Source organism: Aristolochia californica, unplaced genomic scaffold, assembly GCF_029961685.1.
Source record: "Aristolochia californica isolate CCGP_79_NKW_82.1479 unplaced genomic scaffold, dmAriCali1.0.hap1 SCAF_6, whole genome shotgun sequence".
Lineage (NCBI taxonomy): Eukaryota > Viridiplantae > Streptophyta > Magnoliopsida > Piperales > Aristolochiaceae > Aristolochia > Aristolochia californica.
Window position 1 is genome coordinate 39032899 of NW_027182257.1, and position 60948 is coordinate 39093846.

Consider the following 60948-nt stretch of genomic DNA (forward strand, 5'->3'; position numbering starts at 1 on the left):
CATCTTCTTGTTGAGGATATAGATTTCTTCCTACTCAAGAACTATGTCATGGCTCTCTAAGATTAGAGTGATGATACATCTGATGGAGAGACCATCAACTCTGAAATTGTTCGCCACGTCTACTATCTATAGGAACATGAAGTGGGCAAAGTATACTGGAACATTTCGAGTTAGTACCCAAAGCTAAAATAAGTCACAAGTTGTCAATCAGGAGAATGTACATTTCTTCCGATTAAGGGTGTGAATCACAATATCCATGAAGAGGCGTAGCTCCATGCTTAGATATTTGACTTTTGTTTTTTTAGAACTTCTTATGGTCTGCCCAAATACCAAGTTGATAGCATTGGTGAACGACTGAGGGTGCTCCTCTCTGAGATGATTCGGCCAGCTCTCATTGATATACCTTGTCCGACCATCCGTTAGTGTCCCAAAGAGCTCGGTTCACTTGTGGTAAGGGAGATGGAAACCTTTTGCATGTAGGAATTGAGTTTCAAGTCTCCATTCTCTAAATCTTCCACTTCTAGGTTACAAAAGACTTTTACTAAGTTTGGTTATATGCCCTGATTCCCTTCAAGAAAGGTGACATAAGTCCAAGGTCTAATCTTGTGGGTTCAACCATCCTCCTATCTAAGAATGACTTAATGTACCGATTGCTATGAGATTAGGTGTGGAAGTGACAGCAACAATCTGACATTTTGGTGCATCCCTCATACGGTTTTTGAGTTGTTTCTTTCCGACATTATCATAGTGTGAACCATGGTTGGGGATGCCAAAAATATGGTAAAAGAGATGAAAATTTTATTGATTGAGGTAGATGCGGAGATGGAGAAGTGTGGGTTGCACAATGTTGAAGAGGTCCATTTTCGGTAGATGGGATCTCTAATCCACTAAAAATCATGCTCAATATGCCTTGAAATTGAGAGAGGAAGGTTTTGAAAAGTGTTTTAGAGTTTCAAAAGGTGTTAGGAGGAAGAAGAGTGTTTAGAATGAAGCCTGAACCTATTTTTAATAGGGTTTCGTCACATATGATCGATAATTAAGGGTACAGTGATGGATCTATTGATTAAGTTGATCAATCATGCACTTAAGCATTGTTGGATCGTGCCATATAAAACATGTCTGAATTGATCTTTTCCTTCTCATTTCTTATTTCTTATATGATGTGAGTCGGGTATGTTTCTAGATCTATGAATATTTAGCTATTTTAACAAAGGTGGGTTGCTTAGGCCAATTTTGTCTTTTAGCTTAGAGAATCGGTTGAATTCTAGTGGCTTTGTAAAATTATCTGCTAATTTATTCTTAATAGGAAAAAAAATTATGTTTGATTACCTTGGTTTGAACCAGCTCTTGATTTCAATGTGTCTTGACTGGGAGTAGTGAACTGGATTCTTACTTAGGCTTAGTGCACTCATGTTATAAAAAAAGATAGGCATTTCACTTTTCTATAAACCATAGTCCTCTAACTGCCATTTCATCCATAGAAGTTGTGCACAAAAACTTGCAACTGTTATATTCTCAACTTCAGAGGTAGATAAAGCAATATATTGTTTCTTAAAAAATTAAGAGACAAGCATGCTTCCAACTAATTGGTAGCTACCACTAGTACTCTTTTGATCAATGATATGTCTAGCAAAATCAGCATTGGAGTACCTTATAAAGTCTACAGTAGAGGCGTTTGCGTACCAAAGTCCTAAGTTTGGTATTCCAAGTAGCTATCAGAATTTTTCTTTCACAACTACTACGTGAGATTCTCTAGGGTCGGATTTAAGAGATGGAGCCAAGTTACTCTAGATGGAGATTGGATGAAGAAGAAATAGTATATGATGGATCAAGGCATGGAGGGTAAGTTGCTAGGACATACTAAACTCTCCTTCATGACCTAGGGTTTCATAATATCACACTAGTGGCGAGATCCCCCCCCCCCAAAAAAACAGCTTTTCTCAACGGAAAAATCCACCGACACGTTTTTATGTGACAATGATTGATTTTTATTTTGTACCGTTTCAGCAAATTTTAGACGTAACTTTGCGCCTCACAGACGGAGCCAGAAGAACGGACGGTACATGTGAATAGGGGCCACAAACAAAAGAGAGAGGACACAATAAAGATCAAAAAGATGTTAGGGTACCCTACCCTGACGTAAAAGACACATCAAAGCCAACTTTTATAGTCTTGCAGTCTGTACCAAAGGGAGGGGGAGGGGGTCACTAACCACCTCCCACCGAAAATCTCCCTCCCGGAGGCGAGGGGGGTCCAGGCGAAATGACTACCCTTGCGACGGCAGCGAGAAAGAAAGGATGGTTTTTAATGAATCCAACTCGAATGACAAGATGGAAAATCCGTGAGAGTCCTCCCACCCAAAACCAGATAAATATGCCTGTCTGGTAGGAGACAGGTTCGCGATCCCATTAACGCTATCTCGTACGTCGCCCACCGCTCTTCTCATTTCGATTTTCAAACTTAATTTCGACCCTTGTCGTCTTTCTGACGCCGTTGGCACTGATAACGCGTCAGTTCGGTGCCGCACAGAAGAATCAAAGAAGCTTTTATTGTCCTCTTCATCTCCGACACTGAACAGTATGCCGCTATTCCCCTTGGCCTTTTCTTCTGACCCTCTCTCTCTCCCTCTCCTTCTTTCTGGTTCCATTAACGGCACCAAATTTTGCAACATTCAAGAGCTTCATTTGTTGTTGCGAGGGTCGCGGATCAAATTATTTCTCATCACCTGACTTAAAATCCTATTCTGCACTTTAAGATTACTGTTCTCCTGTAACTTAAGGCCTTTCTCATCATTAACGCCGTACATGTATTATCATCAAGGAAGCACATATTGTCATTAGGGATGGCAAAATTATGATCCAAGCCAAACTTTACCCGAGTTAGAAGTGGCGAACGTTAGGCCTGAGAAAGGACTGACTTTAGGACCTACACAAAAAGGGAACAAACAACTTACGCCAGAAAACACACCATGCAAATTACCATCTTTTGACCAGACGAAACTATCTGACCATAGAAGCAAAACCATTTCTCCTACCGACTTGACTAATGAAGACTAGAAAAGAAGAAATTACTGAAGATCGCCTGCAACTAGTCGAGAAATTCTCTGTTGATATAATTCAACTTGTCGATCGAATGACCAACTAAATGAAGGCAAAAAAGGAGTTAAGCACAGTATTAGATCCTAAGCTCTCATGATAGAGTGGTTTAAGGGTATGTCTTTGAGTGTGAAGTTAAAATCAAGGTCAAAGTGAGAAGGGAGGAAGAACAAAGAGGAGAAGACAAAGAGGATGCAAGAAGAAGATGGAGAACATGTCAGAAGAGAGAACTAGAGAACTAGACCTTTTATAAAGGAAATTACATAACCAGGACCCTAAAACTCAACCTTTTAACACATAGTGAAGACGATTATGCAATAGGAGAGAGAAAATATACTGCAACTACTCGCTTAACCACCCGACCAACTACATTGATGAACAAAGAAAAATAAGTGATTTATGAAAGCTAACCGATTGGATTGAGATTGTCTGAATGAGTAGGAGAGAGAAAAACCATTGGAAAGAGGTGGACCGGTGACTCGAGCAAATCAACTAGCATTTTGAAAGAGTCGGGTCAGCTAAGCGGGGCAGAACTGCCCCATATACTTGACACACTGGATTATGAGAATTGAAAGGCTCAATTATGAAGTTGGGGTTTATTTACATGATTTATCATATTGACTTTTGTATTACCAAGGCTATAAAGCATGATCGATCAATTGGGTAGGATTGATCAATCAATCGTGATTTTCTAAAAGACATGAGAACCTGTTGATCGATGAATCTTATAAATAGCCCACCAATTACAACATTGATTGAACTTTAACTTGTAAACCAAAAGCATTCAATAGCCATTTACTTGAAATTCTTTTTCAAACTTACATTTGAGAGAAAAGTGCTTAGTTTTTCATTTCCTTTCAAATATCTCAAAATTTCTTTGTATTCTAGTATTCTCAAGCTCCATGAAACTTTGTTTATGCTCAAAAGGACCGGAGGCTTGGATCTCAATAGGAGAAGGCTGCTTCTCCCACTTAAAGGTGTAAGGTTTTTTTTCTTTTGTATTTCACATTGAAATTTTGTAGAACCTCAAATCTAGAAAGGGAATTCCCACTAGAACCAAAATCTAGTTGTTTAACTCTTTGGACAGTTTGTAATAATGTAATAGAGTATTACACTTGGCTTAAAGAGGGTCTAAATCTCTTTGAGGTCGTAATTTCTATCTAATAGAGTAATTAGCGGAATTTTTCTGAGTAAGGGTTCTTGGGTAGTGATTACCAATAGGGAATATCAAGCACAAAAATTATTTGTGTTCTTTTATGGCGTCTGCTTGCACGCTTTATTATTTTTATTATTATTTTATTAAGCACCAAAATTTTATTTTACATATCTCAATTTACCCCCCTCCTCCTGGGCCAACAAAAAACTCTCATTCTACTATATTCGAGGTTTTAGTCTATCTTGTCCATCTTTGGTCAATTCAATTCACGCGACATGGCCAAAAGTGTGGGCAAGTCATTGAGTTCCCTTAGGCCACTAGGGAAACATGAGTTGTTGAGGATTACAATAATTCCTCTCAAAGGTATTTCCAATAATGCTACATGGGCCAAATCTATTAAAATATTGTTTATTACTTGAGATCTTGCTAGTTGCCTTTTCTAGCCACCCCCTCTTATAGATGAAGATGATACTTCCCATCAAAGATTGTTGAAGCAAAAGACACTACTTATTAAGTTACTCAAACATCATGGAAGAGTTCATTGCAAACAACCTAATTCATTCAAGCATAACAAAAAAAAATTGGGGCACTTGATCTAAAATATATTATGCCCCTAATAGTCTCCAAAATATTTATGATGTCTTCCAAAAAAAAAAAGGGATAGTTTATATGATTTTTGGGTCAATTTAGAGGATTATTTCAAGAATGGAAGTTTGCTCAACCTTGTTCCATCGATCTTGGTTTTCAAGAAAAATAAAAAAAATTCCATCATATTAGCTATCTATGTAGTCAATCTCAGGCCATGTCTTAATGTGGCTAAATCTCAAAGTTGAGATCCATTGTTAATACATCCTTTGACGACATATGTGCTATTATGCAATGAATTCCAAGCAAGGCAGAAAATCCTAATGCAGCACACACAAACACTTCTATTGGCACGAAAATTCTGATGGGTGGTGAAAACAGTGGAAGAGGTCAAGGAAGAGGAGAAAGTGGTTATGGCCTTGGTAAAGGCTACAACATCAATGATTCAACATATTTCAAAGGCAACAACAATAGTAGAAATTTCACAAGTTCTAAAATTATACTTAATGCGAGTTGAATAATCATGTGGTTGAAAAATATTGGAAACTTCATGGTAAACCAGATTTCTTCTAGATTAATAGAACTAATATTAGCAATGAGTACAAGGCTAAAGAATTCTCTGACTTCTCTCTAGGTAAGATTGTTTTTACAAGTGAAGATAATGAAGGATTCATAAATTAAAAAATATGTTGTCTACATCTTCCACTCCTACTACTACTGTTATCACTACCCATATGAATTCCCTTATCTCATGTTCCAGTTATTCATCATGGATCATTGACTCAAGAGTTTTTGAATATCTCACTAGTAAGGTTTGCGATTTGTCTTTATCTCCTTGTACTATAGGTTTGTTGTTGACCGAGTGTTGATTCCCATCTTGATTTTGATGATAACAAACTTAATTAATCTAATGTTGGCAAATCTAACATTTCATATACCACTCCTTCAAGACACAAACAAATCAAGGTCTACACAAAAAATTAACAAAATCTTCTCAAAGACCTCAAGCTTCACTACCGTGTCAAAGTCATCTTAAACAAGCACCCTTAGAAGGAAGAAGCATAAATTGAAGACTAGAGTTTAGGTAGTCCAGAAAAATCACAAAACTCAGTATATGTAAGAGACCAACCCCAAATATTCAAACTTGAGGTAAAATGGAAGTCTTTGGAAATTTTAGGTCAAAATTGCATTATATACATGTTTTATCGATGCATACATATGTTTTAAACATGTTAGAATCACCTAGGATCAATTTTAATCTTGATTTAAAAACACATAGAGATCTGGCACTCGATTGCCAGATCAACATTTGCCAGTGTCTGCCAGTGATCGATTAACCACAAGTGTGTAGGACAAAAATATAAAGCATGATCGATCAATCATGGATGATTGATCGGACAATCAGAACTTGGCCAAGTAGTGCTATAAAAAATTATCGATCATCACCAGTGGACTCATCGATCAATTTTGAAGTTTCTTAACTAGGGACATAAAACATGATCTATTAGTGACAAGTCATTGATTGATCATACATGTAATGCTCTTCTAGTAGAAAAATTGATTGATAGATCAGCCCATCGACATTAATCGTTTAACTTAGCTAATCAGGCCCAATAATAGGATATTGAATGATCATACGATCTATGAATAGGCCATTTTTAAAAAAAATATAGTCATTACACTCGATTGATCAATCAATACTTTACACTGATTGATCAATGTCATGTCAACCTTTTACAAACAGGCAAATAATGGCTAGTTTGCCTTAAGGAAAATTGAATTTAGGATCTCATGACGAGGTCCTCGACCAAGGTAGTGAAAGAAGAGTGGAAAAAAAGGAGGAGAAGAAAGGCGGAGAGAAAGAAGAGAGATCTTGACTAGAGAGAAGGAGAGAGAGAGAGCTTAGGAGGGGAAAAAAATTTAGGGACTAATTTGAGAGAGAAGAGGGGAGATTTAATGATTTACCCCATGTCTTAAACCTCTATTTATAATTGTGGAAGGAGGTTTACAATGACTACAATGCCCTTAAAATTAAAAGCTTTGTAAAATAAAAGACATAAGTAGACATACATTTGTCTTCTTTAATTACACCCTTGTGCCATGCTAACGAGAAGATACCTCCTTTGCCACCTCCTTGACGTGGGGAAGGTGTTTACTTTGATGCTACTATTAGATGTCTTCCAACAAGGAACTTATACATACCCCATCAAACATGATTTTGAGAATTTAATGACCATTTATTGGCATAACTACAACATTCAAAGATTTTTTTTCTGAAAATCCTTCCAAAGCCTTTTTTTGAGAGAAAATGACCCTCTCAATCTTTTCATGTGGATACAATTAGTCAAGTTCCAAATCATCTTCATTGTGGATCAAAGCTAGAGGTTTGGACAAATCAATGGAGAAGGTTGTCTCTCCAAGTTTATAAAGGGTTTAAGCTTTTTGTTCATTTATATTTTAATTCTTTTCTTGATAGGTTCATTTGTAACATTTTGAATATTGATAGAAATGTTGCTAGAGCTAGAATTTAGCCAATCTCAGGAGAGATTAATTTTAAAATTTTAATTTAAGCATACATGTAGCTTAAAAGAGAGTCATAATCTCTTTTATGTAAAATTCTAGCAAATAGATCAAAGATTAGTGGTATTTTCCAAACACATATGCTTGGATATGAATATAGATAGGGGAAAAATGATAATAAAATATTTGGTGTGTACTTATTTTTAATTACTTGTATTATCTTTAATTTTTGCACACTTAAAATTTTAATTGTAAAAATTCAATTCACCTCCTCTTGAGAAGCCACTTGGGTTAACAATTGGCATCAATGCAGGCATAAGTACATTTGGAATCAAAATCACCTTGATTGTGAATATCGGTTCAAATGACATCTCAAGATAAATTACTTCTTCCAAAAAGGAAATTTGTCAACTGTCCCCCTCTTTTTAATTGTGTAAATAATGGATATTTGAAGGTAAAAATAAAATTCTTCCTCTAATCCATGGATTGGGATATTTGGCATGTGACAAAGAATGACCCATTTGATCCACAAAAATTAGAGAATGACCACCTTAGCAAAAAAGAATTCAATGAGTTTACGAGGAAAAATAAGGAGAGACTCTAAAAAAACTCTAATGCCATTAACTTGTTATTGTGTGCTTAGGTCCAAATGAGCTCAACCGAGTTTCCACATGTAAGATAGCTAAAGAAATTTGGGATAAACTTGAGGTATGAGGGAACCACTAAAGTCAAGGACTCTAGAATTAACTCGTTGGTAGCCCAATACAAGGAATTTTAAAAAGTAAAATGGACAAATCAATAGCTGAGATGAACTCTAGGTTCACTCACATAATCAATGAACGAAACGTTCTAGGAGAAGAGATCTCTTTATATAGGCAAAATGATAAACTTCTCAAGGCAATTCAAAAGTCATGGGATACTAGGAAGATAGTCATATGTAGAACTGTGAGCTCGAAAGAACTTCTAGGGATTCTCCTAGCCTATGAAAAGAATTTTTCGATATCTACTTTCTAACACCAAACTTAAGACTTTGGTACCCAAATTCCTTTGCCATAGATCAAGTAGGTTACTTCAATGCGGATTTTGTTAGATGCAAAATTAATAGAAAAAGTACGAGTGGTACCTGTTAATTACTAGGGAATATACTTGCCTCTTGGTTTTCCTAGAAACAATAGTCAATTGCTCTATCTACCACGGAGGCCAAGTATACAGCTTGTGGAAGTTGTTGTGTACAACCCCTATGGAGGAAACAACAACTAGAGGAGTAGAATAAAATTCTAGTCCATCGTGACAACATGAGTGCCATAAGTCTAAGTAAGAATTCGGTTTACCACTCTCAATCCAAACACATTGAGATTAGACATCACTTCATCCAAGAGTTGGTTGAAACCAAAGTGATTAAATTGAAATTGTTCTCATTAAAGATCACTTAGATGATATTTTCACAAAGCCATTAGGATTTTATTAGTTCTAAAAACTTAAAGGAGAAATAGCATGGGCAATCCACCTTCATCCACTTAGGCTGGTAAATTTGAGCTTAAAGACAACCTCACATAGAATACATGCCATTAGAGTGACTTGAAATTCAAAGGATCACTTTTGAATCACCAATCAATGAAATAGATTGATTGATCAACTTAAGCAATCGATCAATCAATTGAAGCACATTGATTGATCAATCATGGTGTTAAATGAGAATGTGAAGATTTTTAATATTACATTTCTTCATTTCAAACTCTTCTCTCCCATCTTTGCCCTAGTTGTCTCTGCCCCCAAAAATGTTTCCCCTTTCAGATTACATCAATTTTCTTGCTTTGTAACCCTCATATCCAAAAAAGACCTAGTCTTTCACCTCCTAAAGGCACTCCCACTTCACCCTTGAGCCAAAAATCCGATTTTTCACCATGCTAAGGACAAAGTTCATGGCAAAGAAGTCTACTCCCTCCAAAGAATCAGATGTATGCAAGGAAATGAAAAATTGGAGAAAGCATTTCCTGACTAGTGTACAAAGGAGTAAGTATTTTAAGAATTTAGTGGCTAAAAGCATTGTAGACCCTAGTAAGGTTGATTTAGGCTTCTGCAAGAGGGAAATAAGTGGATCTGAGAACACCTTTTGGACCAACATGGGCCTGTTGGAAAGTGAAGAAGAAGTTTTCCCTCTACTTGTTCCGATCTTTTACACAAATCTAGAGGTAGAAGAAGATCACTGGGAAATTTGAAGATAAACTCATATGTAAAGAAGAGCCCACTCAATGAGATTTTAGGCACCACCTTCATGGGCCTAAAATGATATATTAAACAGAGTTGGCCACAAAACTTCCTAGTGGATTGGCTACAAAACATTCAAGATGCCACCCTCCATGTGTTTGGATAGATGGTGGGAAGCTCCTATTAAATTAAGATCAAGGATTTTAAGTATTGAGCTTTGAATGTATAGGAAGATTGTTACCCATATCCTCAACCTAAGGAAGGTACGTTCACAACATTGACTATGCCGATATCTTTTGTGTTGAAAAGCAAATATGGAAGAGTCATACATAACTCTCACAGTAAAAAATCTCATAGAGTTAGAATTAATATGGTGGAGTCCTAAAGGAGCCTCACAAGAAGAGTTCTCACAGAAGAGTCACAGTTAAAGGTGTTTTAATTATTTTATTCTTCTTTTTATGTTTAGTTGTTCAATTATTCTAGGACATACCTTTTAGTATTTAACTTTGGTTGTAGTTGGGATAAGGATAGTTTAATTGTAATAAGATTCTCCTTGTTTCCTCTATTATAAAAAAAGGTTCATTGAACTCAAATTACATCAAATCATTGAAGTTTTTCACTTTTCATGAAATTCAACATGGAATCAAAATGGGTTCCGTGAGTTGACTCGGTCAACCCACAAAGATAATATTATCCTTTTCTGATCTACTATCTCTAGTAGTTTAGGTTTATATTCTATTTTTTTTTCTTTCATATCACAATACCCATTGTTTTCTTGGTGTTCACACCTCCATATTGAACTTTTCATATTTAAAATTATATATTGACGAAAATATCTTCAAGTTTAATTTCTAATATAAAGAAGAAGATTGGCAATTAGAATTTTTTACAAAGAGAAATTGATATTTGAAGCAGCAAAGCTGAGCCTACAAGAGAGGTTTGAGATATACCAGAAAGATTCAAATTTTGAGGTGCTTCTATGCCATTAAAATGAGATAAGTCTATTTCTTACCTATCAAACCAGTTCCCAATATGAGTTTTCTAGAGGGAGATATCAAGATCGAAAGAGTCAATGGTCATCCTACCCAAAGAAGAAAGAGTTCTCCATTCAGCTCGATTACAGAGTCCTAAATCTATCAGATTATTTCTATTGAAATAAGTATATTTTATGAATAAATATTATACTTGAATGAAAGGTATCAAAGTCTTATTTCAGGAGGAGAAAATTCCATGTAAATTTGATCTATATGTAAGGACATATTCACATTGGAGTTGGAAAATGTTAGGCCATAGTGTGATGAAAATAAAGAGATCATAAAAGCTTCGCGAACAAAGGTTTTTATTTCAAAATAGATATAAAATTAAAGCTCTTTGAGTCTAGTTTCTAAAGCAATAAATATTTCTTAATTTTGATCTATATTGTGGGAGATATTGATATAAAAAAATGTTAGTTTTATCAAAAATATCTCACTTTTCATATTTTCTCTCCTATTATCTCTCCATGAATTGGCATGAATTGAACTTCCTTTTCTCTAGGAATCCTAGTTTTTTAGCCAAATTGTTTCTTCTAGCCAAAGAGTTTTAGTAAGAATTAATCACTCCATGATGTGCTCGTTCAAGGCATGCCAAAATTTCCTACTTCTATGTTATTTTCAAATTTTTTTATTTTTGTTACTTGGTTGTATATCTTACTCATTGTCAACTCTGAAAATTGTGGTCACCCCAAAAAAAATATACTTGGTCAAATTTATTAAATTTTACGATTATAGTCTTGCCTAGTTTTTTTTTTAAAAAGGGTCATATTCTAGATTCGTTTGGAAGGCTGAGTGTTGCATAATTATCTCATTTTGGTTGAAGTTATTTTCCACTAGTAATTTTTTCAATTTATCTTCTTATATTTTCATCACTACCTAAAAAGCATAGGAGTGAGCCCAATATTCAGGTTGAGCCAAGTTTTTTATTCTTCATCCAAGAAGTGATATGTGTTTGAGTTACCCTTAAAAAATGAGTAGTTTCTTTGTTAAGCCCAAAAGTTAGGTTATTTTTCTACCTTAAAAATTGAGCGGAGTGTGTTCAAACTATTATCATTTTGATTGGTGTATAGATTTTTGTCGATAGTTAGGAGTGATTTTATTCTTTCTTATTGTTATTTGTCCAATATGGGTCTCTATGTCCTTTTTTCCCCAGTTTGAGGGGGAGAAAAAGAAGAAAAGTATGAGAAAAAAATATTGTCTTCCACATGTTGTGGTAATTTTTATGTGACAAAAATATTCAAGAAAGAGGGAGAATAAAAGATGAAGATTTTACATCTATGGAAAGATTTTTTAGCCAATGAAGATTGAAGACCAATAATCTTTTTCATTGCACGCTAAAGTTACAAACTCTAGCATGAGGGGGAGTGTTGAAGAGAAGATATAGAAGTGTCATATATGAATCTCATAGTAAGAAGTCTCATAGAGCGAGAATTAATATGGTAGAGTCTTACAAGAGTCTCACATGAGGAGGTCCCACAAAAGAGTCTCAGTTAAAAGTGTTTTAGTTAAGTTAGTATTTTATTTATATTTAGTCGTTCATTTCTTATAAGACTTATCTTTTAGTGTTTAACTTTGGGTGTAACTGGGATAAGGGTAGTTCAAATGTAATTGGATTCTACTTGTTTCCTCTATTATAAATAGAAGCTCATTGTACTCAAATTACATAAAGTCAATTAAGTTCTTCACTTTTCCAAAAATTAAAGAGTTGGGAAACAAACAATTTCTTCACAATATATTGTGTACATTCAAAAATCTGACATGGACATTGGAGTTGAAGATTATCATATTACGTTTTCACCGACTGTGAGTGAAAATAAATCCACATTATTGAATGATGTCATGAAGGTAGAGTTGGATTCAATGGAAAAAAACCAAGTCTGGGATCTTGTTGAATTGCCCAAGGTGGGGGAAGCCATTGGTTGTAAGTGGATTTTTAAAACCAAAAGATACCCTTTAGGAAATATTGAAAGATATAAGGAAAAACTTGTAGCCAAAGGATTCACTCAACAAGAAGGAATTGATTGCCATGACACCTTCTCTCCTGTTTGAAAGAAGGATTCGTTTCGGATAACCAAGGCATTGGTAGCTCATTTTGATATGGAGTTACATCAAGTGGATGTGAAAATAGTTTTCCTCAATCGAAACCTAGAGGAAGAGGTTTACATGAAACTACCTGAAGGTTTTATTTCAGAGGGAAATGATCACTTGGTTTGTAGGATTAAAAAATCTATATCTGGGCTAAAACAAGCCTCCCGTAAATGGTATTTAAATTTCCATGATGTTATTTTTTCATTGGGTTTTACTGAGAATACCATGAATCAATGTATATATCATAAGATCAGTGGGAGCAAAATAATTTTTTTAGTCCCATACGTAGATGATATTCTACTTGCTTCAAGTGATTTCTCTAGAATCAATTTGATAAGAAAGATGTGGGTAAAACTTCTTATGTCATAGGCATAAAGATTGAGAGAGACAGATCCCGAGGGACATTAGGATTGTCACAAAAAGCCTACATCAATAAAGTGCTACAGAGATTTCATATGAAGAATTGTTCATCTAGTGTTGCACTTATTATGAAAAGGTGACAAATTAAATTTGGAACAAGGTCTTAGAAATGATTTGGAGAGGGAACAAATGAAAAAGATTCCATATGCTTCCATAGTTAGGAGTTTAATGTATGCCCAAGTTTGCACAAGACCTGACATTACATATGCAATTGGAATGTTGGGCAAATATCAAAGTAACTCAAGTTTGGACCGAGAGCTTCAAAGAAAGTAACGTGATATCTTCAAAAAACTAAAGACTATAAGCTTACATATAGGCGATCTGATCATCTGAAGGTGATTAATTCATACTCTGATTTTGCTGGTTACCTTGAGTCGAGAAAGTTTCAGGATATGTTTTCTTATTAGTTGGAGGAGATATTTCTTGAAGAAGTGCAAAACAATCTTTGATTGCGACTTCTACCTCATAAGCAGAGTTTGTAACATGTTTTGAAGCGACATCATAGGGTATATGGTTGAGGAGTGTTACTTCTGAACTTGAAATTGTTGACACAATTTCTAAACTATTGAGGATTTATTATGATAATTTTGTTGCATTGTTTTTGTCCAAGAACAATAAGAGTGTAAGTCGTAGTAACACATTAAATTTAAATATTTAGCTATTTGAGAACACGTCAAAGCAAACAAGTGGTTGTAGAGCACATCAATACTAGATTAATGATTGTTGGTCTGTTGACAAAAGGTTCACTATCCAAAGGACATGTTGAACATATGGAACTCAATTCTACTATGTATTTTTTATGTGTTTGAGATACCCTTTATGTTTGTATCGTATTTTGTCAATTGGAAAACTCCATTAATTTTATATTTGTCTTCTCTTATTTAGTTATATACATAAAGTTTAGAGAATAACAATGTTTCCTCAATATTTTATGATCTGAGTAAGCATTTGGAAGTTATTCCATAAAGATATGTGCCACATATGGTTCTCATTCAAAGGGAGAAATTTGCATTGTGATTTGTCGAAGGTAATACTTGCTCTACAATTCATGCAATTTAAATTTTTTTGTTTGGGTATATGGATGTTTTGTCAATGGGAAAGAGTTTTGAAATAGTATCAATATTAAGTGGTACATGTTAGCAGTTTACTGCCTTGTAGGATTGACCCATTATTCTCTTAGATGTAGGAAAGGTGGTTAGTTGTAACCATTCCCTCTTTTGAAGGCAAAAGATGGGTTTAAGGAATTCGGATCTGGTCTAGCAGAGGTGATCTGTGTCTTCTCTATCGTAGAGCTTCTGAATAGACGTGACACACTTTTGGAAGTTCTAGAATTTGATCATCATAACTAGAGCACCCTTGTTTCCGTTTAAATTCTATTTATGAATTTCATGATGGATGGTAGAAATTCGGTATTACATTGATGTCACACCCAATTGGCCTAACCCTCCCCACCAACGACGATGCTATGGAGATTCTGTTTACTTGCAAGTGTGACACCTATGATGGCAATGTTAAGTGTGAGTTTTTCTCCAATGAGTTCACTCTTGGCATCCGTTGCAAGCTTAGATTTCAGATAATCACCGCCGACATCAATGCTCCAAATCAATTTGACTAGACCTTACAGTATCGACCACAAACAAAGTTGAGATCTGAAAACCTGTGCTTCGATGGAAAATCAAGAGTGGAAGAGAGAGATAAAGAAGAGAAGAGAAGGAAATGGGACAAAATGGATACTACCAATTTACTCTTTGGAGCTTGATCACCAACAATTGTGCGAAATTCTTTTTTATGTGGGGTCCATTGCCAATGAAGTTTACTCTCACCAGTCAATTGAGAAAGGGTAACCCACATCTTAATAAAAAAATGTTCTTGGTCGATTAACTGCACTAGCATTCTGAATATTTTAGTGAACGATAAAGTTTTGGTTAGTTTGGTGGTCAAATGGTTCCTTTTTAGTAGTTGATGTTAAGGCCAATTTAGTCATATTTATCATTACAATCTTTTCTTGACATGGTACTTGATCGTGTTTTTTACACATATTTCCCCACTTTGGGTCAATTTTCTGTTAAGTCCAGTTTTGTTTTATCACTTTGAAGCAATACTTATAGATTATACTACCTGTAAAGAAGAGTGCCCCTAACATCCAATTTCAGTCAAGTCTTTTGTTTTTCACCCTTGTCGTGATTGTTTTTAGCTATGCATACAATAGTGAGTAGACTCTTTTCCAATGCCCTAAAAATTACAGTTATCCATCTTTGAAATTGAGCAAAAAAAATTTCAAACATAAACCATTTTGACTAATGTTTGAAGTTTTGTTATTTGGCTAGGAGCAATATTTTCTTCCCTCATGTTTGTATTGTCATAGTTAGATATTTGTGGAGTTTTGGTCCCCCGCTAGTGGGGAGAAATATAAGTACTATGAATGAGGCATTGAAGAGCATATAATAAAGAATTTCAAATGTTGTGGTAATTGTTTTTATGTGAGCGACAATAAAGAACATCCAAGTAAGGGAGCAAATAGAAAAGGAATTTTACAGCTAAAAGTTGTTGAAGGTAATTGAAAATTGAATATTGAAGACCAAAACATTTTCTTTGAAAGATGAAGTTAGTAACTCCAACTTGAAGGGGAATGTTGAAGAGGCAAACATTGATAAGTCTTACATGACTCTTAAGATCGCTAGTCTCACAGTGGGAGAAATAATATGGAGGTGTTTTAGTTCAACTTTTTTTTTATTGTTTTAGTTGTTATATTGTTTTAGAACTTCTGTTTAGGTGTTATACTTTGGGTATAACTAGAACATGAGTAGTTTAAGTTTAACTCGGATTCTCTTTGTTTTCTTTATATAAATAGAGTACCAATCCACTGAGATTATAATATATATATCGCAGCTCTCCTAAAATTTCAACACCTACCTAGACCCACATAGGAATTTGCAATAGTACCTCACATGAGAGGTGAGGCCTAGACCCATGAATGAGATTTTGACACAGTTTGCATACACAAGGATTTATGGCCATAGCAACAATGGCAAGGCCTCACAGTCTTAATTTCTCCCTCAGGAATACAATAACTAACTAAGTAGCAACTTAGATCCACAAAGGATTTTCAATAGCTAATCCATGCTATAGAGGCTTGTCTCAGTTTAATTGAGATGTGGCAATCTTGTCTTGCTTAGGTTTTACCTAGATTGCAAGGATTACTTGCTTACACATCAAACCAATATATAAAAGCCTCTCATGTTTGCAGGATGGAGCAATTTGGTTAAACGACTTACTTATACATGGTCTTATTTTCTTCTTTTCTTTTTCTGTTCTTCTTGCCTTCATTGGGTTGGTTGTTTAGACGTTTGAGCAAATAAAATCTAACATACCCTTTTCTTTTGTTTGATAAGTAGGGTAACCTGATTGAATAACTCTATTTTTCTTGGTCAACACTCTTTCTAGCTTCATCTTTGGAGAATTTGGTTGTAGATCTAAGAGGAGTTGACACTTATTTTGTCATCTATATTGTATTTCTTTAAGATATCTTTTATATATTTGGGTTATAAAATATCAAGTTTTTCATCAACTTGTTGTATTTGGAGTTCTAAGAAGAAATTTAATTCTCCATCATGCTCATTTCAAATTCACTTTGTATTTGTAGACCTAAATACAGTATCATCAACGTAGATTTGAACAACCAAAATTTGTGATGCCCTATTCTTGATATGTAATTTGTTGTCTACCTTCCCTCTAATGAAATCATTTTCATTCAAGAATAGACTTATCTTATCATACCACGCATTAGGTGCTTGTTTCAATCTATATAAAGCCTTTATGAGCTTCAATACGTGATTTGGTTTTGTGTGATCTTCAAAATTATTGGTCTCAAGATTCCCCTTGAGACAATTTTGATGATAAAAATACTTAAGTTACTAATAATGTGTATTAAGTATGTCTCTTAAGTAAAAAAAACTCATACAAAAGGGACAAGAAGATAATGCTAGAAAGCACATCTACAAAGAGGTCTAGTAGCACCATCTAACTGAGCAAGAGAACTCAGCACAACAAGGCAAAGCCATCCAATTGGACATCCCTCATCTTTTTAGACAATAGAGAAGAAAAGGCTTTTAGAAGTACGTTAACCCAAACATCTGAACAACAAACCAAGCAAATGTAGAAAAAGAAAGCAGAAAACTAGGTCATCTAAAGAAAATCATATGACTGAACCATCCCTATCTGAATGATTTGAGAGAGAAAGGGTACTATAAGTGCTTGTTTGGTCATTTGACTAACTGCACTAAAGAAGTGGGAGGAAGTAGTTTTATGAAGGTTGACTAACTAGACTGTCCCCATTTGATTGATAAGAGAGAAAACATATTATATTTGGAATCCTCTGCCCAAACGATGAAATGTCCAAGAAAGAAGCCAATTACATTCTAGGTTTTCATGCTTGAAAGAGCTAAAGTTGAGGTGAAGAAGAGTTAAGAAGAAGGAGAAAGAAAAAAAAGAGAGAGAAAGAAGAGCTTAGAAGGAGAGGAAGGAGAGAACTGAGGCTAGGATTGTGAACCTCAAAAGGAGAGCTTGAGTAAGAGCCTCTCCTCTCAATGATGTCTTATTTGTAATCAATGGTAGAAACCCTTATACATGATAAACATGAAAAAAAACTTAAAATACTTAGCAAATACAAGGTATGTCACTCAATCCCTTAATGACAAGATGTGTCATTTAGTGTTTTTTCAATACTCCCCCTCAAGTTGGTGCAAAAACATCAAACATACCAAGCTTTGTGCAAGTAGAACCAAGGGGTCTTTTGCGAAAATGTCTGTTTAGTTTTTGGAGGGAATATTTTGCACAGATATGACACCTACTTATAGCTTCTCTTGAACAAAATAGTAATAATTTGTGATGTACTTTATTCTTTCATAAAGAGTTGATTTGCCGCAATATGAATAACCGCTTGGTCATTGGAAGACCCAGTTCTATCATAAAAGACCTAAATAACAACAATTCACTTATCACATATCCTATTACCCTATATTCCACATTAGTATTGGATCAAGCCATTACACTCTGTTTTTTCCTTCTCCAAGTGACCATGTTATCTTCAATAGTGGTGCAATAAATTGAAGTAAATTTTCTATTATCAAGAGAACTAACCCAATCTGCATCTACAAAATCTTTCAATATTTTGGTGTACTCATGACATTTATATAATAAACTTTTATCTAGATTGTTCGCTTTGATTTGTGCTGCTGCTAGAGGACTTGATAGTTTGCTTTTGGCATAAACAGTTTTCTTCCCTCTTTGTGTCTAGTCAAATGTATAAAAAAAAAATTCTTATAGGGGCTTTATGAGTTACCAATCAACCTTAGTGTTTGTTATTATCAAAATTATCTTGATGGGATGTTGACCCCAACATTTCGATGACAAACACTCACAAGCATATAAAAATATAAGCTCACGTGAGCGTATATTCATAAACAAACATTTCTATTCGAAGTCCCCCTAAGTTTACTGTCATATGTGTTTGTATTTTCTATTCCACTCTAATTTGTTCAATCTAAGAATTCCATTGAGATTCCATAAAACAAAGGATGAGTCACTTTCGGCCTTTAGCATGCACCTTTGCTGCCAATAGGTAAGATGGACCAATGATGTGGGACCACTTAAGAAAAGATTACATATTAGATGCTTTGAATTCTAAACATGAATGACTTAGAACCAGCTTCAAAAGAGAATTAAACAAAGATTCCTTAGACTTCACCATGTCGTTTCTCAAACAACTCAATTAGGTAGCTTTTGTATATTAAATTTGCAAATCTAATCAAACCCTTTTGTGTCACTAAAGTGTCACAGTTGGAGAAGAGGAAAAAAGGGGGTCCCGTGGGACATGACTCGTTAAACGTGACAACGAACGTGGTCGCAATAATTGGACAGGAAATGATTTAGTAACATGTTTCTCGCAAGCAATTGGCATATATGTACACACTAACTTGAGGAGGGTTAAGAAAAGACGGGGTTTCCTTTTCTGGTTGCGAAATTGGTGAAATAGTGAGGAAAGCAAATGAGAATGGCGTCCATGTCAGTGACGACTCCAAAACGATGAAGCAAAAGAAGGATTAGAGGTCACATGCTAGGTGGTCCGGAAGACCCATATAGGAAATGAATAAAAGCCAAGCGCCCGATGTGACGCGCGACCTTAAAAGATAGCCTTCCATGGCGTCCCTCATGTGGTCCTGATCAGAATCACTTCCGGTCTCCGCCCGAGCAAAGATAAAGAGAACCGTCTTTGCAGATATATTACGATGCTGATGAGAATTTAAAAAAAAAAAACACGAAGAGAAATAAGAGAGAGAATCATTGAAAGGGAGATGGGATGACGGGATGGGCGATAAGAAGACGATGAAATAATGAAATAATTTTTATGGGAAGGTGTTTCCCAGACGGTGGTAGCTTTGACCCGCTGAGTGCTTTGTTGCTTAAGGGGAGACACCCGGAGCAACCCAACCGCCTCCCTGATAAATAAATCAAAACTACAAAGCGGCGTCGTTTCGTTCCCCGAAAAGAATCAAAAGATTACCAGAGTCGGTAGTGGCTTAGACAGGTAGTGGGAAAGCTAAGGAGTTGGGTTTTTCTGGAGAGAGCGACGGCGAGGACTGGCCACGGCCACAGTCACCGCTCTAATGCCGTTTGATTAACCCACCGGATGATGGAGATTTTTCGACAAGTGGCAAGAGTGGGAGGGAGGGAGCCAGCAAGTAGTGGGAGTGGGCCAGTGTTTTTACGTCGCGGAGTTCGATGCAAAAATGGGATATTGGGCAAAGTGCATGAATAGGAGAGAGAGAGAGAGAGAGAGAGAGAGAGAGAGAGAGAGAGTTAGAAGAGAGAGAGTGGAGTACAAGTCACGGTTCCATGAAGAAGCGGCAGCAGGTTTGGAGGTGATCGCGACTGCCCCCTTCTCGACAGCTGTCTTTAATAAATGCGCCACCTACTGCCCATACGTCGTCCGCCTTGGGAACTGCTTTTCCCATTTTACCCACCGCTTCTCCCCTCTCCCTCTAACTACTCTTTGTAAATGGGAATTGACGGCCCAAACGGAAAGCGACGGAGGCGTGGGTGCAAACGAGACAGGAGATAATAAGGGTTGGGTTGGGTTAGAGGTGATATAGGGTCTCTTTTAGTACGGCTTAGGTGTGGTTGCAGAGAAAACGATAGATGCTGCAATAATGACGGGTGTGGTAGCTTTACTAATTTGTCCGCAATGGTGCGAATGTTGGAGGCACGGGAAGCAGCAACAGCACTGCCTGCGCTAGCTGCAGCAGCGCTACCACCCATATCTTGATTATTTCATTACCTCACCTTCGAGGACGACCCACAGGTTTTGCAGATTTCAGATTTCACTTCTTCTGCTTCTCCTCACTCTCTGCCCTCGGCTTTCCTTTTCTTTGCATGACGTGAAACCTTGTTTCCTCGTTCAGAAAGTTAGCACACGACAAAAGCGAAACGAATTATTAAACAAGCCTGAGCAGAAGATTGCAGCAGTCGCGGGTGGTGATGACGACGGATAAGGGCGGAGGAGGAGGGGGAGAGCGCGATGTCACGGTTGTTCCGCCGAAGCTTGCGCGGACTGAAGCGTTTCCGTTTCGGATGCTATCGCATCCGTTTTGTACAGACAACGGGTTGGGACCCACGTATTGTAACGGCAGTTCGGGCTGTAAGCTCGGGGGAAGCGATTTACACTCTTACGATGGTGCTGCTGCTGCAACAGCAGCGGCTGTGACGAGGTCTTTGCAGCCTTTTCCGACTACCACTGCCGTCAGATCCCCAGGTGAGAAGTCTTATACTCTTTTATTTTCTCTGTGTCTTTCATTTAAAGCGTTTATATCGTTTGTCGGAGCGTTTGTCATTGGAAGGCGCCTGATTTCTGAAGGTTGAACTGCTCACCCACAAAGCGAGCAAGCAAGCCAGAAGGGATTTTTGTTTCCTTTAACAGCTGTTATTTATTTGCAGGGATGGCGGCATCTTTCCGGTTTCCCTTTACGTCGGCTCAGTGGCAGGAGCTGGAGCGCCAGGCTTTGATCTACAAGTGTATGATAGCTTCCGTGCCGATTCCTCCTCAACTTCTCATACCCAAAAACGTGCCTGACGCCTTTTCCTCTCAATCTCATCGTAATTTCCAAACAGTGATCATTTTTTTTCTGTCAAATTTGTTAAAAGGAGCCAGCGAACGATTTGACGAGCATTTTGGCCTTTTTCTCCTCCATCAACAGTTCCCCGGGCTTCCTGCTTCAATCTTCGCTCCTCCATCAATGCAGACCCAGAGCCTGGCCGTTGCCGGAGGACGGACGGCAAGAAATGGCGATGCTCGAGAGACGTGGCGCCCGAACAGAAGTACTGCGAACGCCATATGCACAGGGGTCGCCCCCGTTCAAGAAAGCCTGTGGAAGTACAGTCGCAAAGCAGCAACGCACGCTCGACCCCTTCTACCAACGCTTCTCTGACCTCTGTCTCTGCGAATTCTACTTTTCCCCACCTTCCCACTAGAACTGCAGCAGCTACTCCTCAACTTCCGAGTGGGCTTTTTGCAAGCAAGCTACCTTACCAAAATGCTGTTCCGACTGCCGCTTCTGACAGGGAACCCAGGCAAGTCGAGATTTTTTTTTTTGTTTTCCTCATAATTTTCCCAGGTTCGTTATATAGGTGAGGCCTTCACTTTCCTTGACCCTTTTTTTTTTTTTTTTATGTTTTCTAATTCGTTTCTTGTTTTGATCCCTCTTCAGGTACTTGGACTGGATGAGGGGAGGCGGAGATCACATGTCCGCCGACCAGCCATGGCAGCTTATGGAAGCGAAAGTGGGTCTTCGGAGTAGTAACAATGATGGCGGTGATAACCCAGTTCTGCAACCGGAGTACGAAGACAACCTGAATTTGAATTTCTCCGATTTTGGTAGTGCAGCTTCGGAGTCTCGGCAAAACGATCAGTGTTGCCTCTACCTCAACTCGGACCTCTCATCCTTAGAAGATCCTAATCGAAGAGATCCTCCCCGTCGATTCATCGATGCATGGTCGATTTCAGCAAGAGATGCAGCAACCACAGCAGCGGCCACTAATAATAGCAAGATTTGCATCTCTCCTGGTGGCAAACTTCCAATCTCCTCGCTTACGTTGTCAATGCCGAGCGGCAACGAGGAAGACTTTGATCATATCCAAATGAGTCTGAGCGTTACTGATTCGGAGGATCGCGAGAGTGTTGCAAGGCCGAACTGGAGTAACTCGGTTCCTTGGCTGGCCTCTCCGCTGGGGGGACCCCTGGGAGAGGTGCTACAGTCGAGCACCACGGCAGGATCCAACTCTGCTTCTCCACACGGAGGCTGCAGCAGCAGCGGCAAAAGCTCTTGCGGGGGGCTGAATCTCATGATCGAGGGATGGGCGGAGGGTTCGAGCCCCAGGGAGAGCCCGCCAAGAGTGGTGTCTTCTCCGACGGGCGTCTTACAGAAGACGTTGGCTTCACTTTCTGATAGCAGTGGCTGTAGCAGTCCGACGTTTGGCGCTGCTACCAAACCGGAAATTGCTCTTCAGTGGCTCAACAACCAGAGTTGAGGGGGGAAAAAAACGAAAAAATAACTTGTCCACCTTAAGAACAACCGAATTTTTTTTTCGAACTGTACCTTTTTTTCGTTTTGGGTGTGTATTTTCCCTTCTTCTGCTGTCCTTGTTCTTGCAAGTTTGTATTAGGAGTAAGGTTCTGAATCTAGGTAAAGGCAAAAAACAGCCAAACAGTTGTAACTGGAGGTCTGGTCTCCCATGAAGAATGAATATCTGACTTCTGGACACTACAATACGGACTTCTTCATGAAATTTCTAGTGTTGGTTCCATTTTTTAGGGAACCGGAGCCTGTTGTGGCGCTCTCTGACCCCTGATTTTGCTCGATGGGTAGAACTGATAAGCCTCCTTTATTGATCTGGTTTTTTTTGGTTTTTGAAGGAAGACGATGTGAAAAAACCATGAAACTCAGGTGATGCATGTAGTCGGATCTGATTACCTCACTGGATCGGAGATTAAATTGAAAGCCACTCGGAAGATTGCACAAGGGAGCCATTGAATTTCCCTTCCTGATGCTGAGAATATTTGTTAAAGTTGAATGCTAATCAATCCAAAGAGTTCTGTAAACACCCACCGAATCAATATTCACCTTGGGATAATTATTTGCCTAATTATATTTTTGTTAATATAATATTTGAAGAAATACAAGGGTATAGCCAAAATTGGTAATGACGATGATCTCAACTGTAATAATTATCTCATCACCCTCGAGTTCCTATAGAGCTTCAATGCCTGCCAATGCTCTAACGTATAGCGGCTTCCATGCTAGGGCTATTTGCAACAGAGGATGAAAGCTCGCTGACGGAGACTCGATCGATCTCATCAGTAGACCAGATAGCACCTTCAACCGGCACTTGCAAAAATTTATAGACGGAAAGTCCTGGGTAATGCCATTGATAGACGGAAAGTCCTGTATCAACCGCCGCAGTAACATCAGGTAAAACAATAGTTATCGTCCAGGATTTATTGTGGGATCGTGATTTGGGTTGCCTGACCAGAATTTTGATTGGAGATGCTGCTCGGGATCGAAAAGTTAGCTCAGTTTTTATATCGGTGGCTGCTACTCATCAGAGTCGTATTCAAGTGAATGTGGACAGCTCCTGCTTCTATTATTGCTTCACTCGCAGACATATCGTCGACCTTCCGAGGATTTGAGATGAAGCAAATCATAGCGAGCTTGACCAGTCAAATTTTGAGGTATTTGCAGGAGCATGAGTCATATTTAGAGTTGGATTGTGGTTGGATTTAAAGTTAGAACTAGAGGCAGATTCCATTGCTTACCACCCATGCCAACAAAAAAAAAAAAAAAAAACTCTCTGGTCTTTCAGGGAAGAACTTTCTTCTTGGCAGCCTTGGCATCATTGGCTAGATGGTTCAAGCATAATCAAGTGAATATACAAAACGGATGGAAGAAGCGCAAGCCATGTTCATCATGTGACCTGGCGCCTCTACACCCGTACTTCTTACCCAAGATGATCTAACCTATCATAATAGCGAATTATTAAAAATAATATAATAAACGCACAAACCTTTAATAAATACTTTAATAATCCAAATTAAATCTAGTACCAATATGTAAACATTTGTCGATCTATTTTACCAATCAGATAAAAAATAATAAAATCATTAAATAATACCTCCGAGATAAAATGTTTCTCGGAGCTTAGAAATTTTTCTTTGCTTCTCTCTTACTGCTCTATTTTAACAACACCTTGTAACCATTTAATATAACGGTTAATCGTTTCCATCCAACTCTTTGATCTTGATTCATCCCAAATCTGATAAAAAAACTCATTCAACTTTGGCCCCATATATCACACATGTGACATGGAGGCTCACACAAACATATGTGCAAACATGTGTGACAGACCACACCTCGCATGTGTGTGTGTCTCACACGAAGTCAAGGAGGATATAAAGGTTTTTGTATTTAATCTAAGAAGTCCCATTATTTTTAGCAATGTGGGGCTAAAGAAAATGTGACTAATGGAAAATAAACACCTTTGGTCCATTCAAGTCTCAAATCAATGACCTCTGCATTATTAGTATAACGCTTTGATCAACCAAGCTATATGCATGCACACGTTCCACTTGTGCACATGTGCACCTTTTATTGTCTAAAAGCTTTGACTTTGCCCACCATTTTTAAAAATTGAAAATCGAGAGATGATTAGATTGGATAGGGTTTGAGCAATTAGTACACTATAGCTTTTGATGTGAGGTGTCTTCCGAACTTGAACATGCATCTAATTTGAATTTTGAAACCCATATTGGTCCTAAGTAAACGAATCTTGAATTTGGACTTTATGTGTATATTTTGAGAATATTGAACAAAAAAGTGTTAATCTTGCATGTGAACTCCATCGACGTAGCGCGTTACGGCCATATGCATGTATCTTGAATTGCAACTGCCTCTTACAGAACAAAACTTAATTCTCTGTTAGACTATGGCCCCACAATCACACTCACAGTGGCAATATCTCCAAGGGTATACTACATCTCTATACCCTGATATAATAGCCTAGATATCATTAAGGTAATACAACAACCTCATATCGAATGTTGTTGAAAACATGTTTAATTTAGATGGAACGAGAATAAAATTCACTTTAATTTGGTGCTCCTACCAATCACTCATTTGGTTTGTTTTTTCCAATTGAACTTGGTCTTGGGATTTCCAATCAGATAGGTTGGGTTGTCACTGACGTTGACTCAAGTAATATGTTTTAATCTCATCCCCCTCAAAGCATACTTTACGTGTCCTCTCGACAAGGCCTTGGTCGGATGATCTGCAAAGTTTTCCATTGGTTTAATATAACTCAAGGTTAAAATTTTAGTGGATGTGAGTTTCCTCAAGATTTTATATCGAAGCTCAATATGCTAAGACAACTTTGAATTATGATTTTTAATTTTAGTTTTCATAATTATCGCTTGATTATCACAATTAGTTAAGATAGCTGGAATTGGCTTATCCATCATCAGAATGTTTGATAATAAACCCCCAAGTCATTCAACTTCTCCTCCATTTAACTCTTAAGGCTACCATTTCAGCTTCCATAATAGATCTAGTTGTCAAGGTCTGCTTGGCTAGAAATCCAATTAGCATCATTGTACCATTTGTTGAATTAAGAATCCCATGACAAAGTCCTCCAGCAAGGTAGTGAAAGAGGAGAAGAAGAAAGGAGGAGAAGGACAAGAGAGAAAAAAGAGAACTTGGCTAGAGAGATGTCGAGAAAGAGCTTGGGAGAGGAGAAAATTCTAGAGACGAATTTGAGAGAGAAGAGGGCGAGATTTAATGATCTACCCCATACCTTAAGCCTCTATTTGTAGTTGTGGGAGGAGGTTAACAATGGCTACAATACCCTTAGAGCTACAAGCTTTGTAAAATAAATAACACAAATAGACATACATCATCTTCTTTAATTACACCCTTGTGACGTCCTTATGAGAAGACCTTTTAATTACCTTCTTTGCCACTTTCTTGACATGGAGGAGGTAGCTACTTTGATGCTACTTCAAGATGTGTTCCAACACCTGTCTAGAACAATAGGAAATCCAAAAAAGTAGGTTTTTTAATTAACAATATATTAAGTCTTTCAATAGCGTCCCAATGGGTTTTACTTAGGTTACTTAAAATCCTACTCAATCTTCCAATTGTGCTGAAAATACCTAATTTGTACAGTTTGATAAATACATTAAACTTCCAATAATTTGAGAGTAGCTCAACTATGAAACACTATCCCTACCATTCTTCTTTAATTTTATCCTAGAATCATAAGGTGTGCTAACTTCATATTCAAACTGTTACATAAGTTTTTCCACATAATGAGATTAATTCATACCAATCTCATTTTTATTTTTAATTATTCTGATTTTATTATTACATTCACTAACCCTAGGTTTTTCATATCAAAATTATGATTAAGGTATTTCTTTACCTCTTATATTTTGATTTTTTTATTTGCAAATATCAAGATGTCGTCTACATAAAGACATAAGATAATAAAAAATCTATGGTATATTTTCAAATATATATATTTATCAATATCACATATTTTGAAACCATATGATTGGATTACCCTATCAATTTTTTCATGCCACTAGTGAATAAGTGTCAAAAAAATCAATCCCTTCTCTCTAACTAAAACCTTTTGCAGCTAATCTAGTTTTATATTTTTCTATGGAACCATGAGGATTACATTTCCTTCTGAAGATCAATTTGCACCCAATTGGTCTAGACCCTAGAGGTAAGTATGTCAATTCCAATGAATGGTATGAAAGAATTGAATCTATTTCACTTTTAACTGCTTCCTCCCACATGGATGCTTCATTAGATTCAATAGCTTCAATAAAAGTCATTGAATCATTTCTCTATGAGGAAAGAGTAAAAACCTTTTTAGGTTTTTTTCTATCCTAGGTCTCTTACTTCGAGTAAAAACCTTTTTAGGTTTTTTTCTATCCTAGGTCTCTTACTCCGCCTAAGTTCAATTTGGGGCACTGTTTCAATGTCCTCATCGCGGTATCTAGAAGTTTCTCCTAAATCGAATTGTTTACCTATCTCTTCATTTCAAATCATTCCAAAAACCTTTCCAACTATTTTTCAGAGCTCAATTGACCTTAAACCCTCTTTACCTTTTGGTTTTTGAGAAATTTCTCACCAAATCTGAGGTAAAACCTCATTTTCACACATTTTTCTCTAACAACCGAATCGAGCAATAATTGTTATGACCAACGTCATCGCCAAGAAGAAGATTCCAAGGAAGGGGAGAGACACTTGGGATGAAATACAAAATTGGAGGGAATACTTTCACACGAGACATCAACGAGAAAGGTATTTCTCCACTTTTGTTCTCAATAGTGTCTTTGAGCCAACAAAGGTCTATATTTCCTTTTGTGAGAGGGAAATTGATAGTTTTGAAGAAATATTTCAGCCTATAAATGCTTATTGGAAAGAGAGGAGCTTGTGTATCCCCTTCTTGTGAAGGTATTTTACATAAATCATGAAATTGATGAGTTTGGGCCACATAGCCTTAGGATTTCTTCCTATGTGAAGAAAACACCTATCTCTCTCTTGACTATAGCTCTGAATGACCTCCTCAATTCTACCGTCATGGGTATGACGGAATATATTAAAGAGAATTGGTCGACGGATCTCCACGAGGACCTTCCCCAAAATATCCAAGATGATATCCTCTCAGTCATTCGTCAGACTGTTAGGTGTTCCTATGAGGCAAAGATACGGGACCTCACTAAGCCTCAAAGAGTTGTCTTGGAAATTGTGACTCATGTGCAATATCAAAGAAAGGGCACCTTCTCCAGGCTCACAACAAACGACATTTTTTGGATAATGGCAATCTTTCATAAAGTTTCACTCCACTTTGGATACTTCATGGCTAGACGGATGGCCGACATTGCAATAAGATGAGGTGTCGATGGACATGACAAAGAACAGGTTCATCAACGAAATAAAGGTTAGAAAGTTTGGCTTCACCAAGTTGCTTAGTCAATGGATTCAGAAGGACAAGATAACCAAAGAATCAGCCCCTCCACCTGCAGCTTACGGATATGAGCTTAATCCGCAGCCTCCCGCCAGTCACATTGAATTCGCGAAGAGGAGAAGAATGGAAGATGGTGTCTCGTCATCCACTGATTGGCTATCAACACTAGAGGATGTCGTGGATGATGTCAGGGCTACCCAAATAGCAATCCTATCCTCTTAGGAAGATTGAAGGTTGAACTGCAGAGGATCAACCACCTCCTCAAGACCATCCTCAACCGACTCCCTCCTCTAGCTCAATTGTTCTAGGATCCACCCATCTTTTTTACTCCCAGTATACATTTTTTTCATGCTATACTTGTATGTACTTCTTTTCTAGTATTGTACACACTTTTGGTAAGGCATTGAAAATTTTATTGTATGGCCTTTGAGCCACTTTTTGTAATATCCTAGTTTTTCATGACTATCTTTTAGAGTATGACAAAAATGGGGAGAAAATTTGTGAACTTGGATCAAAAGACCTTGGCACTCATAATTTTACAAATCTTATGTTTAAAAGGATCAAAACACACTATGCAAAGATTTAGGGGGAGCTTATGTTAAAATTACATCATTTACTTCACTCCAACCCTTAAGGATGTGTAATTTTTATTTTTCAAAGTAAGGTTTTGTCTTCATCAAAAAGGGTAAAATTGTTGACTGTAGGTTGACTCTCGTGTTGACTTTGATGGAAACAAAACTTAACTGTCAGAACCTTTCCAATAAGGGACATAGAGCATTATAGATCACAGGAAACTATATTGATCAAATGCACAGATAGAGGAAATCTTGATTGATCAATCATCCACTGGTAATGATCGAACAACTTATCTTTTTTGGACCAACAATAACATATTGAAAAATCAGTCCATCAATCAATAAGTCATTGTCTGACAAAAAATTAATTGTTATGATCAATTGATCGATCCGTCAAATTATTGATTTTTGCAAATGGCTAAATAATGGCAAGTTTGAGTTGGGAATGTTATAAATACCCCACCAAACAGTGTGTAGAGAATTAAATGAACATTAATTGGAAAATACTCAAGCCATTATTTTGTCTTAAATATTTCATTTGAAAGTGCTTTAGAGTGACAAAGAGAATCTCTCTCATTGAAAAATCTCTTCTCTTTCTTCCATCCTTGCAATCATATAGTCCAAAGTTCTTGATCATTTCACATCGTATTAAAAAAGAGGAGGAAGGGTGTAATTTTTACCTTTCTTTTACTTGTATTTGTGACAGGAAAATCTATAACCTATATAAATTTAGATTGAAAGGTCTAACTAGAGTTAGAATCTAGCAAAAATCTATTGGGGTGATTGCCTTTGTACAAATTGTGTATTGAGCTACACGTGGACAAAGAAGCCAAAATCTCTTTTCCCAAGGGTTATTGGGTGGTGACTACACAGGGGGAGTATCAATAACAAAAAATCTATTTGTCCCTATGGTGTGTGCATGTTATATTTGATCTTGAATTGCTTTTATGTATGAATTTTTAGTTACGCGCACAACTTTATTTTAACTAGATAATTTCAATTCTGCCCCCTCCCTCCTCTTGAGAAGCCACCTGGGCCAACATATTTCAGGAAAGAAGGGGAAGAATTAGCATGTGAAAGGAATGAGCGGGTCTCTAATTAAGGTAAGTGGCAGTTAAGGGGCTCCTTGAGGAGCAAGAGGGAGGAGTGTTTAAGTAGAAGAATGATTCTAGTAGTAAAGGGATTTAATCTTCTAACTAAACATGGTATTACAACTCAAAATTGGGACCCAACTCGAGTCCCTAAAAAGCGAAGTTAGACCACCCAAATTGACCCTACTACTCAGGCAGACTCGTCTTGACTCAGGATAGATTTGGCCATTTTGATCCTACTTCACTTGCCCAAACTCGTATCCAAGTCACAAGTCATAACACCATGAACTAAACTAGATTACTTGGAGGGGGAAGAGCGTTCCAGTGGTGACCCTCCATGAGGCAAGGTGAGACGGAGGATGAAGCCATGGTGTGGTCAGACACCAAGGAGGAAGACTATGCGAGTCCAAAGCACAACAACAACAGCGACGACCAAGGCCAAGTGTAAAGGCACGGCCCAGAGGGACGCACGCATATGGCCAGCCCGGCCGCAGCTACAGAGGATGAAGACGCACTTGAGTTGGCTAGACAGAAGGCCAATCACCAAGACGTGCAATGGCCCCAGTAGTCGGCCAAGATCGAAACCATATTCGCAACGGATGCCCACACGGCCCAAGCACAAGGCGGATGAAACACACATGGGGTTGCCGAAGGTAAGATGCACACGTGCGCTTGCTGCTTCTGCATTGCGCGCACACGTCCAGGTTGCAATGCGGCCATCCAAGTTATGCAGAACTATGATTATGGTTTCATGGAAAAATCTGAGAACTTACCTTTTTGAGTGGGACCCTTCGTGGGCCACTCAGGTCCGACCCCTAAGGCATCTAGGACTCTTTTATGGCATGGCCTAAGGGCTGAGTTGGCGTGGCCTAAAGGCTGAGTTGGCATGGCCTAAGGGCTGAGTTGGCGGCCAAGTGTATGAAGACATATAAAGGTCCAAAAACGTAATTGAGGCAAAGAAGGAGATTTCATAAGGGAGGATATTGCTCTCATTGGACGGAAGCATGAGAGAAGGATCAAATAGGAGATTTGATAAGAGAGGATCTTTGCTCTTATTGGACGGAAGTGTGGAATTTAGGATCTCATGAAATGAGCTTTAGATCCACAAGGAAGAAGAAGAAGAAGGACGTGGAAGGAGAGAGTTTGGATTAAGGGAAAAGAGGTTTGCGTCAAAGTGAAAGTAAGGGTTGGACAAATTTGTGGAAAGAGAGGAGAGTGCTTCAATGCTCTACCTCTTAGCCAATGTCTTTATTTATAGTCTTTACAATGCCCTTAGGGCTACAACTTGATGAAATAATAGACATAAAAAGAACACATATTTATACCTCTATCCCATCTTTAAGTGAAGTATCATAGTTCACACATGTGCAACTCCTTTGACATGTGAGTTTTTTGCCTTGAGCTTGTGTACTTGAGCCCATCTTCCAACACTCCCCCTCAAGCTAGAGGAGAAAAGACATAAAAAATACCCAGCTTGCCACATATAAACAATAGGATTTTAGATGTAACGGGTTTAGTGAGATTATCAGCTACTTGCTCTTGAGATAATACATGTTTGAGAGAGATTATTCCTACTTGAAACTTCTCACGTATAATGACAATCCACCTCAATATGTTTAGTTCTTTCATGAAAAACTGGATTTGAAGTAATAAGAATGGCTGCTTGATTATCACAATGCAGACCCATGGACCCTTTTTTATAAAAACCTAGTTCGGTGAGAAGGATCCTAACTCATAAAAGTTCACTAACAGTATGGGCCATAGCAGTGTATTCTACTTCGGCCCTAGATCTTGCAAACACATTTTGCTTCTTACTTTTCCATGTAACCAAGTTTTCTCCAACCAGAGTACAATATCCTGATGTAGATTTTCTATCATCAGGTGATCCAGCCCAATCTGCATTTGAGAAGCCTTCTATGTTGAAGTGCCCATGTTTTCTATACATCAATCCTCTTCCTGGAGCTCCTTTTAGGTAACGTAATATTCTATCTAAAGCCTGCCAGTGGGTAATTTGATGTTTGTGCATGAAGTGACTCACCACACTTATAGCATATGATATGTCTGGCCTAGTTACCGTGAGATAAATCAGTTTTCCCACTAGTCTTTGATATTTTCCAATACAAATATCTTCTTCATTTGTGCACATAATTTTACATTTGTATCCATAGGTGTGGCAACTGATCTACAACACTGCATTCGTGTTTCTTCAAGGAGATCCAAGACATATTTCCTTTGAGATAATATTATCCCATGTTTGGATTGAAGAACTTCTTTACCCAAAAAATATTTAAGTATACCAAGGTCTTTAGTCTTGAATTCCTGACATATCATCTTCTTCACCTCTTGTATGCTCAAAGCATCATCACCGGTTAAGATAATATCATCCACATATACGGCCAATAATATTTTCCCTTTGATCGTATCTTTATAATATACGAAATGATCAATAGAGCACCGATGAAAACCAAACCGTAGAAGTGTTTGACTAAATTTATCAAACCACGTCCGAGGGGACTGCTTAAGCCCATATAAAGATTTTTTTAACCGGTATACTGACTCCCCCTCAACCACGTAACCGGGCGGTTGGACCATATAAATTTTCTCACTTATATCACCATTTAAAAAAGCATTTTTAACATCCAATTGATAGACGGGCCATGATGAGTTAGCAGCAATAGACAAGATGATGCGTACCAAATTCAATTTTGCAGCACGAGAGAAAGTCTCCTCATAATCTATCCCATAGCACTGCGTATAGCCCTTAGCAACGAGACGAGCTTTAAGACGAGCAATTGATCCATCCGAATTATGTTTTACCGAAAAAATCCATCTACAACCAACCGGTCTTTTACCTTTCGGGAGTGAGGTTAAGGACCAGGTTTGATTTTCGTATAAGGAGTGCATTTATTCATCCATAGCCACCTTCCATCCTGGATGCCTCAGAGCCTCCTGATACGACTGTAGAATTGAAGTAAAAGAAAGAGACGCAAGGAATTAAAAACACTCGGAAGACAAGCGATGGTGAGACATAAAATTTGAGATAGGATCCGAAGTAGTACAAGAACGGTGTTCCTTTCTTAAAGTAATAGGCCGAGTATCAAATTCAGGCCCATACATAGGAGAAGGACTTACCTTTGGTGGATCCGACAACTCCACAGGTGAAGGTACGGTCGGTGCATCAGGAGATGGGTTAACTTCAAGATTAAAAGGCACAAGTGGACGAGTAGTAGAAGGACAAGTCCATCCTGGAGGAGCATCATGGGAGGAGAAGGAGGTGTCCTCAAAGAAAGTCACATCCCTAGAGATAAGCATCCTCCAAAGGGTAGGATTGTAACAAACATAACCTTTTTGGGTGCGAGAGTACCCCAGAAAAATGCACCTCATAGACCGAGGATCAAGTTTATTTTTATGTGGGGATGTAATATGAACAAAACACGTACATCCAAACACTTTCAAAAGAAGAGAAAAAGGATTTTCACCATTAAATAACATAGAGTAAGGAGTTTTATGATGAAGGACTGATGAAGGGAGCCTATTAATAAGAAAGTATTTTGTAAGTATAGCATGAGGCCAATAGAAATAGGGTACCTTCATGGAGTAGAGGAGGCCCCGAGCAACTTCAAGAAGATGACGATTCTTCCTTTCAGCAACACCATTTTGTTGAGGAGTATAGGCACATGATGTTTGATGAATAAGCCTATTACTCTCACAAAATTATTTAAATTCATGAGACATGTATTCCTTGGCATTATCAGATCTAAGGATTTGAATTTTCTTCCCAAATTATGTCAAGACCATAACATGAAAATTTTTAAACAAAGGAAGAATTTAACCAAGTCACTAGAGTAAAATCATCAACAAAAATGATAAAATATTTAACTTGAGAAATATTTGAGATACATAACGGTCCCCATACATCAAAATGTATTAGCTCAAAAGGAGCAGTACTTGTAGTTGTCAAACGAGGAGAATAAGTACTCCTAATATGTTTACTTAATTGACAAACCTCATAACTGAAATTAGAAAGTTCTTTTAAGGATGGAAGCAAAGAACGAAGTGAAGGGGTAGACGGATGACCAAGTCGGTTGTGCCAAAGTTGGGCCTCAGATGTAGTGGATGATAATGCAACTAATGTTGGAAGAATGAAGTAGTACAAACCCCCCTTTTCATGGCCGCCACCAATCACCTGCTTCGTAGTGAGATCCTGAAATATACAACAAGACAGTGAGAAGGTGATAGAGCAATTTAATTGCTTGGTTAATTGACTAACCGAGAGCAAATTTTAAGGAAATTGAGGGACAAACAAAACATCTTGAAGGGGAATAGACGAGGTAAGAGAGGAGGAACCTTTGCTAAGCACCTTGGTTTGGGTACCATTAACAATAGTAACGAATTTCTGAGGATAACAAGGAGACAAGGACTACAACTAGTGTTTGTTACCTGATAGATGTTCGGAGGCCCCGGAGTCGATGATCCAAGAGGAAGAGGAAGAAGAGGAAGAAAGCATACCTGATGCAAGAGTAGTAGCAGCAGTAGATGATGAGGGAATAGAGGATTCCATGAAGGACTTCATTTTCTGAAATGCAACATAGTCTTCAGCAGTAAGAGTAACATTTCCGGAGGATGATTCAGCCTTATCTTCTTGTTTCTCAACGCTAACAGAGATTGGGTTAGTCGTGGCCTAATCAAGCTTGCCATGAAGTTTCCAGCATGTCGCCACAAGGTGGTTCTGACCACCATAATAAGTGCAAATTCGAAGCTCAGTACGGGAAGAATTCGGACACGTTCTACCACCTCTATTTTCAGCCCCTCTCATATTTCTGCCCTGTCCTCGGTATGAAGAAGAGGTACCCCGATTGCCCGAGAACATCGCCGATGGGGCATCAATAGGAAAAGGACGGATGGATCCGGTATCTGAAGTAATGTAGCACTAATGTCATCGAAGGATGGAAGAGCAGAAGAACTCAGAAGCTGAGTTTTGGCAACCTCAAGGTAAGGTTTAATATTCAATAAGCAAATGGTTGCTGCCAAAGCTTCTCGTTGTCGTTCTTGAACGGAAATATCAGTGGAGTATGGCTGAGCTAGTTTCCATTCCTGGAGAAAGCCTCGAAACCAAGCTAAAAATTAGTCAATATTATCTCCATGTCTCGTATGCAGTATATTTTGTAAGACATTATATATTTTTTGTAATGACGTAGTACTTGAGTAAAGCTTAGCACAAGTGTCTCGTTTGTCCTTGGCGGTTTTCAAGTGGACCTCATTGTTAGCCACATGCTCTTCCATGCTATTGATGAGCCAACTTATCACCATGTTATCATGCTTAACCCACTTGTGGTAGGTCTCATCTTCTTCATCAATCGGAGGAGGAAATTTAATAACGTGGCTTAAGAGGTCACGAGTAATAAGAACCCTCCGAACTGATTGTGACCAGCTCATGTAATTGGAGAGACCTCTTAAGTGAAATTGTAGTAATATGGAGTATATCACTCTTATTACTGTTGTGTCCACCCTTTACGCTTAACCCACTTGTGGTAGGTCTCATCTTCTTCATCAATCGGAGGAGGAAATTTATAACGTGGCTTAAGAGGTCACGAGTAATAAGAACCCTCCGAACTGATTGTGACCAGCTCATGTAATTGGTGAGACCTCTTAAGTGAAATTGTAGTAATATGGAGTATATCACTCTTATTACTGTTGTGTCCACCCTTTACGCTTAACCCACTTGTGGTAGGTCTCATCTTCTTCATCAATCGGAGGAGGAAATTTATAACGTGGCTTAAGAGGTCACGAGTAATAAGAACCCTCCGAACCGATTGTGACCAGCTCATGTAATTGGAGAGACCTCTAAGTGGAATTGTAGTAATACGGAGTATATCACTCTTATTACTGTTGTGTCCACTCTCCATGATGAGGCAAGTCAAATATGGAGGTCAAGGGAAGGGGCCTTCTTCAAAGAACAATTACTCAATGTAATTTGAAGAACCCGTAGACCAAATCAGTCACCAAAAAAGAGAACAAGAACTAATTTCTTTTACTAGAGCAAGCATCAAATTATCGAAAAAAGTGTGCCTTGAGCAAGTGAGAATAACATCCAGCCATCACTCAACTCCTCTTGTATTCTTAAAAACAAAGAGAAGAAGGTAGATGCAACCGATTAGGCCTTAATCGAAACTCCAACACAAGCCGAGAGATAGAGAAAATATTTGGAGAAGATTTAAAGGCATATCAAGATACTGGGAAGAAATTTATCTTCAGCTCATGGGATACTTCAACGTAAAATAAAAAAATCAATTGTTGAAGTTCAAAAGGAACTACAAAGGGTAAATGGCTACTAGAATTTCACCAAACATATAGTGGGCATCCAACAACATAACACAAACCTATGAGCAACATTAAGTAGGAGAAGTTACAGCAACATGTGCTGGAATTCTACCTCAAATGAGATTGATCTAAGTTACATAAAGGTAATTGAATCTCACCCATCAATCTTTATAAGATGCAAACACCAAATGATATTGATCACCCTTGTAATTAATTTACAAGAAGATCAAGATTATAACATCAATTTAGTCATAAAAATAAAACTTCACAACATATAAAGATTTATCTTGACTTAATGTGATTCAAATTTTAAGAAGTAGAAAAAATAGTAAAGAGGATTATGTAAATAAGGAAAGGAAATAAAATGTAAATAAGAAGAGGATGAACTTATCTTCATGACTGAACTCCTTCTTTTACAATTTCTTGAACAAATTCCATAATAACTTCATCAAGAGGGATCCTAAACTCCTTGCTCTGATACCATGTGGAATTTAGGATCTCATGAAAGGAGCTTTAGATCAACGAGGAAGAAGAAGAAGAAGAGAGAAGGCGAGGAGAAGAAGAAAGACGTGGAAGGAGAGAGTTTGGATTAAGGGAAAAGAGGTTTGCGTCAAAGTGAAAGTGAGGGCCGGACGAATTTGTGGAAAGAGAGGAGAGTGCTTCAATGCTCTATCTCTTAGCCAATGCCTTTATTTATAGTCTTTACAATACCCTTAGGGCTACAACTTGATGAAATAAAAGACATAAAAAAAACACATATTTATGCCTTATGCCATCTTTAAGTGAAGTATCATATTTCACACATGTGCAACTCCTTTGACGTGTGAATTTTTTTTCTTGAGCCCATCTTCCAACAGGAAGCATGAGAGAAAGGAGGAGGTCGAAGCCTATAAATACCAAGGCATTCGACCCTTGTATATTCATTTAGCATCTCGGATAGCCTGTAAAGCATAGACGTGAGGGAGAGTTTTTGTATAGTGTTGACCTTCCACCTTGGAAGGTCACTCCTTGTAGTCTTTTCTAGTATTAATACAAGATTACTTTCTCTCCCTATTCCATTGTCTTTCTACCTTTTCATTGCTCGTGCTTCACTTGAGAGGAAGGAGTTTGCATCGTTGATCTAAGGGGCGAGAGGTTGTACTACCTTTGACGGATTGAAGATAGGCCTTCACGGGAGTTGGAGTTCCGCTAGCCTAAGTGAGTTTAGGCTCATCTGACCTCGTGACACAAGGGCTCAAGTAGGAAGGATGTGGTACACATGTTGGGTCTGGCTTTATTGGGTGTGATTCTTCATATAGAAAGCACACTTATTGTCCCATCATTCTAAAACAAAGTTGAGGGAGTGTTGTCTATCATACTTTATTTTTCTTTTGGCTGAAATTATGAAAGCTTTGTGCCTAATTATTGCTTGCATTGGGGCCTTCGAGAGCATCAATATTAATGGTTTTTCTTCATGGCTCAACATTCTCTAGCAAGATGTTGGCTTCTCATTGCCAAGATACAACCATCTTTGTTATGGATGGGAGTTTGATTTTTTGAGATATCCCATCTTGCTCGATGTTGGTGTTAATTAATACTTGATAGTTGTCTTAGTAAGTTTACGCTAAACCCTAAACATGAAGTTATCAATAATTTTTTACATTAAAATTTTTTTTAAATATAAAGGTTTTAATTAAATAAAAAAAACTATAAAAACTAAGTGTCTCAATTTCTAAATATAAAAAATGAAGAATTAGAATATTTCATTTTTTATTTATCTTTTCTATGTGCTTTTGATTCGTACCTTTGAAGTTCAAAAAATTTGCATATTAATGGATTGGGAAGTAGTTAGAGTAAGCATGTTTCCTAGTTGGAATATTGTAGAGGTGACAAAAGATTTAGAAATTTTCAGTAGGGATATGTTTTAGGAGAGTTGTAGTTTCTATAGAATTAGGAGTTAGTTACTTCCCAGGATTTCAAAGTTTGAAACCCATGTAGCTCGATCAACTTGCCACATATGGAACACAAAATGAGGTATAATCACTGTTCATCTATTCATTTGAATCTTATATGAATAAATAACCCTAATTTAAGGTAACCCAATTAAGGTTAATCACAAAGTGGCAACTTAATAGAGAGATGCACTGATAATTTTGTTAATTGTTTACAAGTACTTTGTAAAGACACTCTGTTTCCGGAATTTGATCGTCATGGCCGGAAGAAACATCCTTCATCTTTCACTTCCGTCTACATTCAGAATTTCATAATAATGGTAGAAATTTGTATGCTACATTTGGTAAGTGGCTCGTGGTATTTCTGGGCACTGCGTAAGGGTGGGTAGCACCCTCAACAGTGAGAGGCCGGGAGGCGCCGAGTGCGCCAGCTCTGGTTGCGCACCAGACGCAAGCTCGCATATCTCCTGGTTTCCCGGAGATAAAGATGTCAGCGGCGTTGAGTGCGTTTTCATCGATGTAAACGACGAGCGGCATTGAGTGCGTCGTCGTCGAACGCACGATGGGTGCGAGGTGGACTCTGTTCGTCAAACGCTAACGATGCGTGCGTCGGAATACCCTTAAAGGCCGCCGGTGCGTGTATTGGCATCGTGTGTCGGAGGAAGTCATCGTGCCGGCGTCGAGGACGTGACGGAGGACTGCGCATGGGTGCAGCTGCGGTATAATTGAGACCGGCACTCGGCTGAGGGCTGCCTAGGCCGGGAATGCCGGTTTTCGTACTCTCCGCCTATCCCGCAGAACTGTACGCCAGAGCATCGACCGTGCTCTCTGCGCGTGCTAGAGGTTGAAGACGACCTCCAGCACGCGCGCAGAAACAAACAAAAAAAAATTAACTGAAATCATACGAATGAAAGGATAGCTGTGGCGAGTTGGTTCGGATTGAGTTGATTGCGACTCGCCCTGTCCAAACTGGATAACCGAGTCGTCTGAGCGAAGGTTGGGCCAACTCGGTTATCCTAAAAAAAAAAAATTAACTACTACTGTCTCTTACCCGTTCTTTCTTATCGTGTATGCTGCTAATTAATCCTCATTTTTGTGTTCCATTTCGGCGATAACGGCACTGGGCAACAATTACGGCAGTTTTTTTAGACGAAAAAACCAAAAATTAGTTTACAAAAACACTCGATCTTCAATAATACACGTCTCATTAATGTTTAGAGTGTAGAGATGGAAGGATCGGAAGTTTTTCACAGGCGATGGAAGGTTCAAGACCGTAGTCTCGTCGAGTGGAGTCAACCAATCTAAGCAGCAGCAGGGTAGAAAGGCCATGATATGGCGAATCGCCTTGACCCAGGTCGAGTGACTCGACGACTGCAAGAAAAGAAAAAAAAAAGTGCATAGGAAGTGCAATTTTACCGGCGAAGGGATTGCTCTTTCTTCCGATCCAGAGACAGAACCAGAGGAAGAAGCCTCCGATCGGGTGAAGCAAGTCTCTGATCAACGCTTATAGGTCCGAATCAAAGCTCAAGAAAATAGGATTAAATACACCTATTTTCTAACAATTCTTCCTAAACTTACGACCACAAATAACGTGCATAAATACAAACAAAATATAGAAACAGAAATAACAATGACTGGATTAGGGGTGGCATGGAGCCAAACCCGAACTTTCTATGTTCAAGCCGAGCGTGATTTAAATATTTTAAACTCGAGCTCGAACCGAGCCAAGCCTCGAACCTAAAATTGTTATCGAGCTCGAGCCCAATAATTTGAACGGAGTTTGAGCCAAGCTTGAACTTCAACATTCATTTAAAACTTTTCAAAAATTACATGTCTCGAGTTCGAGCTCCAACTTACATTTAAAACTTTTCAAAAAATACAAGTCAAATAAATTGTATATAAAATTATATATACATTTTACATAAAATTAGGCATGACCTCTACATAAAATTGGACATGACCTTTACTTAAAATTGGGCATAAGGGTGGCATCGAATCTAGCTGAGTTTGAACCTTCCTATGTTCGAGCCGAACTTGATTTAAAGATTTCGATCTCTAGCTAAAGCCGACCTAGCCTCGAGCCTAAAATTGTAATTGAGCACGAGCCTAATAATTTTAACCGAGTTCGAGGTTAACCTACATTTAATAATCTACATAAAATATATGTCAAATAAATTATCTATAAAATTATGCATACATTTAAAAAAAAAAATGATAGCGGAGGTTCGGGATTGAATCTCGATAATGGATTAAAACCCACCAATATTAATCTTTCTTACCCCAAATGTTGTCTAGATTATTTTATAATTTTTTAATCTGGCCATAAATTTATTAGGGCCTCCTTAGTGCCCCTGATTGAAATTTTTTATTCTAGGAAAAACTAGAAATAATTTTCCTATGATACATATTTCCAAAAAAAAACTTTAAATAAAATCCTATTACTATTAGAGACTTACTAGAAAATTACAAGAAATATTTTAAAATTTTCTTAGGAAAGTTAAATGGACCTCTTATAGGGAAATAAATAAAAATTAATAATCAATCTAATATATTACTATACTTATCGATAATTTTTAATCAAATAAAATGTCAAACATAAAATTGCTATGAAAATTGCCTCATGCTCAAAGTATTATAGTTTCAACTGTCAAATACTTATTCAAAAATTTTCTATACGGTTTTTTAGCCCATCTTGGCTTACTTAGAAAATTATATGATTTTTTAATAAGAATTTCTAATAAGAAAAATATTTCCAAAAAACTTGAGGCACTAATAGTCCCTATTTTTCTACTAAAAATATTTTTTCAACATTTATTGAAAAACCGCTAATATTCTCTAGAAATGTATTTCTACAAATATATCAATTCAATTTCTTCAAGAGCCATGAGGAAGGAACAAAGAGTTTTTTTTTTTTTTTACTTGTTTATGATCTCGCACGTGTGACTTTCACTTGGTGTCCCCCCTCCCCCGCTCTCACTCCCGATCTCGCGACTCACGAGCCCGTTAACGAGCCAACTCGCGAGCTTTCGAGCCGAACTTGGTTCGAGATCCAGGTAGATCGAATCGAACTGAGCCGAGCTCGGTTCGAAGCCACACCTAATGACGACAACCAACATGCATAAATAGAAATTAAATATAGAAGTAGAAATAACAACTTCCTAAATAATAGGAGTCCAACTCTCTCTAAATGTTACAACCCAGGACTCACTCCAAAAACTTTTGATCAGGACGCACAAAATATCCGATGAAGAGCAGAATAGGTGGCTTAGGCAGTGAGAAAGTTGTCCAAAGAAGAAGCAACAAACAGACCAAAAATTTGTTGCATAGCAATTGGCTCGTGTGGAAAAATTAGAAGTCGAACATTCGTTGGATGATTTGCTACAGAATGAGTAGTGTGGTGGGTTGAGGACAAGTTCTTCACCCAAGTCAATTATTCATGGCTCATGGAGGCCATGACACGGGGATGCACTAAATCAAACCAGCTTGCAAACCTTTTGAGATCTGCTCTAAAAATACTTAGCTCGGTTCAGTTTTTACTTAAACTCAGCTCGAGCTCAAACTAGAAATAAGACTTGTTAAGTGTAACAAGCCAAACTCGAGATTTTTCAAGTTCTCCTTGTTAGCTTGTGAGCCGACTTGTTAACATAGATTTCTTTTTTACAAAAATGCCTTTTACTCTATTTGTTCTCTGTCTATTCCCTCTTTAGTTGGTTGATAGCTGCCTTTATTTACCTCAAAACTCAAACACGATTGATCCTTCTGCCCTTTTGGGTCCATCAACATCTAATGTTATTGTTTGCCAATAGAACAAACACTATTGATGGAGGTGTTTGCTCTTTGTTTAGTTATTTTAAGTTGGTTATTATACATTAGTATACTCTATTACAAAGTCTTGGAATCCTTTATGATAACATGAAGTTCAATAGTACAAAGTTCATCACAATACTCTCTTTATTTATTTTTATTTTTTTTTTTTTTTGTAGTTTTAAATGTAGGTTGGGCTCAAACTTGATTCCAATTTTAGGCTCGAGGTTGAGCTCGAGTTCGAAGTATTCAGATCAAGCTAAACTCAAACATATGCAAGTTCAACCTTGGCTCAATTCGATGCATCCTCTACGGCCATGACGGTGAATGAGGGAGGCTCGCAAAGGAGACCGTCAAGGAGGAGAAGTGTCCAATGGAGACATGCAATTAGTCAGCCAAAACCCTATCAGACTCAAAGAATGTGATTCAGATCATAGCAAAAGATTGTGTTGGCTTATGTTTTTTGTGCATTTTCTTTGTTCAATTTTCCACCGAGTTGACGAGGGATCCTATTATTGTGGCCACTAACCAAGAAGACTCAAAGTGGTTTGAGAAGCAAGGTGTTGAAGCATCAAAGTCAAGCCCAGGCAGCTATGTGAAAGCAACAATAGTTGAAAGTAATTCTCTAGTAGCAAAATTAACAGTGGCCCAGGATGGCCTGTAAACCCCTAGTGGAATGAGAGTGACGATAAATTTCCGGGGGCAACATATCAAGGAGGTGTGGATACTCAAGAAGTAGGCAGCCTGCATCATGTACTTCCTAATTGTTGTGGTAGAAAGAAGGGTGTTGTGAGGATTTCACAAAACTAAGGGTCTATTTGGAACCCCATTGAAAAGAAAAGAAAAGAAATTGAAATTTTGACCATTATTCTCTTTTTCATTAACTATATTTTAGAATAATAATGGTCAAATTCTCATTTTCTTTTCTAGGGGTTCCAAACATACCCTAAGCATCCCATAGTTCTATGGTGATGAAAAGATCCTTAGGTGTAGTGTCGAGGCGACAAGAGAGCCAACAAAGTCTTATTGTAAAGTCGGCTGATGTAGTGGCTCGACAAGAACAAGCTTGCAAGCTACAAAAGTCCACATATTTAGTTTTAAGAGAGGCTAGTAGAGTCATAAGCTAAGCAAAATTGTCATAACTATGTATTAGCATAATTAGAAGAATTAGATATCAATCTAATTAAGAGACCTAATTGAGTCTCATCTAATTATAACTAAATTAGAAACATGAAAAAGCACCAAGTTAGAAGAAAGAGGGGACAAAGGGGCAAAAATGAACTTTTTACCAAATTTGCATGGGGGTACCAAATCAAGGACAAAGATAGAAATTCTATAGTTGGTCAAAGTAAGTCAAAAATAGTCTTGGGTTTCTATTTCTTGTATTATTCTCTGGATATAACAATTTTATTAATTTAGCCAAGTCCAACCAGTATAATTTTCGTATGGAAAACTATCCTTGTGAAAACATGAAACCAACCATTCCTGTCGTTGAGAAAAGTCGCGACCAACTTTGTGTCAAATCTTCTTGAATTCTTCTCATCTAATTGATTCTTGTCGCTGTTTTCATCCCCCTGTTGGCTTCTACGGCCGCTCCGCGGGCATCATTCCAAATTCACAGCTCAAAAGTTAATGGATATTTCAAAAGATTTGGTGGAGCATCCTCGTAATTACCTCCCTCCTATCTTGTTCCGGCCCCCTGCCTCTCGCGGCAGTGAATATTGCTTATACGGCCATTGCAGCAGGGGAACATTCATGGCCGGAGAAGGAAGTAGTTCCACCGACCACAAACTGCAATTAATGAAACGTAGACGTCTGGTAATTCGAAACCTAAACTCTATCAGTGCAAACGGGAAACGAACCCTTACTGCAGCTAGCAAGGTAACAGCAACCGTGACGAAGAAAATGTGAGGCGACGACATTAAAGTAACTGAATAAAAAACTCCGACCGGTCGCCCCACCAAGTAGCAATTGCTGGCTTCTTTTTTGTTACTAATGGCAATCATAGTTCGCGTGCCAAACAGTTTCTATTAGTTGCCTGCTAAAGAACAGCTCTGCGCCTCCATCTCTATGCCTTCTGGCTGATACTCACCTGTCCTACTTCACTGCTGTGATCATTCCGAAAATGAAACAAGAAATAAGCTTACTGACTACTGTACTGACAACTGGAGAAAAACTGAGCTTGAAAAAAAAAAAAAAAAAAAAAAACCTGTCCGTAAGAAAAAAGTTCACAGGGCGCATCTTCGTGCTTACAGTCTCCCACGCAGTCGGGGTAGATAAAAGGAGTAATTGCCCGTGACTACCGATTGGGCAAATCCACATGAATTTGTTGCAGCTGTCTAGGGGAAGAAAGCAAGGGCGCTTTAAGGGTCTCCTTCTCACCTAATGACTGGCAGCCTTCCCTTCCAATCTCTTTGTTATTACTTCCACTCCGTAATAAGCTGCATTGTACCATTTTAATCCCATACTGTTGCTAAGCAATTTTCCGGTTACGGAACCATTCTGATCCCCCGTTGCAGCCTTGACAACGAAGGATATGACACGATGGGAGCTTTCTTGGTTCTCTTGCTTGTACCCACATCTACGTTATACGAGGGGTTTAAGAAAAGAAAGCAAGCAGCTCATTAGGACCTGCGCATCTGGTAATGCTGGGATCAAGGTCGATGGCAAAGGGTCTTGCCTGGTGGCAGTTTTTGTACTTACTGCTCCGCCTAGCGGCATCTAGCCCCCCGGAAGATCCCATCAAATGTGAGTCGCAGATGAAGAATTGCACAATAACGAACTCCTACGGAACATTCCCTGACCGGAGCACATGTCGCGCAGGGGAAGTGGTGTACCCCTCCTCCGAGGAGGAGATTGTGGCTGCGGTGGCGAAGGCTACCATGAACAAAAGGAAGATGAAGGTAGCAACTCGGTATTCTCACTCCATTCCTAAACTCGTCTGCCCTCAAGGCGACGATGGGCTTCTCATCAGTACACGCAATCTCGACCGCAAGGTGGATGTAGACAAGGCGGCGATGACGATGACAGTGGAGAGCGGCGTGACTCTTCGGGTGCTCATCGCCGAGGCGGCGAAGTCGGGGCTGGCGTTGCCTTACTCGCCGTATTGGTGGGGACTCACAATCGGTGGTCTGATTGGCACGGGGGCACACGGCAGCTCCGTTTGGAACAAGGGCAGCTCTGTACATGAGTACGTTGTGGGAATCAGGATTGTGACTCCCGCCTCCCCCAGCGACGGCTACGCCAAGGTCCGATCCTTAACTGCTAACGACCCAGACATCAATGCAGCCAAAGTATCACTTGGTGTTATCGGAGTTATTTCGCAGGTAAGACGCGTACATTCTTGATTCTTATTTATGGTTCTTTTTAAAACCACACCTGTTCAAGTCGATCGTCACATCATCTGCATCATTTGCCGTTTGTTGAACGAATCGGAGTCAGATTGAACTCGTTCGAGTCCGATCGATTTTTTAAATCCGGCGGCGGCCGGCATCGACATGAACAGGTGTGGTTCGGATTCTCACTTTAGACCTTTTTGTCAGGTTACTTTAAAATTAGAACCACTTTTCAAGCGCTCCATCACTCTGGCGACAAGTAATGACTCGGATTTGAGCGAGAAAGCTCTGACCTTTGGGCACCAACACGAGTTTGCAGACCTGATCTGGTACCCAAGCCAACGGATGGTCCTTTACCGGATCGATGATCGAGTCTCTTCCAATGCATCAGGAAATGGCAAGAGTGATTTCGTGGGTTTCCGTTCTACCACCGCCTTGACGTTGGCATTAGTAAGATCAACCGGTAAGTCGTTCCCACGAGTTCTTCTTTGCTAAGATGTGGTCGTCTACTGACAATTCCGATGCTGTTTGTGTTTACAGAGGAGACACAGGAAGCGACTCGTGATGCAAATGGGAAGTGTCGCGACGGAAAGATAACCATCTCTATGCTCATGGCCAGCGCCTTCGGTTTAACCAACAATGGCGTCATCTTCACGGGTTACCCCGTGGTGGGGTCTCAGCACCGTCTGCAAGCCTCCGGGAGTTGTCTGGACAGCATACAGGACGCCCGTCTCACCGCTTGTCCATGGGATCACAGAGTGAAGGGATCGTTCTTTCATCAAACCACTTTCACGATTGGATTGTCCAACGTCAAGAATTTCATTCAGGACGTGCAGAAGCTAAGGGACTTGGCCCCCAAGGCCTTCTGCGGTGTGGATCTTTACGATGGTATCCTCATGCGATATGTTAAATCTTCACCTGCCTACTTGGGCAAAGAAGAAGACGGCCTGGACATCGATATCACTTACTACAGAAGTAACGACCCGATGACACCTAGGCTCTTCGAAGACATACTCGAAGAGGTGGAGCAGATGGCACTGTTCAAGTATGGAGGGCTTCCTCACTGGGGAAAGAATCGGAATCTGGCATTCGACGGGGCGATCAAAAAGTACCCCAAAGCCAGAGCATTCCTGAAGGTAAAACAGAGATACGATCCCATGGCACTGTTTTCCAGCGATTGGACAGATCAAGTCCTTGGAATTAACGGCAGGCCCATTATAGTAAAAGAGGGCTGCGCGCTGGAAGGGCTCTGTATCTGCTCGGAAGACCTGCACTGCGCCCCGAAGAAGGGCTACTACTGTCGCCAGGGTAAGGTTTACAAAGACGCCCGTGTCTGTACGCGTCTGGAGCTGCCGCCTGACGGACGTGTTGTGCAAGCACGTTAATCCTATCATCTGGATGAAGCTTAATGGATGCTAAAAAGTCGGTAATGACGTTCAGTCATACTAGGTTGTGTAGTGATTTCTAGAAATGGCGATATTATCCGCCATGGGGAATGATCTTGGCTTTCTGTGGATTGGGAAAAACGAAGTCAAACTCGTTTCTGAACAGATCCTTAATATTACAGCCAACGGCAGCCTAGCCGTTGTTCAGATGTATGAAGAAATTTACCAGAGAAGGAAAAATAGATAGTTCCTGTGCAATTACTCATCTGTCAACTTTACATCTGAGACACCGACACATCAAGATGGGTTTTTCACATTTTCATACACAGGATGACTTTGTTCAAGAAGGGAAAAACGAATCTGGGGACTGGAAATAACCCCGCCGAGGATAATGAGAAAAAGAAGGGGAGCAGATATTCATATAATAGTCAATTAAAGAGATAAATGCGACAGAATAATACATATTTACCCAAAACGAACGAATTAATCATCACCCCACGAGGACACCGCCGGAACTGGTAACGTTGAGGCCACCGGCCGAGCTCTTGTGTCTGAGAAGGAGTCGCAGCTGCGCTTTCTGGCACTCCACCTTTGAGCCCGACTGCCGCCCTCTCGAACCCACCGCCCGCACTACACGAGGAAACTCCACGAACCCTTTTATTCCTCTCATTATGTGAGGATTCTCCGCCTCCGGTGACGTGCGTCGTTGATTGATTGTTCGAAGGTTGTTGTTACTAGGATTGTCGCAGGTTACCAATGTCAAATCCGGCATTCTCAGTATGTCGTTCCCTCCTTTTTCTTGAATCTCTTCTTCCTCGGATGCATTACGCTGTTGAAATTGAATTTTTTTGTTCGAATTCTGCGTCTGTTCGAGATCGATATCTTTATCCTTTGACGTTTCGGCAAGTTTCTCCTCCATGAGAAGTTTTGCTTCAGTGAGCTTCATCTGAACTCTCTCCTCTCTCCAGACCTCTGCTAGACGCAGCATTTTCCTCTCCTCCTCCATCTCCTTTTTCATCCGCTCGATCTCCGTTTTATCGGCTGCAATCTCGCTCGCCAGCTCCTGGCAAACGCACTTCATGGCCTCCCGCCCCTTCCTCTCCTCGCCGAGTTCCTTGGCCAGCCTTTTGTTCAAGCACTCGGCCTTCTTCCGCAGTCTCCTCTCAAATTCAACCTCGGCCTTGAGGTCCTGAATCCGGGCACGCGCCAGATCGAGATCAGACTGCACAACGGAGACACGCCTGTGTGATACGCAAAAGGACGACGCTTCGTCGAGGGAGTCCATGGAGCTGTTCAAATGAAAGAAAGTGAGATCCCAAAGAGAGGCAGCAAGTTTGCGAGCAGAGAGTGGAAGATGGTGGCTGCTATGTTGTCGTCGCTGGCAATGGCGATTGGAATAAAAAGGGTTTTCGTAAAGCTTCCAGCTCGGTAAAGGGGTGGTGGGGTTTCTGAAAGTATCGGGGGTTCCGAACCGGACCTTGGTCATCATCATCTCCTCCATTACTCTGAGCTGTTTTCCCCCTTTTTTTCGCATTTCATCCTCAGGAAAGCAACCGGAAGTGGACCCCGTTTCCCTCACCATTAATAAGCCCAGAGTCTGCTTTGTAAAAGAGAACGGGTGGGCAATGGATTGGATTCACATGCGCGTCCCTCCTCTCATCGTCATCATCATTAAACTTACCTTCTTTCCTGCCCCCAGTCTGCATCAATCCCTCCGCTACTGCCGCTGCTGCCTTATATGGGCCAAACCACTCCACCAGTGCAGGCAGAAGCAGAAAACTCGAAGCCGAGGCCAAGCAAGAGTATTCAGACGAGGCCAGATAACCTATCTTTCCTGAGCTACGGCAGTACGCTCCCTCTTGATCTGGATTCAGACCTGTCCTATCAAGAACTTGTGAGTCACACAGTTCTGTTACCAATTGACGAACAGAACTTTGGAGGAGAACTTGTGACCAGCTCATAATGATCTCTTCAGTGGACAATAATGCGGAGGAAAGCGATCCCGCAATAAACCTCTCAATAATCATTCCCTCACCCTTAATTCAATTGATATTTCATAGAAAAGATTGCAATATGTAGAAAAAATGGGGAACTCACCTGATTCTTTTGCTCAAAACTGACCGGAAACCAACGAATGAAATTTCTTAAGTGAATTTCAATTTTCAAGAGGTACAAATTGCACTAGAATGAGTATGGGTGATGAAATTATAAGAGTGACTACTTGCCCTGAATTTGAAGTCTAGAAATTGTGGAAAAGATAAAACTACTAAAAAAATTTAAATTAATCATGGTTCACAAATGTAGGCATAAAAATTTAATCATCAAATTAGAATTCAATCAACAATTCAGATCATCAACATTGATCAATGACCAAGATTGAAGGCACTTGATTACCAGTTGATCGATGGACAATGTCAAAGCTTTCGACAATCAAGGCATGGAGGTTTTGTCAAATAGCTAGTCATTTGTTAAAATCAAAGCTTAGGTCAAAATTTGGATTAATTATTAAGACCATAACTCAATCGATGGTCAAGATGAAGTGAATTATAACTGGACCACCATCCAACATGTGAACCTATTCAAGGGGAGAGTGATCAGTCAAGAAAAAGAAAAAGATGGGGTGATTGAACCATCTTCATTATACTATAAAGATGGACTCTATGGGTTAAGGGGAAACTTTTTGGAGAAATTGGAGGTGTGGAGAAAGCACCTAAGGAATACACTAGAGCTTTAGATCCCAACAAATACTAAAAATTTTATCAAAATCATAATGGACCTTGCAAACACCAGACACTCTACCACAACTTTGCCACCCCTCCTGATGTCTCAAAATTTATTTAGCCTAAATCTATGTCGGATTTCTGTAGTAAAAGCATCAATAATAAATTATTTTTACCTCTATCTTGTCACCATCTTTGGAGCTGCTACCACAATATGAGTCCAAATTTCCTCATCAAACACTAAGTAGAGCAAACTATAAAATAAAAGCATGTCAACCAAGGGAGGTTATAGTTCACATTTAAAGTCATTCAAGGCTCCAATCAAGATCATGCATGGAGCTCGAATAAAAAAGAGTAAATCGGGATAGAACCCTATATCACTTGAAATCTTATAATTTTGTTTAATAGTTGTACCTATGGTTGCACTGCTTCGTATATCTGATCCTTTTTTATGTTGGCATTTTTGTAATCTAGTGAGACATCACTACCTTTTATCACTTTCTCGACAAGCTTAAAAAAATCAATCCAACATCATAGCTTCACAAGGCACAAGGCATTGATCTCAAAGCCACAAATTCAAATCTCAACCAATCAAGTCCAAAGAAGGTATATCTAGTTGTCATCCATCTGAACCCGAGGAGGCAGCCATAAACAAAACCTACCATGGAGTCATCAAAGTGAAAGAGGGTTATTTCAAGCATCACATTAACAACTCATTTGGGTCCAACCACTAAACTAATGAAAAATAATTCAAAATGGCAAAAATTGTGCCTTGAAATGGAAGAAAGGTGTTGAAGAGCATATATAAAAGTCTCCTAGAGCCAAAATTATTATGATGGAGTCTTATAGGAGTATCACAAGAGGACTTATAGAAGTGTCTCAATTCAAGGTGTTTTAGTTATGTTAGTCTTTTGTATATGCTCAATCGTTTAATTATGCTAGGACTTATCTTTAAATGTTAAACTTTGAGCGTAATTGGGACAAGGATAGTTTAATTTTAATTAGTTTCAACTTGTTTTCTCTATTAAAAATAGAGATTTATTGTATTCAAATTAAATCAACTTAGAGAAATATTTCTTTTTTCTAGAAATTCAGCAAGGTACCAAAGTATGTCCTATGAGTTAACTCAGTCAAACCACAAAGATAATGTGATCCTTTTCTGATCTATTATCTCTAGAAGTTTAGGTTCATGTTTTATCTTTTTCTTTCTTTCTTGTTCCAATACCCGTTGATTTTGTTGGCGTTTTCACCTCCACACTAAATTTTTAATATTTAAATTAAATTTTGATGGAAAGATTTTCGAGTCTAATTTCCAACACAAAAAAAAAATATGGCAAATGGATTTTTCTACAAAGATCAATATTTGAAGCAACAAAAGTCAGACTGCAAGAAAGATTCCAGCAATAGCAGAAAACTTAAACTTTCAAGGAATTTTATACCATCACTAATGAGACTTTGTAGAGTACACAAAAATAAATATATGTAACTCTATTTTCTTACTTATCCAATCAATTCTCAATCTGAGCTTTCTAGAGGGAGATATCGATCTCAGAAGAGTCAATGGTTATGCTATCCAAAGAAGAAAGAGTACTCAATTCGACCAGATTAAAGAGTCCGAAATATATCAAATTATTTCTCTCAAAATAATTATATTTTATGAAGAAAAATATACTTGTATGAAATTTACATAAGTCTAGTTTCATAAGGAGATAATTTCATGTCAATCTGATATATATATATATGTAAGTAGATATTCGCATTGGAGTTGGCAAGGGTCAAGTAATAGGACAAAGACAATAAATAGTTCATAAAAGATTCAAGAATGAAGATTTTTATGTCAAATTAGGTATCAATTTAAATCTCTTTGAGTCTAGCTTCTTAAGAAAATAATATTTTTGTGATTATGAGCTATATTTTTGGAGATATAAATATCAAAAGTACCATATGTCAGTTCTACTGAAAATCTCTCTTTTTCCCTATTATCTCTCCTATTATCTCTCCATACATTGGCGTGAATTGAGCTTTATTTTCCCCTAGAATCCTAATTTTTTATCCAAATTTCTCTTCTAATAAGAGAGTTTTGGTCAGACTTAATCACTCCACAATGTGGTCATTCAAGCTATGCAAGAATTTCCTACTTCGATGTTGTTTTCATGTTTTATATTTTTTTTTACTTGGTTGTGTATCTTATGGATCGTTAACTCCAAAAACTGTGGTTACCCCCCAAAAAAAGTTATACTTGGTTAAATTTATTAAGTTCTACCATTATAGTCTCCCCAAGAAGAAAAAAAAGGTCATATTCTGGATACGTTTGGAAGTATGAGTGATGCATAGTCGCTTCCTTCCTGTTGAAGGTGTTTTCCTCTAGTATTTCTTTAGTTTATTTTTTTGTATTTTCATGACTTCAGAGCAATGCTAATACCCACTACCTAAAAATTATAAAAGTATACCCAACATCCAGCTTGAGTCAAGTTTTTTATTCTTCACCTAAGAGGTGATTTGTGTTTGCGCTACCCTTAAAAAGTGAGTAGTCTCTTTGTTAAGCCCTAAATTATTCTGTCTTTGAAATTGAGCAAAGTGTGTTTTAGACTTTCGATTTTGACTGGTATATGGAGCTTTGTCATATAGGTAGGAGTGATTTTCTTTTCACACATTGTGTTTTGTCCAAGTTGGGTCTCTATGTCCTTTTTATCCCCTACTTGAGGGATAGAAGTAAAAGAAGAAGTACAAGAAAGAAGTATTTTTTTCTACATATTGTGGTAATTTTTATGTAACCAAAATATTCAAGAAAATTGGAGAACAAATTATGAAAATTTAACATCTATGAAAAATTTTGAAGATTGAAGACCAAGAATCTTTTTCATTGCAACTTGAAGTTATAAACTCTAGCTTTAGGGGGAGTGTTGAAGAGCATATATGGAAAAGTCTTACATGACTCTCATAGTAAAAAATTTCACATAGCCAAAATTGTTATGGTGGAGTCTTACAAGAGTCTCGCAAGAGGAGGTCTCACAAAAGAGTCTCAATTAAAGGTGAGTCTTCTATTTATGTTCAATTATTTAATTATGCTAGGACTTATCTTTAAGTATTAAACTTTGGGTATAATTAAGACAAGGGTAGTTTAATTGTAATTGGTTTCTATTTGTTTCTTCTATTATAAATAGAGACTCATTGTATTCAAATTATAACTAGTGTAGTATTTATCTTTTTCATAAATTCAATAAAAAGAAAGTACATAAGGCTTCGGAATTTGCAAAGAAGATTGTATGTCATGTTGATCCTTGGGTAGCCACATCTATAACAACTGTAAACAAAGAAATTCACCATGACACTCCATCATAAAGTATTCCTCATCCTTCAAGCTCCACAAAATTGGTGATGGTAAAACAATAGGGGAAGCTTGCAATAGTTCTTTTAAAAATTTGAGGAATCTCTGGTCATCATGAAAAGAAAGCTCATTACATCTTCCCCAAGTGTTAGTGTATTTGTTATGATAACCAAAGCTTTAGAGGAAAAAAAGACTGAAGACTTTAGGGGATGAAGTGGTAAAGCTACAACAAATGCTGAAGGAAAAAAGATGAGCAAACTAGGACAAAAAAATGCTCAAATTGTACAAGTCATGTCCAAAATTGAATCATTATGACAAGCTTGAAGAATATTATACCCAAAAGTATTTTTTAACTTTGATCAACTTCAAAGAGTACATTTTTTGCTCCAATAACATATCAACAAATTATTCAACATGTAAAAAGAGGAAACTTATCAATCGATTCTCTCAAGTCGATCATAAAAAATGTTGTTTGAGACCATCAACTAACAGATGAAGCATAAACAACGTCTCATGCTTATGTATAGCCTTAAACTAGGAGAATCCAAGTTATAAAAATGTCATTCAGATACAAACCCTCCAAGTTTCATAAGTTTGATGGAAATGACAACCCAAAACAACAAGTTAGTCACTTTGTCAAAATTTGCAACAACATTGAAATGAATATGACTTGGCGGTGAAACAATCCAACTGTTTGTTGAAAGAAATGTGTTTGATTGGTTTGTTTAACTAGCTCTAGAGTCCAGTGGCAGTTGAGAGCAACTTGGAAATGAATTTCTAAGGCAATTCCACAATGTTCTTCATAATGTCACATTGATGGAGTTCATCGATGCCAAACAATGGAGGGACAAAAAAGTAATCAACTACATCAACCATTGGTAGATCATGATCTAGACCTATAAATATAGCACAAACCTCTCACAGAGATAGAAACCCAAATGTGCATGCAAGGAATGAAGTGGTGCTTTTTCTATTTTTTTAAAATTAAAAAGTCAAACAACCTCTTAGAGTTAGCTACATAAACCCAGAATATGGAGATATTGATCACTTCGAAAGGAAACAACAACTCACCAAACTCTAAGCATCAAAATATAGAGAAAGAATCACACTTTAATCCTGAGACTTCGATCTTTGAATCGCATGCAACAAGCATCACCACTAAGAGGCATACTCTTTTGCAACAAAGCAAGTTGATGGCAAACTCAATATATCTTTAAAGGAAAGATGAGAAAAGAATTATATGTTTCTAAATAAGGATGTTCTAAAAAGGCTTAAATAACTTCTTGAACAAAAACATAAATTGTGACAGCTAGTTGTCCAAAATTCCATAAGTATGGCAGGATCATAGCCTAACAACCCTATGTCTTGCACAATAACATTAGGTGGCAGTTCTAACCTACATTTTTTTTCCCTAGTTCTCCTTCATGTCATCTTCATACAACAAGGTTATGGCTTTCAGACCACAACAACTAGCTCTAGTTCCACATGAACTCTTGAATTATGCATATGTTTCTATCTATGCAAAAAAATTTATAGTAGCAAGCTCAACACTTGGAAAAAATCCAACTGAAGGCTTTGTTTTGCTACCACTACAGAGTCAACCATGTCGAATGCACCCTTTTTCTTTTCATCATGTATTATTTGCATTTGCTTTGTTTGATGTTCCTACCATGCCAGTTTGGGGAAATAGTTCAGTAGCATTGTCAAATTGATGAAAGATGAATGATCACACTGTTATAGAAGTTAGGAAGTTGCCCACCTCAAAAACTTTGTTTGCCCAAATCAAGGTAACAAAAGGTCGGCTTATGATTGAACCTGCACCATTTGTGATTGTTTTGGATAAATAGACAATTCAATGGCACAAGACTATGAGGCTGCCTACCTCATAAGCTACAAGACAGGGTACAAAAAGTCGACTGAGGACTCAAGGAATGACACTTTTTGTACGGTTACTAGTCATGCAACCAATAATTTGAGACTCAAAATAGCCTAACAACCTCCAACACGAAAAAGTAGCTATGTCCTCCAAAGCACACCTACAGAACAAAAATATATAAGTTCAAGTATTGCGAGCAAGTTGAGAAAAGAAAAAAACAAAAAAAAGGACCAAAATACTATAAAGAGCAAAAAAAGCAAACAATATGACAAGAGTTGCTCTTCAAAAAACCTACTTTTTTTTCCAAAAGCCCTTAGGAAGCAGCTTTTCAAAGAGTTTGGACTCGGATTGGATTTGGGCTGCTTAGCGAGTCGGATATAGTGTTGAAAACCAGGTTCCACATCCATGCTAGCACTCACATGCACCAAGAGTTGGCACAAAACTGAAAACTGAACTAAATGCTAGAAATTAAGTTTTGCACATAGGTGAAACTGAAAATCAGATCCAATGCTGGAAATTAGACCCAATCACCCCCCACCCATAGCCTTTGTGGCGTGTTTTCCACCTTTTCCCTCTTTTTGACTTTAAATTTCTATCAAGAATTATAATATTTTTTCAGTTAAGGGAGTCCTCCAACCACGGGAATTTATTGGCTATTGGTTTTCACCACCTTGTCTATGTGGAAATTGCAAACACACAAAAATTTGGGCATATACAAAGAGAAAACAAACAACAAATGTGGGATCTCTATCATCAAATGGACTCTTTATCAAAGATTTATTGAAGTTATCAATGGTAGGAAGGGCATTGCAATAAATGATAATCGTCGGAATGTGGTTCAAAAAAGTAGTCATGGATGTTTCAAGCCTTACTAATCTACTCGAAGAGCAAAGTCTTGAAGGGGTGATAGCTAACATTGATCAATGATCAAGATTGGAAGAACCTCACAACTAGTTGACTAATGGTCAAAGTCATAACTCTTAACGGTCAATGCATGGAGGTTTTGCTAAACAATTAATCATTTATCAAAGTTAGAGTTTTGGTCAAAATTTGGTTCAATTATTAAGATTATAAGTTAATCAACAGTTAAGATGAAGTGAAATATAATGGAACCAGCACAATTAAATTAAAAAAGAAAGTCACCTAAGCGTTACATAAGCAAAGAAGTGTCACATTGGTGACACATGGCATCATAGGAAAACTTCACCTAAAGGAAAAATGTGGTATTATTTCAAACGGATAAAATAACGTGTCATGCTTTCATTGGAAGACGTACCTATAATGCTTTCATTGTTGTTGTACATAGATCGTCACATTTTTATTAGAACAAATCGTTTTGTACATTAACAACAAACGACGTACACATTTGGGGTAATATACAATGTAGCCGTATTGTACTAGAAGACGTTTCCCTGATTCCATTATTTTGGTATTCGCTGGCTTTAAATTTCAGTTATGAGAAGTGTCCTTGCTGTCTCGAGGACGGAAGGGGAAACGACAGTAACCTCAGGCCCCATCTGGTGTTACTTTAGTAAACAGCTTCAGATCGAGTGGGTGGAAGGATTGAATGAAAACAAAATGGAGCGTCCAATAATTTCCCGTCCGGTTGCGAATCAGGCTCTGCACAGGATCGGTCGGAATCCAATCTTTTTCCGAGGCCGATTTTCATCATACGTTAGTTATTTTGAATGGTTAATTGGCTCTCAACTCAGATCCAGCCATGCTGAATTCTGCGACTGAGGAATTCGTCGTCACTCTCATATTTTAGATTATCGTTTTGAAGACGGCATTGACAGGCTGAAGGGAAACATCGGTGGTTGCATGAACATTATATACTGTTCTTCGTTAAAATAAACCAGAGCTAACTCTTGGCGTTTACAATATTTCTATATCTCGTCCCAGAGAAAGAGTGTTGATAAAGCACGCCTACGAAACAAGTTCAATCGATGAAGAGCATTTTAAGGCAAGGCAACGAGAATCTTTCCAACCAGTTGCTTGATATTGTCTTCCTCTCCTCCTCTTTTAGAATTTTTTCTTTTCCAAAACCCAGAAGCTCATCTTCTACTGAAAGAAAGTAAACCTTGTCTAAGAGGTAATGCCACTTTTGGATTAATCTAGGTTTTAAGATTAAGAGTGGTGTGGCTTTCTTTTACACAAAGTTCCCAAATTGATAGGTCACCTCCTTTATATCTTGCAATCTCTTCCTACTATGCTTGATGTACAAGTCCTCCATGACCACCAATGTGAAGGACATCAAACTTACCCAATGCCACTATACCTCCTATTGTGGGGAACGATTTTGTAAGATTGAAACAATTGGTAAGCAAAGCTATCTTTTAGACTATCTTTTAGAGAGATCTAGGAGCGAGAAACAACTTAGAACTTGAAGTATTGGATATACTATTTTTATATGAAATGGAGAATCTCTCTTTGGAGTTGCTTTATGGATGATAAGGATATTTGGGCAAATAAGATATAAATATTATCTTTTTTCTATTTTTTGCTAGTGATTCGATATGTTTACAATTTGTTAAGCTAATGTTAAAGTTAATATATTTAATATTTTTGCTTACCAAGTTATTATAAATTCGTAGTTGAGTGGACTAGAGTAGCCATTCCCCTGAAACCAATATTGTTATTTATTCTATTTTTAAATCATTTATGCAAATAATTTTTAAAATTTTACTCATTTTTTTATATTTTATTTTGATTGTTGGTCCATTTGATGGGCATATTTTACGGGTTAATTGGAGTAGATGTAACCACTACAACTTGTTTCTTATGCTTTAAACTCACAAAGTTACCTCCAACAAAGTTAACTTCAACCCAATATAATCTGCATCAAAATATCCCAATACATCAATCTTCTCAATCCGAATGTATATAGTAAACCTTTTCTAGGAGCATTTTTCAAAAAAAATTAAAAATTCTTTGTATTGCTTCTAATATATGTCTTGGGTTTTCCATAAAACAACAGTTTTGTTAGAGAACTTGGTGAGTTGGAAGAATAAGAAACAAGCTATAGTGACAGGACCTAACTAGTGGTAGATCTCCTATCTTCTCATTCCAAGTATACAGTAAGCGTTAAAGTTCTTTGTCACCAATGGAATCTCTACTATTACAAATGATATATCAAGCCTAATAACTAAAGCATAAATCAATTTTCCGACTATACACTTGAGTATATGACTATAAAAGTCGTGAAGATTAGTTTTTATTTCCATAGGAATATCCACTGGCTTAGTACCCAAAATACCTTATTCCTGCAACATATCCAAAATATACTTCCTCTGAAAAAAAACAATATCCTAATGTACTTTCCTTAATGTTTGGTAGGCTCCACTAATAATGAAAGTTAAAATTTTGATATCAAAACATAATCTGGCAGTCATGCTTACAAAATGTCAAAATCGGAAAACATGGACACAAAACATTTGAAGATGTGATACATTTTTAAGAGGGCAGAATTATTTTATTTGATGTATGTTATCAAACAAACCATGTAAGTAAACTTACAGAATCTTACAATTAAATACCATAAAACATAAGCATATATAAATAGTCAGATTCTCAAACTTTGGAGGATCAAAGATTATTTCTGACTTGAACCAGTAGGTCTAATAACTGCATAGCTGAACAATGCCGAAACTTAAAAGAGATATAGTACTATCCGCATTACCATTACTTGTAACCAAGACACAAGGCTCATTTAGATAGGTAAAAATCTAAAGAATCAATAACATAGGCATGCATTGCGCTCTAAATAGTTTGCATCCAAATTTTCTCTAAGAGTAAATGGTACAGTTCAAAAAGTGGGTCAGCCAGGAAGGATGGTGGATACACCATTGGCACCTGCACACTTGGGCAATTTCAAAAGATCTGTTTATCCCCTTGAATGTCCATTTGTGTTACAAATCTCAAGTGTATAATCATGGGTTAGGCCATGTTGGCCACAAGGGGTAGAGAATGGAATTATGAAACTATGCTCCTACAAGAGCCTTGTAAGATCAAGTCATTAGTTACAAGTCTTTAGGGTGCTAATTATATCCAATAAAAGAGTCAGTCGTGGAAAGGCTAGTAAGGAGGCGCCAAAGAAGAAAAGGAAAAGTGTAAAAAGAGGGTGAAGAAAGGTGGCACCAGCAATTGAGGGGCAAACGAGTTAAGGAAGATTATAGAAGAGAAGGAACCAGTTCATCCAAGGGCAGAACTGTCCAAGGGAAAAATCTAGAAGGTGGCACCCACTGTCAGATTGTTCAAAGAAAGCCCTAAAAGAGGGCACCAACTCATCCGGGGGCAAAATTGTCCAATGAAATCTCCAGAAAGGACGCCATCCCAACAGAGAATCTAAAAATATCCAGAGTTTGTGTGGCACCTAAGAGGCATCTTAACCCGACGATATAGAAGTACCTAAGTAGGATTAATAGGATGTCTATCAGGGTACTATTTTCCCCTTCATTATTATCATTAGACTAGTGTCCCCTTAGTAGCCTAACCACCAATCTCCAATACTATAATGGGATGTCTAGTATGACTATAGCCGTAAGATAGTGCCATGAGTCATTATGTCAAGTTTGAGTTCTTTAGTTCAAGTGTCCTGGTGTTCGTAGAATTAAGTATACAATTACTAAGCTTCACTGTAGTACTCAAATGTAAGAGTCCAATTGATCCCTAATGAGTCTACCCTAGTCTAGTCCAGTCCTAGTTCTAGAGTTCTAGTCCCTCTACAACATTACTCTCGAGTTTGACATAGTTCAGGCAGGTTAGCTTTGAGGAGGAGATTGGCAGACTTTTTATCAAACCCGAACTCAAAGTACACCCTCCCCCCCCCCCCCCCCAATCTCACCACCTCCGAAATCTCATAAACCCAACCTTAATTGTTTCCCGAACAGATCCCTTACCCAAGTCTCGATCCCAAAACACTCAAGTTTCCTACATCTACCTCTCAAACCTTCAAACCACCTATACCACTATCTTTCCAACTCCTTAAATTTCCAAACTACAGTCTCACTTGGCCTTACCAACCACCCTAACCCGTCCTGTAGCCCTAAACATTCCAAACAATCCCAAAACACTTAATTTTCCTACTCCTACCTCTCAGACCCTCAAACCACCTATACCACTATCTTTCCGCTACTTAAAATTACCAAACTACAGTCCCACTTGGCCTTACCAACCTAACCCGTCCTGTAGCCCTAAACATTCCGAAACCCTATTTCAAGTCTATGGCAGACTACCCGTCTCTTCCACATATCCATGTACCATCCATTAGGCCATCTAGGTTCCAAAATAAGCCCTCACATCTTAGCCTATAATCGGGATCATAACAATTTGATACCATGGTGACATATGCCAATCTTTGGGTGCACAAAATCTGATAACATGCAGCCAATGCAGCACTTAAAACCACCCTGTACCAATAACCTCAAAATCAGGTACCTATCACACATGCGGTCCCTTCCATGTAACAGATATCTTCCTTGGATGCAGAAATGTAACAAACTTCAGAGACTACAGCAAATTACAACCCAATAGCAATGTCACCAGTATTTTGTTCTGTTCACTGATTCTTCTGTTGTTCCTCCTTTTACCAATTATTAATCTTGTATGTAAATAATAGTTCTCACTTACCACACACCACATGGCTTGTGCATAGAAACCACTGAGTTTTCATCAACAGGCAACCCAAACGCTATCTAAATACAAGAAAAGGACAGCCTCGGACCCTCTGGAACGAAAATGGGCAACAAACAATGAAATCAAAAAGAAAAGAAACTTTCACACTTACTTAGATTCACGAGATTTCATTTTTCTCACCACAAATATAAACACATCAAGAATTTATGGATCAGTAAATCAACAAAGAAATTTAGTTATTAACTGGTTAACTCAATGAAATTGTTCATGCCAGAAGTAACTCTAGTGGAAAAAAAAAGAAAATGTCACCCAGAAGCTAGCAAATCCAATAATAAAGCATGTGAATTTTTCCTTCTATAGCAGGTCCTATCACAGGCTAATCACAGTTTTATGCTAGAACACACAGGTTTACATGCTTGAGCAAGTTAATAGTTTGATGCAAAGAGTATAAGTATCCACAAACTATAAATTTATGAGATCAGTGAAGTTGAAAAAAACTATCTAAATGAAACAGTATTGCATGCTTCCCGGAATTTAACAAACCTGAACCATTAGCTTCAGAAAAAATGTTTTACAAACCAAACAGACCTATGATATTGGATATATAGATGTATTGGGTTATCTTTTCGTCAACAGGTTTGAACACATCTTGACTTACCAGGACATTATAAATCAGAATCTCATCAAATTTGAAACTATCTAACACGCAACACATGAAAGAAAATGGTTCAGATTAATCCTGGTCCAGATCAAAACTA

At 38.1% G+C, this 60948-nt stretch overlaps 3 protein-coding genes across 3 annotated transcripts; 2 read left to right on the plus strand and 1 right to left on the minus strand.

The window, feature by feature from the left end:
* Window positions 1-20334: 20334 nt before the first annotated feature.
* Window positions 20335-23164, plus strand: LOC137935182 (growth-regulating factor 4-like). The gene is made up of 5 exons (XM_068779871.1): window positions 20335-20466; window positions 20567-20916; window positions 21099-21257; window positions 21359-21731; window positions 21869-23164. The coding sequence occupies exons 2-5, from the start codon at window positions 20643-20645 to the stop codon at window positions 22686-22688; spliced, it is 1626 nt and encodes a 541-aa protein (XP_068635972.1). The 5' UTR covers window positions 20335-20466; window positions 20567-20642; the 3' UTR covers window positions 22689-23164.
* A 21445-nt stretch (window positions 23165-44609) lies between these two features.
* On the plus strand, window positions 44610-46905 carry LOC137934170 (probable L-gulonolactone oxidase 6). Its single transcript, XM_068778423.1, has 3 exons — window positions 44610-45238; window positions 45455-45710; window positions 45788-46905. The coding sequence occupies exons 1-3, from the start codon at window positions 44672-44674 to the stop codon at window positions 46630-46632; spliced, it is 1668 nt and encodes a 555-aa protein (XP_068634524.1). The 5' UTR covers window positions 44610-44671; the 3' UTR covers window positions 46633-46905.
* Window positions 46867-48186, minus strand: LOC137934171 (protein BRANCHLESS TRICHOME). The gene has a single exon (XM_068778424.1). It carries the CDS (start codon window positions 48164-48166, stop codon window positions 47123-47125), a length of 1044 nt encoding a protein of 347 aa, XP_068634525.1. The 5' UTR covers window positions 48167-48186; the 3' UTR covers window positions 46867-47122.
* Window positions 48187-60948: the final 12762 nt, after the last annotated feature.

Coding starts and splice junctions, on each gene's coding strand:
- LOC137934170 (XM_068778423.1), top strand. CDS start 44,672: ATGAAGAATTGCACAATAACGAACTCCTACGGAACATTCCCTGACCGG. Junction 45,239..45,454: donor TTATCGGAGTTATTTCGCAG/GTAAGACGCGTA, acceptor CCTTTTTGTCAG/GTTACTTTAAAATTAGAACC. Junction 45,711..45,787: donor GGCATTAGTAAGATCAACCG/GTAAGTCGTTCC, acceptor TTGTGTTTACAG/AGGAGACACAGGAAGCGACT.
- LOC137934171 (XM_068778424.1), bottom strand. CDS start 48,166: ATGCGAAAAAAAGGGGGAAAACAGCTCAGAGTAATGGAGGAGATGATG.
- LOC137935182 (XM_068779871.1), top strand. CDS start 20,643: ATGACGACGGATAAGGGCGGAGGAGGAGGGGGAGAGCGCGATGTCACG. Junction 20,917..21,098: donor CACTGCCGTCAGATCCCCAG/GTGAGAAGTCTT, acceptor ATTTATTTGCAG/GGATGGCGGCATCTTTCCGG. Junction 21,732..21,868: donor GCTTCTGACAGGGAACCCAG/GCAAGTCGAGAT, acceptor ATCCCTCTTCAG/GTACTTGGACTGGATGAGGG.